The sequence below is a fragment of the Hordeum vulgare genome, chromosome 3H, assembly GCF_904849725.1.
Source record: "Hordeum vulgare subsp. vulgare chromosome 3H, MorexV3_pseudomolecules_assembly, whole genome shotgun sequence".
In the NCBI taxonomy this organism is placed as follows: domain Eukaryota; kingdom Viridiplantae; phylum Streptophyta; class Magnoliopsida; order Poales; family Poaceae; genus Hordeum; species Hordeum vulgare.
In genome coordinates, this window is record NC_058520.1 from 267764104 (window position 1) to 267836192 (window position 72089).

Here is a 72089-nt window from a genome sequence, read left to right on the forward strand (position 1 = left end):
TAAGCAGTAATTGCGTGAAAAGTTTGAATTTTTACTTACACCTTTTCATTTTTAATATTTTCCCACTACATGCCTTGCAATGCTAGAGCATTAAAGAAATGGCATGACAAGCAGATTGGGCTCGCCCGTGTTACCCCTAAAGACAGGTCTTACGATGCTTTGTTTAAGCACAGGTCGAACTACACCAAGCACCATGGTAACGGTTGGGTGCACTTTGCTCTTGATTATGGTCTTCGAGTTGGAGACTGCACACAGTTTTTTCTGCCTGATCATGGAGTGAATCTGGAGATTGAAACTTATTGCAAAGATAAAAGGCTGTTTTCATTACCTCATCTCAGTAAGAAAATAAAATTTCAATTAATTTTTTGCTAGATTTTATATTTATGAATAGTATTAAATCTTTGGTTAGTACAAATTTTGCATCTGTTATTTTTTAAGATCTCGATAATCGTTCTTCTAATGATTCCGAGTATGTTCAGTCTTGTGTCTAATCGCGGGATACTGAGATTACGTACAGCCAGACATGCTTCTTTACTCATCCTCTCTTTGGAGATACATTCATTCGTTGCCGCTAGTTTGTTCTTGTGTTTACAACCACCAACACCAAAGATAATATCATGGTTAGTTATATCTCTCCATATTAAACGTTTCTCAACATACTTTGCTCCTAGAACTTAATGTTTTTTCAGAATTCGGTATGAAATTTAATTATGAGCTTGACGTGCCGCCGATCTCACACTCCAAGTTCTGCATTTCTATTATGCATGCAGTGTACTAAAAATAGTTCACTGTATTGTTGTTCTCCTTTCGTGTTCTATTCATTGATTGCTTTCATTTACTAGTTTCTTACAAAATTACATTTATAAAAGCATAGTTTCAATATTTTAAATACTATTGTTTCCACATTTATTTGAATGTACCCATTATTTTTTTGTTCTGTCTGTTGAACATACACACTATTTATTTGAATGTGAAATAAATAGTGTTGCAGCTGACAAGAATTTTCTTGTTCTATCTGTTCAACATACCCACTATTTATTTGAATCTGAAATTAACCTTTTTTATATACTTTCTCCATGTTTCTTTTAGAACATTCTAAAGAGTGTTGTCCCAACCTTCAAGACGTGGGTGGATGTGTCTTCATCATATTACATCATCATACTCCATCTGCAAAGAATATGGGAGGATGGTGATTGAGAAGTCTTATTTCAAAAATTTCTTGGCAACTACATCCTTTGCTGAAAAGAATGTTCTTCTGATCACCTCCAAAGAGCGCAATTATTATTCTATGTCCATCACCTTTCAACACATTGTATAGCTGATATTAGTATGGTAGTTAAAATGGACGCAACATTGCTCTTAAATACTTGTTTGTTTGCTAGTTGAATTGGTCGTTTGGTTGTACAATGATGATATTGTGTCTAGATGATGTAAGTTTGGTAGATGAAATGGTACTCATGTAGCTCATATGAACTGATTGGTATTTGAAGTCTGACAATCATCTTTTGGGTGAAATCATCTACGAGAAGCACATGTCGGGTTTTTTTCATCGTAAATTTTCTTTAATTTGTCAATCAAAATTCCGCCAAGTAGGCAGACAGTTTAAAAGCACACTTCACACTCGTATTATATCGATTAAACATGTTAAGGATAAAGTATTTAGAACACACTCGCACAACTTGTGACTAATCTGCATGTATAATAGTGCCTGAGGCTAGGAGTAATAGTGTCTCTACATAATATAATACAACGCCAGATCAAACATCTGGAATAGAGAAGCAAGATCGTGCATCTGTTACACATACAACCGTGCATAGGAAAGAACCACTCCCGGCCATGCCTATCTAAATGAACATCTAAGCATACAGGAATTCTGACTCACTTCTGAGTAAAAATCCAACAAGGTGGTTGAAATGATTGATATGGTTGACTAGAGGGGGGTTGAATAGGCAACTAACAAATTTTAATCTTTTCTTTTAATAAATTACGATTAGCAACAAATAGGTTGGCTAGATATGCAACTAAGTGAGCAACCTATATGATGCTAACAATATCAATAGTAAGCAAGAAGTAAATACAAGTAAAGGTAACAAATAACCACAAGTGGAACCGATGAAGACGAGAATGTGTTTCCGTAGTTCCTTCCCTTTGAAGGGAAGTATGTCTCCGTTGGAGCGTTGTGGAGGCAAAATGCTCCCCAAGATTCCACTAAGGCCACTGTATTCTCCTCACGCCCTCACACAATGCGAGGTGACGTGATTCCACTAAGTGGTGCCCTTGAAGGCGGCGACCAAACCTTTACGAACAAGGTTGTGGCTCTCTCCACAACTTAATTGGAGGATCCCAACAGACAACGAAGCTTCACCACAATGGAATATGTCTTTGAGGTGACCTCTTCCGTCTAGGGTGCTCAAACACCCAAGAATAACAAAATCCACACAAGAAACTTTGCGAGAATCAATTTTCCTTTGGTGGAAGAGTAGATCTAGATATCCTCCTTCAATCCCTAGCAAGATAACAAATTCGATGGCTAGGGAGAGAGATCGGGCAAGAAATCTTGGAGTGCATAAATGGTGGAGAGAGAGAGGTAAGAGATAAGAGAGAGGTGGAAGAACCCCCCCCCCTTTATATAGGCCCCCCACTTTCTAACCATTACAACCATTTTTACATGGCAACGGTTCAACCGGTGGCCAAGGCGGTACAACCAGACTATATAATTTAGCGGTATAACTGCCCATCCACCGCCCAACCTCCCGACCAAAACAGAACCTTGGCCGACGGTTCCATACACCATGGTTGGTGGGCACGGCTAAATCCCAAGAAGTAAAACCGCCTCGAACACCGGTAGTACCGGGCCATACTAATATAGCGATACAATGACCGCCCAACAACTGCAGCACAATAGAACCGTTCCGGTTGTGGCCTAGTGCCGGGACAGTTCAACCGTTTAGGCTGTGGGCAGTACAACCACCCGAGGTAGCGATACAACCAACCATCTTGGAGGGAAAGGAGGGGCTCTGTTTGATGCGCTGGAATGAGATGGGTGCAAAAGAATTGCGAGAGAGAATTGATTCACCCAAGAACTTCCAATGTGCATTCCCTCTTGATAGAACAGGATCCCTACGACCAAAGATAATAAAGACGTAGAGAACACCGTCTTCGATCTTTTCCGTTTGGAGGGAATACCTAACCCTCTTGCGTCTCACACATGATACCTGAACAACTTGACACCCGGTTTGATAACATAGTGAGTTGTCATCATCACCAAAACACTTAAGGTAGGAGAATGCCCTTGTAATCTCCGCCTTTTTGCTGGATGATGACAACAACACTATTTGCATTGATGGTCTCTAAAGTAAAAGCAGATCTCCCCCTCGCTGTGTGCCCAAGATGAGACAAGAACAGGAATTTGAGCTCCCCCTTGATTTTGGAGACCAGACATTGGGTACATAGAGGGAATAAAATTAAGGAGCGATTGTACAAGATAATAAGTAGGGCCTAATGACAAGGGTAATAATAAACTTAGTCTCTACTGAAACATAAATAGTCTCCACTTAAGATATGTTCATGATCGACTAACAAGCAAATAAGAGTTCATCTAGGAAGCAAAACGAAAGAAACAAAGATACAAATACAACCAAAGCCCCCCATGCAAATCCCGTCATGATATAGCTCTCTCCCCTTTTGGCATCAAGACACCAAAAAGGAAAAGAGCGATGCTAACGCCCTAGTGCTCAGTAGAGCTCGTCAAATCCGTCGAACTCCTTGGAATCACCACTAGCAGATTCATCATCATCATCACCATCATTCTCATCAGTAGCAACAGCAGTAGAGGAGGCAGCAGGCTGACTCGAGACCTCATCATCAGTCCAAGTTCTATGTTCATAGATCCATTGCTCCTCGGGGGTGATGGTCTTCACATAACCGCTGGATGCCCCAAGCTGTTGAGCCTGCATAATCTGAATCTGTTTGCGCCTCGCAAGTTTCTCGTTGACATGGGCTTCATAGAGGTTCTTCTCTACATGAGTCTAGAGGCAGAAGGTCTTCTTTAATTTGTCAGAGTGCTCGGAGACCCAAGATGGCTTGGCTCCTGCACGGAGCACAAAATCATTATCAATGGAAAAGCAAAGACATTCTCAGTGTTGGCAGTGGGGAAGCGAGGTTCAAGATGCTTCTTCTTCCGGAGTTTCTTGACCTCATGCTCAATGAGGTTATCGAGAGAAGAGAGAGGCTCACTAGGACTTTGAACTGCCCATACAGAATTGAGAAAACACATGATGAAAGGAGCATACTTGGGGACCTTTCTGATGAAGACTGTGGAGTACATCTGTTCCCACAACTAGTTGGAAGCATCAAACGTAGCCCCAGAGCTAGCTTCAGTCTTCATGGAAACCAGCAGATCAACAAAATATCCATGAATCTCATCTTGATTTCCCACCTTCGGCAAAAGGACATTCCAGAAAACATGGTGTAAAATATCATAGACCTGTTGGAGGTCGTTAGAGGAGCTGGGAATCCCACGCCCAGGAATGTATAAGGGGGCTAACTCCACCTTCTCTATAGAAGTAGCTCGATCATGAGGATGGATACTGCCATTCCTAATGAGGCCATTATCATCATAACTAAGTGCATTACAAAAGGCACGCCACAGGACCTCGAACAGCTCATCACGACATATAAAGGTGAGGGTTTGGGCTTCATCAGTTGCAAACAGAACAGTAGCATAGAACTAGTGAATGAGCTGCACATCAAAGGCACAATTGATAGTCATGAGCTTGATCAAGGCAAAGTCTTCACAAAGTGCAGACGCCTCCCCAAAGTAATCCATGTTGCTCTTCTAGTGCTCAATGTCAACTGTCCATTGCTTGACAAACTTGTTCTTCTGATAGTCATAGAGCATATGCACAATTCACATTTGTAACTCATTCTCGAACTGAGGGGTAGTCCACCTGGGAGCAACGGGGATCGCATAAGTATTTTAAAAATGAACTCATTCCCACGCAGTTTTCTTACACGGGTGCATTGGCTTGGCAATTTCTGCTTGGCAGCCAAGGACTTCTCACGGTGAGTTGGCTTGGTAGGAATCACAAATTCTTCATGCTCAGAGTCATCAACGATCCTACACCTACGATATCATTTCTTGAAGTTCTTCGGAGGATCATAAGAAGAGCCAGAGCTACCTGCATACTGTGGCACCCCGGCTCAGAGGAAACCGAACGCCCCGTATTCCAGCCCAAGGACCAGTCTTATGGAATACGGAACCGTTGGCACGGAACAAATGAGCTCTTTATTACTATTGAAAAGATTACAAGGATACATGAATTTCATCGCCTTGGCGATACTACGCCTTCCTACGGTAAGTCCTACGCTAGAAGCAGCACGGCTACCGATGTGATGAACTCCACTCCGTAGGAACTCTAGCTGGAACGCGCATCCTAGCTCACAACTCGGAATCCTCGGCAATCAAACAATCAAGGCATGCCCTTTAAACTGGCATGACAAGCCAGGTGAGTACTTTGAATGTACTCACAAGCTCACAACAAACATCAGCATTAAGGCAAGACAACATCATAGCAATCAAGATTAAGTAAAGGGTGGTTATTACTAAAGGAATGGTAGCGAACTAACTATACCAGGCTACTCTCACCGTACTCGGAGAATACCAACTCTTGTGTTCTTACCAAGAACCTTTAACGAGTATCCTCAAGACAGATACCTAGACTTATCACCGGCACGATGCCCAACTGTTACACCGGCACGATGCCCAACTGTAACATACTAAAACGATGTTCTTCCATCATTACTAACATCAACATGGTTGACCATCTACTGAGGTTTGGTCGGGTTGTCCAATACCATGGACTCGACTATGCGAATAGGTTTGATACTCTGTAGAAGTTGCACACTTTACCCACACTACGGAGCACTGACCTCGTGATCCCATTCGGGTGGACCAGTGTTGCTCCAACGAAACCTGCCTAACCCGTGACTCTTTCATCGTACCACCGATATTCATCGTCCCTCGGAGTCCTGCCCTGGGTGGCCATGTGTCCTCATGACACCTGCCACCGTCATGGCCAAACTAAACTGTCCCATCCAGGGACGCCAGAACAAACAACTCAACTGGCTCACAGGGTTATCACCGCCCACCGGGCCAAGGTAGCACGCGTGCATAACCCTCCCTCTTTGGAAGTACTGGTTAAAGAGAACGCGATCAGCTCAAGTCAAGGCCGTCCCATATCGGCAAATCTGGTTGCACTGATGAGCCCAGACAGGTGACTCTGATCAACCAACTAGATTATCTTATCTCCGAATAATATGTATGTCATAGCTGACACTCCGATGTCATATCAATCCGATAATTAATAAGCTCAAGCCACTACTGTCGATCCATGTTCACGGAGTAATCATAGACAGTAATCTCAATAGTATAGTGTAAATTAGTGGGTGAAAGTATTAGTTACTAACGGTCTTGTGCTCAACACGACAGTCATCTATTCAGACAGTGCATGCTCACATTCCAGAGTATCAACATATATATTCATTATTAAAGTAGTTAATTAGACTATGATATGGCAATGCAATGAAGCAAATGAAGGTTGTGGCTTGCGTGGGATGATGAAACCGCCGGGAAGGAGGGTGAGAAGCTCGCGGAAGGAATTGCCGAAAACAGTTCTCTCTCGGAGAAGGGCTGTTTACGGCAAGGGCAACATGGTCATTTCCACATGGTAAAAATGGTACCATCATGACAGGCTCGGCGAGACGAAGACGTGGGCTTCGGAATCACCGGAATCGGAGTCCCGAGCAAAAATATATAAGGGTTTGGGAGTCAGGGACTATTCTGCAATAAAATTGTTTACATCCGGGTCCCTGGGCAGAAAGGCTGGTCGCGCACTTTGAGGAAATGTGTTTCCTAGAAGGGAAGAAGCATTCCATGCCGAGGCGCCTCCACTTATCCAACGTGGCCGGCCTCCAGCCGCCGACAGGTGGGTCCCGACCCCACCTGTCGGTTCCTCTCTCTCCTCCCACCTCTTCCCGACGCAGCATCACAGGCCTCCGGCTTTGGTGGCCGATAGAGCTCCAGTGAGAGAGGAGTCCAGGAGAGGGTGGGGATGGCTCTGCAGTGGCTCGCCGCTTCCACAGGTGGGCTTCCTGCAGCTTGGGGGCGGACGGAGGTGACGATGCGGTGGCGGTAGATCCGTGGCGACTCGTCCAAATTGGCGCGAAGGGAGCAGCCGGAGCTCGACCGCGTGAGCTGGGGTGGAGGAGAGGAGCTGGAGATGCTCGGGGATGCCGGGGAAAGCTCGAGGCTGCGGCTTTTATAGCCGGTCTACCACAGCGGATAGGAACGGCCACTGTGGCGTTCTTAGCCACGCACTAGCGCTCCGGTGAGGTGGCAAGCGCTCGGTGGTGCCGACCTGACACTCAACAGATGGATGAGACGGCTCGGGGAGGAAGAAGACAACGGAGGGAGGAAGATGATGCTCACAGACGAGACATCGCCACGACGACAACTGTCGTGGCGTGGGGAGGGGTCCAAGGAGAAGAGGATGACGCGGGGAAGCTGTTGGACACGACAAGGCGTGCGAAAGGAGGGGCCCGAGCTAGCAAACACGCATCATGCGTCCATGGCATTCCAGGACGATGGTCACCGCGTGAACTCGGCGATGACATGCGTCTGAGTGCCCAAAACATGTCTCGAGTGTGGTCCCTTCAAGGAATAGCTCCCTAGAGGTGATGGCTCGAAGCAATAGATTGTGGCTAGATGGGAGTGATCACCTGAAATTTCTTGTAGCAAACTTGGACACCTCATGGTGATCAACGGGAAGAAGATAAGAGCAAACTACCATGTCTGGGAGGTTTAGGGTAGGAGGGACAACAATCCTGTGCAATTTGAGAAGAACATGATCAAGATTTAATATAGTTGCTTCGTAACTAACTAATCTGGTCCAAAATAGAGATTTTGATGAGGCCCTCACATACTGGATTGGATGGAGCTGAAATTTGGACGATATGAATATTTTAGGGTTATGACGATGTTGTATAAATTTCATGCCATCTTGATAAGACAAAACGACACTTCCTTCATACAGTATCCTACTGCACATAAACTTAAGAGAATTACTCGGAATAATTGGCTAGATAAAAATGAGCTCAAAACTTGTTTAGAAAGGTTTTATAGATATGAGAATGTCCTCGTAAAATTTCAGAATTTATGGAGCAATATAAAATATAGTTTCTCCACAAATCAAAATAATATCCAGAGACAAAGATTTGATGCTATGGTCACATGGTTGAAGGAATGATGCTCAAATTGGGTGGAGAGGCATAATTTGAGCATATTGAGATGATGGCAAAGTTTCAACTCATTTGAACACACCTAGCTAGCACTTGCTTCACAAAGCTTCCTCTGGATCAGAAACTTTGGAAATTTGCCAAGAAATATTTAGTAGCTAAATTGAGTTGAATTTTGGCATGAGGCAATGATATGTCTAGGAAAGAGTGCCCACAAATTTTGAGAGCAACCAAGCAAATGAAAATGGTACTTGCTTAACAACTTGACAGATAGGGCAGAATCAGAAATGGAATTTTTGAGGAATATCTTTGAACATGGCAAGGAAAGATTTTGTCATATCTAAGGAAGATATGACCCAAGAGATTTATGAGAATTATTTGGGAATTTTTGGAGAGCTAGAAATGGGGGTTGCTTCACAACTCAAGGCAACATAGGTTATTCCTTTAAAAGAAAAAGGAATATTCCCACGGAAAAGAATATTGAGATTGGCCAAATTGATGGAAATGGCTAGGTCTTGGGGTGGTTTGAAGGTTGGAAAGCCACTAGGAAAAAGAAATCAAGGGTAATCCCTTTAGGTTTCAAAACTATTAAGTCACAAAAAAGCAAAACCACATCAAAATCAAAGGAAAAAGAAATGGGCAAAAACCATGGTGTTACAAACCTACCCTCCTTAAAGAAATCTCGTCCTCGAGATTTGATTGCTCATGGTTCAACATGAATATCCTTAGTTGAGGAAACCGTTTCCAACTCGGGTTTCCTTCTTACCTTAGAATGATACTTCCAGTAAATCTTAGCTGACAGACTGTCTGGCTTTTAGGGTGGTTTGTTCCACTGGATCCTCATATGTTAGTCTAACTTTCATCTGTTTATATATGCTGACTTTACTATCGGAGGTTCTGGTAGAGATATCTTGTTCACGACAAACTATCTTTTGACGGATTCCCATATGTGTGAACACGTGCTTCGAGGTTGTTGTCCCACATTCTCGTTGTCCAGTCTGTCGACACCTTTAAATGAATAGTAGGTCGTGCAATGTTGTATCATTATTGCCGCAATCTAACTGTTGAGTGGTCTTCATAGATTTGAGTATCTTCTTCTAATGATTCCGAGTACACCTGATTGGGCTGAGTGGGTTGACTCGATATCGGGTTCTTGCAACTCGGATAGACTCATGGGTGTGTTCACACTGTGACTGTTATCGAACCAGTCTGTCTTGAGTATATGCACCATGTTGATCTTCCAACCATTTTCGTACCTGTATGGGTAATCTTGCTCTTCATTATAATTCTCTTTGCATGGATCCTTAGTGGAAAGAGCTTCATATCATGTATTCTTTATTCCTTCGGATGACCATGGGTGAAGCCTGGTACCATGTTCCGGCAGGCATATTGCTTAACAAGTTGTAGCTGTAGGATAACGACCGTCTGAACCCTTGGTTAAAACTGTTAAATAAACCAGTAGCCACCAGAACGGTCTTTACAACTCAGATCTGGGAAATTACCGGAGTAACTCAACTCTGACTCAAGACGGCTGAAAAGCAGCTCAGAGCATGAGACGGTGTCGATAAGAAGAAAGTAGCAGTTCCCTAAGACGGCCGATAAATAACTCGGAGCATACGGTCACTATTACGAAGAGACACTCAACAATTGTCCGAGACGGCCGAGAAAGTAGCTCAGAGCACGGGCCATAGAATTCGGCATCCACCCCGGACGGCCGAAAACAGCTCAAAACACAGACATGGTGCCGTCACCAAAGAAAGATAGGCAAGGGCTCATCCGTGTCCCATTCAGCTTATCCATAGGTTGTTGGTCATCTCACTGAAGTGTACCACGGGTGTCCTTCTTCTTTATATAGCTCATACAATAGTCGGATTCTCACCGGGCCGACGTCATTGTATGATCAACTCATATGGCCTTGGTAGCATGTCCACCATATATATTGTGTCTATGTAGCGTAGTACTTGATTCCTAAAGCAGGCTTGTGTCTTGACTGACTATTTTGTTTTTTGGCCAATTGTTGTGGACCTGATCCTTGTGATGCATGGTCATATGCTACCAAATATCAGTGGAATAACTTGTATCATTGAGGATGTGATGCCTTTCCAACAAAGGTTTACTTAGCCTGTCTTGTAAGTCATCAAGAGTATCGTGTCAAGGAAGACTGGGTACCTTGTGCTTGATGCTTCGATCGGGGTAGATTCTTGAAGAAGCTTGGTACTATATCTCCAGTGCTTTCCTTTCTTGAAGACTTGCTCGGTACGACTCGGTACCATATGCTAGAAGCTTGCTGTGATGTCTTACTCGAGAAGCATGGGTGTCTTGAACAAAGATCTGTGTGTCACCTTGAGGAAGTCACCTGAATCTTGTGCCATAAGCTTTTCGGGTAGCTTGCGAGGAAAGACGGGGTTGCTTATACTCAAAGCTTTGTTTTTCCATATGCATGCTAAGTGCATAAATATCTCCTTAACGTTCTTGCAGCCGGTCACTTATTGTATGCAATAGCATATTCGACTAACCTTCTTGATGGACACTAAGTTCATAGCTCATTCTGACTTCCTTTCATGGTGTAGCAGGTTTCAAATTTTATTCATAACAGACTAAACCGTGTATATGCATCATACCTTTGACTTGAACTGCACGCATATCTTCCTTCTTGTTGATTCCATGATTGATGCTGGAAAAGCTATACGGATGTATACTTGATGCTGATAATTCATCTGGTCAGGATACCATTTATATTCGGTCTTGATATTCCTGATATAATGCAGTCTGCTGAAAATTCCATCTTGTTGAACGGAGCTTCCAAATAACTGGCTCTTCATTGTTTCCTTTGAGTCCAATGTCGGTGAGCAATTTCCATAAGGGGAAAATAAGGTAACACCAAAGGCCCAAATAAAGAAGCAAACAACAAACACAAAGCGGCAAAATCACATACCGGTAATAGCACACACTCTACAGCTATTCACAACAATGATATGCATTCCTACTTAAGCACAAAAGTCTTGCAAGAACTCCGGTACTACAGTCTAACATGCTGTGGCGGTGTGTACGAAGTGAATCAATGTGTGGAAGGGGGTCGGTGTAAACAAAGCTACACCAAACAGGGGCTTACACCAGTGTCGTCTGGATGGACACGGTGGCAAGGACGAACTTGGTGATCGTGGGTCGAAACACGGGGGGTCTTAACCACGTCACCATCAAGCGTACGGAGAAAACCGTACTCGTCCATAGAATGGATGGCAGGCCGGGATAATGATGAAAAGAAGGGCTCGCGGCATTGCCCTTTTCTGATAAGCAAGATCAGTAAGGGTTGCCAACGCGGCTAGAGGGATGGGCAAGATCCTGGATAGAAGCATGTCTATCACCGAGACAACATGGCGGCTGAAGAAAATGCATAGGTGTGGTACCGGTGCATCAATCCACAAGGGATCGACATCACCAGGCACCTTGGCATCACTCCGCTAAAGCGAAGATGACACCGCACCAAGGAAGAAGAAAGCAGGCTGGAGAGTGCTTGTGGTGAATCAGAACCGATGCCACCAACACTCACCAGATCCAATGTTAGTAATAAGATATCTAGTCTATATGCATACTATGCACAATGGAATGCAACAAACAAGTGCAGCAAACCAACTGGATCCTATACTACCGGTTACTAACGCTCGTGCGGTCTAGGGCGTCCTACAGCCAGACCTGCTCTGATACCAACTCTTGTGTCACCCCGGCTCAGAGGAAACCGGAACACCCCGTATTCCAGCCCAAGGACCAGTCTTCTAGAATACGGAACCGTTGGCACAAAACAAATCAGCTCTTTGTCACTATGAAAAAGATTACAAGGATACATGAATTTCATCGCCTTCGCGATACTACACGTGCCTACGGTAAATCCTACGCTAGCAGCGGAACAGCTACCAATGTGATGAACTCCACTTCGCAGGGACTCTGGCTGGAACGCGCATCCTAGCTCGCAACTCGGAATCCTCAGCAATCAAACAATCAAGGTATGACCTGCAAACTGGCATGACAAGCCAGGTGAGTACTTTGAATGTACTCGCAAGCTCACAACAAACATCAACATTAAGGCAAGACAACATCATAGCAATCAAGATTAAGTAAAGGGAGGTTATTACTAAAGGAGTGGTAGCAAACTAACTGTACCAAGCTACTCTCACCGTACTCAGGGAATACCAACTCTTGTGTTCTTACCAAGAACCTTTAGCGAGTATCCTCTAGACGGATACCAAGACTTATCACCGGGACAATGCCCAACCGTTACACCGGCATGATGCCCAACTGTAACATACTAAAACGATGTTCTTCCATCATTACTAACATCAACATGGTTGACCATCTACTAAGGTCTAGTCGGGCTGTCCAATACCATCGACTTGGCTCTTCGAATAGGTTTGGCACTCTGCAGAGGTTGGACACTTTACCCACACTATGGAGCACTGACCTCGTGATACCATTCGGGTGGCCCAGTGTTGCTCCAATGAAACTTGCCTGACCCGTGACTCTTTCCTTGTAACACCCACATTCTTCCTCCCTCGGAGTCCTGCCCTGGGTTGCCCTGTGTCGTCATGACACCTGCCATCGTCGTGTCCAAACTAAACTGTCCCATCCAGGGACGTCGGCACAAACAACTCAACTGGCTCATAGGGTTATCACCGCCCACCGGGCCAAGGTAGCACGCGTGCATAACCTTCCCTCTTTGGAAGTACCGGTAAAAGAGCACGCGATTAGCTCAAGTCAAGGCCGTCCCATATCGGCAAATGTGGTTGCACTGATGAGCCGAGACAGGTGACTGTGATCAACCAACTAGATTATCGTATCTCCGAATAATATGGTTGTCATAGCTGACACTCCGATGTCATATCAATTTGATAATTAATAAGATCAATCCACTACCATTGATCCATGTTCACGAATTAATCATAGAAAGTAATCTCAAGAGTATAGTGTAAATTAGTGGGTGAAAGTATTAGTTACTAACGGTCTTGTGCTCAACACGACAGTCATCTATTCAAACAGTGCATGCTTACATTCCAGACTATCAACAGATATATTCATTATTAAAGTAGTTAATTATACTATGATATTGCAATGCAATGAAGCAAATGAAGGTTGTGGCTTGCCTGGGATGATGAAACCACCGGGAAGAAGGGCGAGAAGCTCGCGGAAGGAATTGCCGGAAACAGTTCTCTCTCGGAGAAGGGTTGTTTACCGTGAAGGCAACATGGTCATTTCCACATGGTGAAAATGGTACCATCATGACGGGCTCAGCGAGGCGAAGACGTGGTCTTTGGAATCACCGGAATCGGAGTCCCGAGCAAAAAGATATAAGAGTTTTGGAGTGGGGGACTATTCTGCAATAAAATTGTTTACATCCGGGTCCCTAGGCAGGATGGCTGGTCGCGCACTTTGAGGAAATGTGTTTCCCAGAAGGGAAGACGCATTTCACGCCGAGGCGCCTCCACTTAACTGTCGGTTCCTCTCTCTCCTCCTTCCATCTTCCTCCTCCTCCTCCCACCTCTTCCCGACGCAGCACCAGAGACCTCCGGCTCCGGTGGACGATGGAGCTCCTATGAGCGAGGAGTCCACGCGAGGGTGGGGATGGATCCGCAATAGCTCGCCGCCTCCACCGGTGGGCTTCCCGCAGCTCGGGGGCGGCCGAAGGTGACGCTGCGGTGGCAGTAGATCCGGGGCGGCTCGGCCAAATTGGCGCGAAGGGAGCAGCCGGAGCTCGACCGCGTGATCTGGGGTGGAGGAGAGGATTTGGAGATGCTCGGGGATGCCGGGGAAAGCTCGAGGCTGCGGCTTTTATAGCCGGTCTACCGGAGCGGATAGGAATGGCTACCGTGGCGAGGTGGCAAGCGCTCGGTGGTGCCGACCTGACACTCAACAGAGGGATGAGACGGCTCGAGGAGGAAGAAGACAAGAGAGGGAGGAAGATGATGCTCACGGACGGGACAACGCCACGATGGCGACTGCCGTGGCATGGGGAGGGGGAAATAGGAGGGGGAGAGGGGTCCAAGGAGAATAGGATGACGCGGGGAAGTTGTTAGACACGACAAAGCGTGTGGAAAGGACGAGCAAAGGAGGGGCTCGAGCTAGCAAATACGCAGCTCGCGTCCATGGCATGCCAGGGCGGCGGTCACCGCGTGAACTCGGCGATGCCACACGTGTGAGTGCCCAAAACATGTCTGGAGTGTGGTCCCTTCAAGGAATAGCTCCCTAGAGGTGATGGCTCGAAGCAATGGACTGTGGCTAGATGGGAGTGATCACCTGAAGTTTCCTGTAGCAAACTTGGACACCTCATGGTGATCAACATGAAGAAGATAAGAGCAAACTACCATGTCTGGGAGGTCTAGGGTAGGAGGGACTACAATCCCGTGAAATTTGAGAAGAAGAGGATCAAGATTTAATATAGTTGCTTTGTAACTAACTAATCTGGTCCGGAATCGAGATTTTGATGAGGCCCTCACATACTCGGTTGGATGGAGCTGAAATTTGGAGGAGATGAATAATTTAGGGTTATGAAGATGTTGTATAAATTTAATGCCATCTTGATAAGCCAAAATGGCACTTCCTTCATACAGTATCGTACTAGACAGAAACATAAGAGAATTACTGCTAATAATTGGCTAGATAAAAATGAGTTCAAAATTGGTTTGGCATGGTTTTATAGATAGGAGAATGTCCTGGTAAAATTTCAAAATTTATGGAGCAATATAAAATATAGTTGGTTCACAAATCCAAATAATATCCATAGACAAAGATTTGATGCTATGGTCACATGGTTGAAGGAGTGATACTCAAATTTGGTGGAGAGGCATAATTTGAGCATATTGAGATGATGGAAAGTTTCAACTCATTTGAACACTCCTAGATAGCACTTGCTTCACAAAGCTTCCTCTAGATCAAAAACTTTGGAAATTTGCCAAGAAATATTTACTAGCAAAATTGAGATTAATTTTGGCATGAGGCAATGATATGTCTAGGAAAGAGTGCCCACAAATTTTTAGAGCAAGCAAGCAAATAAAAAGGGTACTTGCTTCACAACTTGACAAATAGGGCAGAATCAGAAAAGAAATTTTGGAGGAATATTTTTCAACATGGCAAGGAAAGATTTTGTCATATCTGAGGAAGATATTACCCAAGAGATTTAGGAGAATTATTTGGGAATTTTTGGAGAGCTAGAAATGGGGGTTGCTTCACAACTCAAGGCAACATAGGTTATTCCTTTAAAAGAAAAAGGAATATTCCCAGGGAAAAGAATATTGAGATTGGCTCAAGATGGAAATGGCTAGGTCTTGGGGTGGTTTGAAGGTTGGCAAGCCACTAGGAAAAAGAAATCAAGGGTAATCCCTTTAGGTTTCAAAACTATTAAGTCACAAAAAAGCAAAACCAGATCAAAATCAAAGGAAAAAGAAATGGGCAAAATCTAGGGTGTTACACATACACACACAAAAGGATCATACAAAAGAAACCCAGAAAATATGAGAGGATTGTACGCGAACGGAGGAATAAATTAGGTGTGAAGAGGAGAACCACGAATCCATAGGCTAGGAAGCAGGCAGGCCGGTTGAACCGGCCATCCGAGCGGTTGTACCGTAGGTGCAAGCGGTTCTACCGCTGCTTGGAGGGGGTCGGTGCATCCAGATCTGAGACATACACCACCAATTCTAGGACCTACTCATCACAACTAATAGGAAGCACATATAGGATCTCCTCCTTCCAATAGTTTTGACTAAAAAACATGGGATCCTAGTAACACCCCAATTGTTCCGCTGGGGAGGGACAACATGGTGATTAGAGGTTGAACCGCATGGACCACTGGTTGTACCGCCTGGTCACAGCCACCATCACCAAGGTTTCAAAAGCGCTCAATTGGTTGAGAGGGGTTTCGAGATGAGGAGAGCTTGGGATATATGCAGAGTAGATGAGTATGGTGGGGTAAGATCCAAGGCGAACAAGAGAAAACGCACAAAGGCACACCATGAAGGATACCCACACCTAGGTCTTAAGAAAACTAGAAGAGCAAATAAGGACCAAAAAGACACATTTTTTAGAAACATCAAAAAGGCAAATACCTCCCTAGGAGGGGTGGTGGCCGAGGCCACCTATGTTTGAGTCGATTGGTATGGTACCACGAAGATTTTAACCTTGGGTCCATGTCCAAAAATCCTCTTTGAGACACAATTACCATCAATAAAATGGCAAATGTGAATGATTTGATCATTTTATGCATAATAGGAGGAGGGATAGTTCATTGAGAGAACTACACTCCCCCTAAATGCATGCCTACATCTAAACAGAATAAAATGATGAGAGTGGTGGGATGTGCTAATTTCAATCCATGTTCCTCAAATCAATGATATTTATCTCATGCCTTAACTCGCAAAATCTTGCTTCATTCAAAGGTTTCGTGAAAATATCTACAAGCTAATCATTAGTGTTGAGGTAAATGAGACCAATCTCCCCATGCTTGATGTGATCCCACATGAGTGTGATGAATACAGATGTGCTTCGTCTTGCATGTTGAAACGGGTTATTGGAGATTGAGACAACACTTATATTATCACAATAAAGAGGAAATTTGTCAAATGTGACACATTAATCCTTTAAAGTTTGCCTCATACAAAGCAACTCAGCACAACAACTTGCGGCTGCTACATATTCAGTCTCGGTGGACGAGACAGAAACACAATTTTGTTTCTTGGAAGACCAACTTACCACGGAGCGACCAAGGAATTGGCAACCTCCGGAAGTTGACTTCCTCTCAACATGGTCTCCCGCCCAATCCGAGTCCGAATATCCTATGAGATCAAATGAAGCACCTTTGGGATACCGTAAGCCAAAGTTTGGGGTATGAGCCATATATCGAAAGATTTGCTTGACCGCCACATAGTGGCTTTCCTTAGGTACGGATTGAAATCGTGCACAAATTCCCACACCCAACATAATATCTGGTCTAGATGCACAAAGGTAAAGCAGAGAGCCGATCATAGAGCGATATACCTCTTGATCCACAGCTTTACCATTGGGATCGAGGTCATGATGGCACTTGAGAGGCATGGGAGTGTTGGCCTTGGCCAATTTGAGATCATCCATCTTGAACCTTCTGTCCATGTCTTGAGTATATTTTTCTTGACTGATGAAGGTTCCTTGACTTCTTTGCTTGACTTCGAATCGAAGGAAAAACTTCAACTCTCCCATCATAGACAACTCAAACTCTGTAGTCATTAGTGCGGCAAATTCTTCATTAAAAGATTTGTTAGGAGAACCAAAGATAATATCATCAACATATAGTTCGCATATGAACAACCTCCCCTTGACCTTGTTAGTAAAAAGAGTGGGGTCAATTTTCCCAACTTCAAATCCACGGTCATGTAACATCTCTGTAAGCTGCTCATACCACGCATGTGGAGCTTGTTTAAGGCCATAGAGTGCCTTATCGAGAATATACACATGATTAGGGAACTTTGGATCCTTAAAGCACGGGGGTTGCTTGACATAAACCAACTTCTTAAGGGTACAATTAAGAAATTCACCCTTCACATCCAATTGGTATAATTTGAAGTTATGATGAGAAGCAAATGCAAGCAACATGCGAATAGATTCAAGGCGAGCATCAGGAGCAAATATTTTTTCGTAGTCGATGCCCTCGACTTGTGAGTAGCCTTGTGCTACCAATCTTGCCTTGTTATTAGTGAATACATTGTTAGCATCTTACTTGTTCTTAATGATCCACTTTGTCCCAACGACATTGTTGTTCTCCTTTGGTCTTGGCACCAGTCGCCACACTTTGTTATGCTCGAAGTTGTTGAGTTTTTCATGCATGGCTTCAACCCTATCCATGTCTTCGAGAGCCTCTTGTGCCTATAGGGGTTCAATGGAAGAAACAAACAAATTATGGGCACTAAAGTTTGATAACTGACGATGAGTGGTTACCCATCTCTTTAAGCTGTCATAGACATGCTCCACTATATGAAAATTCTTTATGAGCTTTGTGGCTTGGCCGCACGTCTTTCTTGAATCTCCTCAAGGGTAAGCCTAGGAGCCTGTTTGAGACTTTTACCGCCTTTGCGAGTTTGCCCTTGATCTTGAGGTTGGTTTTGTTCTTGAGCTTGCTCTTGATCTTGGACTTGGTCTTGAGCTTGAGCTTGTTCTTGATCTTGATCATCCTTAGAGGGGTGAGCTTGATCAAGGATATCACTTGGTGCAGGACCATCCTGAGGTTGATCTTCTCCTTGATCAAGATCACAGTGTTGAGGGCCTTCAGAGTGTTCTTTAGAAGCTTGTGGGTCTTGCATCGGTGATGGTTCCACATGAGTGGAATATTTTCCTTCTCCTTGAGCCACAAGGGGTTGCTCAACGGGCAAGGAGTGTCCCACACCCATTCTTCTTATGTCTTTGGGAGTAATCTCATCACCTGCATCACAAAGACCACTTTGCTCCACTTGTTAGCCATTATTCTCGTCAAACTCCATGTTACACGTCTCCTCAATGAGTTTGAAGACTTGTTTAGGGCACAGTAAGCGCGAGAGTTTGTAGCATAACCAACAAGTATGCCATCTTGAGCTATAGGTTCAAATTTAGACAACCGAGCACCTTTCTTAATAATAAACACTTACAATCAAATACCCAGAAGTACTTGAGGTTGGTCTTGTTACCGGTAAGAATTTCATATGGAGACTTGTTCAAGGCTTTGTGAAGGTAGAGCCAATGGATGCATGACATGCAGTGTTGATGGCTTCGGCCCAAAAGTTATATGGATAAACTGCGCCATCATGGTTCTTGCCGCGTCCAATAACGTCTGGTTCTTCCTTTCCGTCACGCCATTTTGTTGAGGAGTGTAATGTGCAAAGTACTGATGCTTGACTCCTTCATCACTCTGAAATTCATTAAAGGTGTAATTCTTGAACTCAGTGCCACTGCCACTTCTAATCATCAATATATTTGAATTACATTGTCATTGAGCTTCATTAGCAAAGTCTATGACGGTTTTTTGAGTCTCACTCTTTCTCTTGAAAAAGTATATCCACGTATCTCTTGATTAATCATCCACAATCATTAAGCAGTACTTTCTTCCCCCAAGATTATCATAGGATGGAGGACCAAAGAGATCCATATGGAGGAGCTCCAAGGTCCTTTTTGAGTAGATGGTAGTCGTGGGACGGTGAGCTGTCTCATGAATCTTTCATTCAATACAAGCACTGCAAGCATGATCTCTGGCGAAACTCACATTTGTTAGTCCAAGAACGTGATCCTCTTTGAGGAGACTTTGCAAAGATCTCATATTGACTTGGGCTAGCCGACGATGCCAAAGCCATCCCACACCAACTGTAGCCATTAGGCAAGTCGCGGTCTTAGTGGGTTGCTCCGAAAAGTTAACCACATAGAGACCGTTATCGACATGCCCAACAAAGGCTACTTTAAGAGTCTTGCTCCACAAAAGGGACACGAAATCAATGCCAAAGAAGGTACTAAAGCTCATAAGTGCAAGTTGATGAACGGAAAGTAAATTGTATGTGAGGGTCTCAACAAGCATAACCTTTTCAATGGTAAGTTTCAGAGAAACTACCACCTTGTCGAGACCCAATACCTTTGAAATTGCATCATCACCAAAGGAGACTTGAAAGGAAATGGATTGGTTGGCATGAACGTCTACCACCAAGTCCTTGCTTCCGGTCATATGATTTGTTGCTCCACTATCAAGCAACCACGACACCCCACCGGAAGCAAACTCGTGCATAAGATCAATGCTTGGGTTTAGGTACCCATTCTTTAGTGGGTCCTTTCAGGTTAGTAAAAAAGGTCCTTAGGAAACCAAATAGACCATTCAATGTACACATCATAAGAACCAACAAACTTAGCAAAAACATTCCCATCACTGGCACGACATAAAACATAAGAGGGGTTAAAGTCGCCGGCTATTTTGGGTAGAGGGGTTTTGCCCTTCTTGGCATTACTACCCTTAGCTTGGTTCTTTTTATTCTCACGAGTACCCTCCCCAGTTTTAACAAAGGTTTCCATAAGCTGGGGGGTTGCTTGGTCTTCCTCTTCTTGTTCTTCTTGGACTGGGATGCAAATCCAACTCCTTCCTTTGCAACCACTTCCTTTTGATTGCTCAAAAGGTTATTCAGATTCTTTTCATCTTGGATTCATGTCACAAGGCCTTTATCAAGCTGCTCTTTTAATTTGGTGTTCTCTTTCACAAGGTGTGCATGCTCACCACATGAGTTAGTAGCATGGACATTATCAATTAAAACAAATGCACAACACGTGGCTATTTCCTTAGTGAGTTTTACTTGAGTTGAGCATGAGACTCTTTTAAAGAGGCATTAACATTCTTCAAGGCCTTGTGATCCTTGTAAAGTGTTGCAAGTTCTTCCTTGAGTCTAACATGGTCAAGACCAAGTGCAACCTTTTTGGATTGGAGCAACGAGTAAGAACAAGAGCATGATCAAGATCTTTCCTTAATTTAGCAAGGTCATTGTTGTGTCACTCCTCAAGAGTTGAACGAAGTCCTTGCTCTTCTTCGAGAGTAATAGAAAGATCCGCAATCTCGTCGGCATAGTAACGACTATGTCCTTGTAATGTAGAGATAGTTTCTTCATGAGATTCAATGAGGTCATTAGCCTCTCCAAGTTGTTCCAAGATAGCAACAAAATGCTTCTTGGATTCGCCCTTGAGTTTTCTCATCAATTTATCAAAGGATTTTTCCTCATCCTCTACCTCTTCCTTTTCATCACCACTAAGAGAGGTAGTGGAAATGGTAGCATTGAGGTTGGAATTTTTAATGTTGGATGTTACCTTGTTGGATGCCTTGTCCATAAGGCACTTGGCAATGCAGTTATCGCTGGGGGCGTTGAAGAGGGACACCTTGCTTGGAGAAGAGGATGCAATGGCCACGGTGGCCATCCCCATCACTTCACCACTTGCATCATCATCCTCATCCTCATCGGAGAGGTAATCCTCTTGAGCCACCAACCCTTTTGGGATTTTTCTTGAGGAAGTTGTTCTTGTTAGGGAAGGGCTTGGCCTTGTCTTTCCAAATAAGTTCTCCAGCATTGTCTTCCCTCTTCTCATAAGGACAATCAGCCACAAAGTGACTCACATTGCCACAATTGGAGCAAGTCCTCACATGTTGCTTGCCTTTGAGCCTACTTGGGTTGTTCTTTGAGAAATTTGGCTTTGGGTTTCTCTTGTTGCCCCAAAACTATCTTGATGCAAGAGCCGTATGCTCATGATAACCATACTTGGTGTCTTCGGGGCACAATTCCTCTTCTTCTTCCTCATCTTCCTCCAATTCAGCCTTGGACTTGAAGGCAAGGTTGGGAGAGTATTTTCTTGACCGTTGAACATGAGCAAGAGCATTGTCAGCGGTCGTGTTCAATATGTTCATGGCAATAAAAGCATCCAACACATTGCTTGAAGACAAAGATTGAAAGTCTGGCCTCTAACGGATGATGGAGGACATGGATTTGTTGAATGACATAATAGCATTGAGAAACTTATGATTGATCTAATTGTCATCCACATCCTTGCTTCCATGATCTTGAAGAGCGACAGAAAGAGTTTTCACCCTTCGGTATAGCTCATGAGGATCTTCATCCTCAATCATAACAAATTCATCGGCCTCATCAAGTATCACTTCATAGTTTGACCGTTGAATACTAGAACTTCCCTTGTACATGGAAATGATTTGATCCCAACAATCTTTGTCACAAGTGAATGGACGCAAATGAGCAGGATCTTGAATAGGAACAGCAAATTGAAGGATGAACAGGGCTGAATAGTTGAGCTGATTGTCAACCTCTTCTCTTGGAGTGAGGTTTCTTGGATCATGAGGGTAGTAGACTTGCTCTATGATTCTCCAAAGTTCTGTTGAGCTATGATTCATATGAGCCTTTATACGAAAAACCCAATTAGCAAAATCATTCTTATCTTCTTCACTACTAGCATTTTCCTTTTCGGAATTGGCCCCCATATGTGAAGTTACGGGATTAGCCACAAACAACGGGTCGGTAGACGGTTTTTGATAATCAAGGAAATCTTTAAGTATGTTCTTCACCTCAATCGTACCTGAGAATCTAAATGTGGACATGGCCTCATTTAGGTCCTCTCGGGAGACCGAGTTCGCAATAGCTGCCTCCGGCAACTCCCTCGGACTAACACCATCGTCAACCATACTCTTTGGAGTGGGGGACTATTCTGCAATAAAATTGTTTACATCCGGGTCCCTAGGCAGGATGGCTGGTCGCGCACTTTGAGGAAATGTGTTTCCCAGAAGGGAAGACGCATTTCACGCCGAGGCGCCTCCACTTAACTGTCGGTTCCTCTCTCTCCTCCTTCCATCTTCCTCCTCCTCCTCCCACCTCTTCCCGACGCAGCACCAGAGACCTCCGGCTCCGGTGGACGATGGAGCTCCTATGAGCGAGGAGTCCACGCGAGGGTGGGGATGGATCCGCAATAGCTCGCCGCCTCCACCGGTGGGCTTCCCGCAGCTCGGGGGCGGCCGAAGGTGACGCTGCGGTGGCAGTAGATCCGGGGCGGCTCGGCCAAATTGGCGCGAAGGGAGCAGCCGGAGCTCGACCGCGTGATCTGGGGTGGAGGAGAGGATTTGGAGATGCTCGGGGATGCCGGGGAAAGCTCGAGGCTGCGGCTTTTATAGCCGGTCTACCGGAGCGGATAGGAATGGCTACCGTGGCGAGGTGGCAAGCGCTCGGTGGTGCCGACCTGACACTCAACAGAGGGATGAGACGGCTCGAGGAGGAAGAAGACAAGAGAGGGAGGAAGATGATGCTCACGGACGGGACAACGCCACGATGGCGACTGCCGTGGCATGGGGAGGGGGAAATAGGAGGGGGAGAGGGGTCCAAGGAGAATAGGATGACGCGGGGAAGTTGTTAGACACGACAAAGCGTGTGGAAAGGACGAGCAAAGGAGGGGCTCGAGCTAGCAAATACGCAGCTCGCGTCCATGGCATGCCAGGGCGGCGGTCACCGCGTGAACTCGGCGATGCCACACGTGTGAGTGCCCAAAACATGTCTGGAGTGTGGTCCCTTCAAGGAATAGCTCCCTAGAGGTGATGGCTCGAAGCAATGGACTGTGGCTAGATGGGAGTGATCACCTGAAGTTTCCTGTAGCAAACTTGGACACCTCATGGTGATCAACATGAAGAAGATAAGAGCAAACTACCATGTCTGGGAGGTCTAGGGTAGGAGGGACTACAATCCCGTGAAATTTGAGAAGAAGAGGATCAAGATTTAATATAGTTGCTTTGTAACTAACTAATCTGGTCCGGAATCGAGATTTTGATGAGGCCCTCACATACTCGGTTGGATGGAGCTGAAATTTGGAGGAGATGAATAATTTAGGGTTATGAAGATGTTGTATAAATTTAATGCCATCTTGATAAGCCAAAATGGCACTTCCTTCATACAGTATCGTACTAGACAGAAACATAAGAGAATTACTGCTAATAATTGGCTAGATAAAAATGAGTTCAAAATTGGTTTGGCATGGTTTTATAGATAGGAGAATGTCCTGGTAAAATTTCAAAATTTATGGAGCAATATAAAATATAGTTGGTTCACAAATCCAAATAATATCCATAGACAAAGATTTGATGCTATGGTCACATGGTTGAAGGAGTGATACTCAAATTTGGTGGAGAGGCATAATTTGAGCATATTGAGATGATGGAAAGTTTCAACTCATTTGAACACTCCTAGATAGCACTTGCTTCACAAAGCTTCCTCTAGATCAAAAACTTTGGAAATTTGCCAAGAAATATTTACTAGCAAAATTGAGATTAATTTTGGCATGAGGCAATGATATGTCTAGGAAAGAGTGCCCACAAATTTTTAGAGCAAGCAAGCAAATAAAAAGGGTACTTGCTTCACAACTTGACAAATAGGGCAGAATCAGAAAAGAAATTTTGGAGGAATATTTTTCAACATGGCAAGGAAAGATTTTGTCATATCTGAGGAAGATATTACCCAAGAGATTTAGGAGAATTATTTGGGAATTTTTGGAGAGCTAGAAATGGGGGTTGCTTCACAACTCAAGGCAACATAGGTTATTCCTTTAAAAGAAAAAGGAATATTCCCAGGGAAAAGAATATTGAGATTGGCTCAAGATGGAAATGGCTAGGTCTTGGGGTGGTTTGAAGGTTGGCAAGCCACTAGGAAAAAGAAATCAAGGGTAATCCCTTTAGGTTTCAAAACTATTAAGTCACAAAAAAGCAAAACCAGATCAAAATCAAAGGAAAAAGAAATGGGCAAAATCTAGGGTGTTACACATACACACACAAAAGGATCATACAAAAGAAACCCAGAAAATATGAGAGGATTGTACGCGAACGGAGGAATAAATTAGGTGTGAAGAGGAGAACCACGAATCCATAGGCTAGGAAGCAGGCAGGCCGGTTGAACCGGCCATCCGAGCGGTTGTACCGTAGGTGCAAGCGGTTCTACCGCTGCTTGGAGGGGGTCGGTGCATCCAGATCTGAGACATACACCACCAATTCTAGGACCTACTCATCACAACTAATAGGAAGCACATATAGGATCTCCTCCTTCCAATAGTTTTGACTAAAAAACATGGGATCCTAGTAACACCCCAATTGTTCCGCTGGGGAGGGACAACATGGTGATTAGAGGTTGAACCGCATGGACCACTGGTTGTACCGCCTGGTCACAGCCACCATCACCAAGGTTTCAAAAGCGCTCAATTGGTTGAGAGGGGTTTCGAGATGAGGAGAGCTTGGGATATATGCAGAGTAGATGAGTATGGTGGGGTAAGATCCAAGGCGAACAAGAGAAAACGCACAAAGGCACACCATGAAGGATACCCACACCTAGGTCTTAAGAAAACTAGAAGAGCAAATAAGGACCAAAAAGACACATTTTTTAGAAACATCAAAAAGGCAAATACCTCCCTAGGAGGGGTGGTGGCCGAGGCCACCTATGTTTGAGTCGATTGGTATGGTACCACGAAGATTTTAACCTTGGGTCCATGTCCAAAAATCCTCTTTGAGACACAATTACCATCAATAAAATGGCAAATGTGAATGATTTGATCATTTTATGCATAATAGGAGGAGGGATAGTTCATTGAGAGAACTACACTCCCCCTAAATGCATGCCTACATCTAAACAGAATAAAATGATGAGAGTGGTGGGATGTGCTAATTTCAATCCATGTTCCTCAAATCAATGATATTTATCTCATGCCTTAACTCGCAAAATCTTGCTTCATTCAAAGGTTTCGTGAAAATATCTACAAGCTAATCATTAGTGTTGAGGTAAATGAGACCAATCTCCCCATGCTTGATGTGATCCCACATGAGTGTGATGAATACAGATGTGCTTCGTCTTGCATGTTGAAACGGGTTATTGGAGATTGAGACAACACTTATATTATCACAATAAAGAGGAAATTTGTCAAATGTGACACATTAATCCTTTAAAGTTTGCCTCATACAAAGCAACTCAGCACAACAACTTGCGGCTGCTACATATTCAGTCTCGGTGGACGAGACAGAAACACAATTTTGTTTCTTGGAAGACCAACTTACCACGGAGCGACCAAGGAATTGGCAACCTCCGGAAGTTGACTTCCTCTCAACATGGTCTCCCGCCCAATCCGAGTCCGAATATCCTATGAGATCAAATGAAGCACCTTTGGGATACCGTAAGCCAAAGTTTGGGGTATGAGCCATATATCGAAAGATTTGCTTGACCGCCACATAGTGGCTTTCCTTAGGTACGGATTGAAATCGTGCACAAATTCCCACACCCAACATAATATCTGGTCTAGATGCACAAAGGTAAAGCAGAGAGCCGATCATAGAGCGATATACCTCTTGATCCACAGCTTTACCATTGGGATCGAGGTCATGATGGCACTTGAGAGGCATGGGAGTGTTGGCCTTGGCCAATTTGAGATCATCCATCTTGAACCTTCTGTCCATGTCTTGAGTATATTTTTCTTGACTGATGAAGGTTCCTTGACTTCTTTGCTTGACTTCGAATCGAAGGAAAAACTTCAACTCTCCCATCATAGACAACTCAAACTCTGTAGTCATTAGTGCGGCAAATTCTTCATTAAAAGATTTGTTAGGAGAACCAAAGATAATATCATCAACATATAGTTCGCATATGAACAACCTCCCCTTGACCTTGTTAGTAAAAAGAGTGGGGTCAATTTTCCCAACTTCAAATCCACGGTCATGTAACATCTCTGTAAGCTGCTCATACCACGCATGTGGAGCTTGTTTAAGGCCATAGAGTGCCTTATCGAGAATATACACATGATTAGGGAACTTTGGATCCTTAAAGCACGGGGGTTGCTTGACATAAACCAACTTCTTAAGGGTACAATTAAGAAATTCACCCTTCACATCCAATTGGTATAATTTGAAGTTATGATGAGAAGCAAATGCAAGCAACATGCGAATAGATTCAAGGCGAGCATCAGGAGCAAATATTTTTTCGTAGTCGATGCCCTCGACTTGTGAGTAGCCTTGTGCTACCAATCTTGCCTTGTTATTAGTGAATACATTGTTAGCATCTTACTTGTTCTTAATGATCCACTTTGTCCCAACGACATTGTTGTTCTCCTTTGGTCTTGGCACCAGTCGCCACACTTTGTTATGCTCGAAGTTGTTGAGTTTTTCATGCATGGCTTCAACCCTATCCATGTCTTCGAGAGCCTCTTGTGCCTATAGGGGTTCAATGGAAGAAACAAACAAATTATGGGCACTAAAGTTTGATAACTGACGATGAGTGGTTACCCATCTCTTTAAGCTGTCATAGACATGCTCCACTATATGAAAATTCTTTATGAGCTTTGTGGCTTGGCCGCACGTCTTTCTTGAATCTCCTCAAGGGTAAGCCTAGGAGCCTGTTTGAGACTTTTACCGCCTTTGCGAGTTTGCCCTTGATCTTGAGGTTGGTTTTGTTCTTGAGCTTGCTCTTGATCTTGGACTTGGTCTTGAGCTTGAGCTTGTTCTTGATCTTGATCATCCTTAGAGGGGTGAGCTTGATCAAGGATATCACTTGGTGCAGGACCATCCTGAGGTTGATCTTCTCCTTGATCAAGATCACAGTGTTGAGGGCCTTCAGAGTGTTCTTTAGAAGCTTGTGGGTCTTGCATCGGTGATGGTTCCACATGAGTGGAATATTTTCCTTCTCCTTGAGCCACAAGGGGTTGCTCAACGGGCAAGGAGTGTCCCACACCCATTCTTCTTATGTCTTTGGGAGTAATCTCATCACCTGCATCACAAAGACCACTTTGCTCCACTTGTTAGCCATTATTCTCGTCAAACTCCATGTTACACGTCTCCTCAATGAGTTTGAAGACTTGTTTAGGGCACAGTAAGCGCGAGAGTTTGTAGCATAACCAACAAGTATGCCATCTTGAGCTATAGGTTCAAATTTAGACAACCGAGCACCTTTCTTAATAATAAACACTTACAATCAAATACCCAGAAGTACTTGAGGTTGGTCTTGTTACCGGTAAGAATTTCATATGGAGACTTGTTCAAGGCTTTGTGAAGGTAGAGCCAATGGATGCATGACATGCAGTGTTGATGGCTTCGGCCCAAAAGTTATATGGATAAACTGCGCCATCATGGTTCTTGCCGCGTCCAATAACGTCTGGTTCTTCCTTTCCGTCACGCCATTTTGTTGAGGAGTGTAATGTGCAAAGTACTGATGCTTGACTCCTTCATCACTCTGAAATTCATTAAAGGTGTAATTCTTGAACTCAGTGCCACTGCCACTTCTAATCATCAATATATTTGAATTACATTGTCATTGAGCTTCATTAGCAAAGTCTATGACGGTTTTTTGAGTCTCACTCTTTCTCTTGAAAAAGTATATCCACGTATCTCTTGATTAATCATCCACAATCATTAAGCAGTACTTTCTTCCCCCAAGATTATCATAGGATGGAGGACCAAAGAGATCCATATGGAGGAGCTCCAAGGTCCTTTTTGAGTAGATGGTAGTCGTGGGACGGTGAGCTGTCTCATGAATCTTTCATTCAATACAAGCACTGCAAGCATGATCTCTGGCGAAACTCACATTTGTTAGTCCAAGAACGTGATCCTCTTTGAGGAGACTTTGCAAAGATCTCATATTGACTTGGGCTAGCCGACGATGCCAAAGCCATCCCACACCAACTGTAGCCATTAGGCAAGTCGCGGTCTTAGTGGGTTGCTCCGAAAAGTTAACCACATAGAGACCGTTATCGACATGCCCAACAAAGGCTACTTTAAGAGTCTTGCTCCACAAAAGGGACACGAAATCAATGCCAAAGAAGGTACTAAAGCTCATAAGTGCAAGTTGATGAACGGAAAGTAAATTGTATGTGAGGGTCTCAACAAGCATAACCTTTTCAATGGTAAGTTTCAGAGAAACTACCACCTTGTCGAGACCCAATACCTTTGAAATTGCATCATCACCAAAGGAGACTTGAAAGGAAATGGATTGGTTGGCATGAACGTCTACCACCAAGTCCTTGCTTCCGGTCATATGATTTGTTGCTCCACTATCAAGCAACCACGACACCCCACCGGAAGCAAACTCGTGCATAAGATCAATGCTTGGGTTTAGGTACCCATTCTTTAGTGGGTCCTTTCAGGTTAGTAAAAAAGGTCCTTAGGAAACCAAATAGACCATTCAATGTACACATCATAAGAACCAACAAACTTAGCAAAAACATTCCCATCACTGGCACGACATAAAACATAAGAGGGGTTAAAGTCGCCGGCTATTTTGGGTAGAGGGGTTTTGCCCTTCTTGGCATTACTACCCTTAGCTTGGTTCTTTTTATTCTCACGAGTACCCTCCCCAGTTTTAACAAAGGTTTCCATAAGCTGGGGGGTTGCTTGGTCTTCCTCTTCTTGTTCTTCTTGGACTGGGATGCAAATCCAACTCCTTCCTTTGCAACCACTTCCTTTTGATTGCTCAAAAGGTTATTCAGATTCTTTTCATCTTGGATTCATGTCACAAGGCCTTTATCAAGCTGCTCTTTTAATTTGGTGTTCTCTTTCACAAGGTGTGCATGCTCACCACATGAGTTAGTAGCATGGACATTATCAATTAAAACAAATGCACAACACGTGGCTATTTCCTTAGTGAGTTTTACTTGAGTTGAGCATGAGACTCTTTTAAAGAGGCATTAACATTCTTCAAGGCCTTGTGATCCTTGTAAAGTGTTGCAAGTTCTTCCTTGAGTCTAACATGGTCAAGACCAAGTGCAACCTTTTTGGATTGGAGCAACGAGTAAGAACAAGAGCATGATCAAGATCTTTCCTTAATTTAGCAAGGTCATTGTTGTGTCACTCCTCAAGAGTTGAACGAAGTCCTTGCTCTTCTTCGAGAGTAATAGAAAGATCCGCAATCTCGTCGGCATAGTAACGACTATGTCCTTGTAATGTAGAGATAGTTTCTTCATGAGATTCAATGAGGTCATTAGCCTCTCCAAGTTGTTCCAAGATAGCAACAAAATGCTTCTTGGATTCGCCCTTGAGTTTTCTCATCAATTTATCAAAGGATTTTTCCTCATCCTCTACCTCTTCCTTTTCATCACCACTAAGAGAGGTAGTGGAAATGGTAGCATTGAGGTTGGAATTTTTAATGTTGGATGTTACCTTGTTGGATGCCTTGTCCATAAGGCACTTGGCAATGCAGTTATCGCTGGGGGCGTTGAAGAGGGACACCTTGCTTGGAGAAGAGGATGCAATGGCCACGGTGGCCATCCCCATCACTTCACCACTTGCATCATCATCCTCATCCTCATCGGAGAGGTAATCCTCTTGAGCCACCAACCCTTTTGGGATTTTTCTTGAGGAAGTTGTTCTTGTTAGGGAAGGGCTTGGCCTTGTCTTTCCAAATAAGTTCTCCAGCATTGTCTTCCCTCTTCTCATAAGGACAATCAGCCACAAAGTGACTCACATTGCCACAATTGGAGCAAGTCCTCACATGTTGCTTGCCTTTGAGCCTACTTGGGTTGTTCTTTGAGAAATTTGGCTTTGGGTTTCTCTTGTTGCCCCAAAACTATCTTGATGCAAGAGCCGTATGCTCATGATAACCATACTTGGTGTCTTCGGGGCACAATTCCTCTTCTTCTTCCTCATCTTCCTCCAATTCAGCCTTGGACTTGAAGGCAAGGTTGGGAGAGTATTTTCTTGACCGTTGAACATGAGCAAGAGCATTGTCAGCGGTCGTGTTCAATATGTTCATGGCAATAAAAGCATCCAACACATTGCTTGAAGACAAAGATTGAAAGTCTGGCCTCTAACGGATGATGGAGGACATGGATTTGTTGAATGACATAATAGCATTGAGAAACTTATGATTGATCTAATTGTCATCCACATCCTTGCTTCCATGATCTTGAAGAGCGACAGAAAGAGTTTTCACCCTTCGGTATAGCTCATGAGGATCTTCATCCTCAATCATAACAAATTCATCGGCCTCATCAAGTATCACTTCATAGTTTGACCGTTGAATACTAGAACTTCCCTTGTACATGGAAATGATTTGATCCCAACAATCTTTGTCACAAGTGAATGGACGCAAATGAGCAGGATCTTGAATAGGAACAGCAAATTGAAGGATGAACAGGGCTGAATAGTTGAGCTGATTGTCAACCTCTTCTCTTGGAGTGAGGTTTCTTGGATCATGAGGGTAGTAGACTTGCTCTATGATTCTCCAAAGTTCTGTTGAGCTATGATTCATATGAGCCTTTATACGAAAAACCCAATTAGCAAAATCATTCTTATCTTCTTCACTACTAGCATTTTCCTTTTCGGAATTGGCCCCCATATGTGAAGTTACGGGATTAGCCACAAACAACGGGTCGGTAGACGGTTTTTGATAATCAAGGAAATCTTTAAGTATGTTCTTCACCTCAATCGTACCTGAGAATCTAAATGTGGACATGGCCTCATTTAGGTCCTCTCGGGAGACCGAGTTCGCAATAGCTGCCTCCGGCAACTCCCTCGGACTAACACCATCGTCAACCATACTCTTTGGATGGTAAAACCCTTAATAAAGAGATGAGGATATGATATCAATTGAAAGGATCGATATGGTTGACTAGAGGGGGTGAATAGGAAACTAATAAACTTTAATCTTTTCTTTTAATAAATTGAGATTAGCAACAAATAGGTTGTCTAGATATGCAACTAAGTGAGCAACCTATATGATGCTAACAATCACAATAGTATGCAAGAAGTAAATACAAGTAAAGCTAAGAAGTAACCACAAGTGGACCCCATGAAGACGAGGATGTGTTTGTGAAGTTCCTTCCCTTTGAAGGGAAGTACGTCTCCGTCGGAGCAGTGTGGAGGCACAATGCTCCCCAAGATGGCACTAAGGCCACCGTATTCTCATCACGCCCTCACTCAATGCGAGGTGTCGTGATTACACTAAGTGGTGCCCTTGTAGGCGGCGAACGGACCTTTACAAACATGGTTGGTGCTCTATCCACAACTTAATTAGAGGCTCCCAACGAAACCACGAAGCTTCCCCACAATGGAATATGGCTACGAGGTGACCTCTTCCGTCTAGGGTGCTCAAACACCTAAGAGTAACAATATCCACACAAGAAACTTTTGGGGAATCAATTTTCCTTTGTGGAAGTGTAGATCTAGATCTCCTCCTTCAATCCCTAGCAAGACAACAAATATGGGTGGCTAGGGAGAGAGATCGGGTAAGAAAGCTAGGAGTGCATCAATGGTGGAGAGAGAGAGAGGTAAGAGATAAGAGAGAGGTGGAAGAACCCCCCCCCCCCCACTTTATATAGGCCCCCCGCTTTCTAAGTGTTACAGCCATTTTTACATGGCAGCATTTCAAACAGTGGCCATGGCGGTACAACCAGGCTGCATAATTTAGCGGTACAACCCCCCAGCCACCGGCCAACCACCAGACCAAAACAGAACCTTGGCCGGCGGTTCCACACACCACGGTTGCTGGGCACGACTAAGTCCCAAGCGGTACACAGCCTGGAACACTGGTAGTACCGGCCTATACTAATATAGCGGTACAACCGGCCCAACATCGCCCAACAACCACAGCACAACAGAATTGTGTCCGATTCCAGGGTGTGAGCGATACAACCGCCCAAGGCAGCGGTACAACCGTCCAGCTTAGAGGAAAAGGGGGCTCTCTCTTTGATGTGGTGGAATGAGTTGGGTGCAAAAGAATTGTGAGAGAGAATTGATTCACCCGAGAACTTCCAATGTGGATTCCCTCTTGATAGAATGGGATCCCTACGACCAAAGAGAATAAACATGTAGAGAACGTCGTCTTTGATCTTTTCCATTTGGACGGAACAACTTGACACTTGGTACGTCATCATCACCAAACCACTTACGATAGGAGAATGTCCTTACAGTGGCCATATATATTTTCGTCGAAAAACTAGACTCACACGCATGCCTAAACTAGCTAAAAGCATGTTAACTCTAACATATTTATAACAAAGACGAACAACCTATAACTCTCCAGTATGCACAACATTACCTAGTTAAGTCCATGCATGTGACTTTTTCAGCAACCTACAAAATATAATACAGCCCAACGACTATCTTGACGACTGTACGTCTACTTAATCCAATACAGTATCAACACAAACATTTGCCACTCAAAAGCATCACCGTAAATCTGTTGCATATACAACCGTGATCATAGAAGCTCCACGACCATGCCTCTCTCAATAAACATCTTAGTGTAAAAACCGTGCATCTTGTTCAGATAAAAATGTGTATCTCATAATGACATACTCGTTCCTTTTCTCATCAAGTGAACGTGTCAATGGACAACACTACAAACAAAAAGGATGAACGATCGTGTCTTTTCTTAACTTCGATTCATGCCTCTCATAACTACGTAACATTCAAGATACAAAGGCAGTGTACGTACTCATTCATGTGTGGAAGTGTGCCTCACACAACTTTTAAGGATATGCCTCTATAAGTTTGTTGGAATTATGCCCTAGAGGCAATAATAAATGTATAGTTATTATTATAATTCCTGTATCAAGATAATAGTTTATTATCCATGCTATAATTGTATTGAATGAAGACTCATTTACATGTGTGGATACATAGACAAAACACCGTCCCTAGCATGCCTCTAGTTGGCTAGCCAGTTGATCGATGATAGTCAGTGTCTTTTGATTATGAACAAGGTGTTGTTGCTTGATAACTGGATCACGTCATTGGGAGAATCACGTGATGGACTAGACCCAAACTAATAGACGTAGCATGTTGATCGTGTCATTTTGTTGCTACTGTTTTCTGCGTGTCAAGTATTTATTCCTATGACCATGAGATCATATAACTCACTGACACCGGAGGAATGCTTTGTGTGTATCAAACGTTGCAACGTAACTGGGTGACTATAAAGATGCTCTACAGGTATCTCCGAAGGTGTTAGTTGAGTTAGTATGGATCAAGACTGGGATTTGTCACTCCGTGTGATGGAGAGGTATCTCGGGGCCCACTCGGTAATACAACATCACACACAAGCCTTGCAAGCAATGTAACTTAGTGTAAGTTGCGGGATCTTGTATTACGGAACGAGTAAAGAGACTTGCCGGTAAACGAGATTGAAATAGGTATGCGGATACTGACGATCGAATCTCGGGCAAGTAACATACCGAAGGACAAAGGGAATGACATACGGGATTATACGAATCCTTGGCACTGAGGTTCAAACGATAAGATCTTCGTAGAATATGTAGGATCCAATATGGGCATCCAGGTCCCGCTATTGGATATTGACCGAGGAGTCTCTCGGGTCATGTCTACATAGTTCTCGAACCCGCAGGGTCTGCACACTTAAGGTTCGACGTTGTTTTATGCGTATTTGAGTTATATGGTTGGTTACCGAATGTTGTTCGGAGTCCCGGATGAGATCACGGACGTCACGAGGGTTTCCGGAATGGTCCGGAAACGAAGATTGATATATAGGATGACCTCATTTGATTACCGGAAGGTTTTCGGAGTTACCGGGAATGTACCGGGAATGACGAATGGGTTCCGGGAGTTCACCGGAGGGGGGCAACCCACTCCGGGGAAGCCCATAGGCATTTGGGGGGGTCACACCAGCCCTTAGTGGGCTGGTGGGACAGCCCACCAATCCCCTATGCACCAAGAGAGAAAAAATCAAAGGAAAGGAAAAAAAAAGGAAGAAGTGGGAAGGGGGAAGGACTCCCTCCCACCAAACCAAGTAGGACTCGGTTTGGGGGGAGAGTCCTCCCCCCTGGCTCGGCCGACCCCTTGGGGATCCCTTGGACCCCAAGGCAAGGTCCCCCTCCCTCCTCCTATATATATGGGGCTTTTAGGGCAGATTTGAGACGACTTTCTCACGGCTGCCCGACCACATACCTCCATAGTTTTTCCTCTAGATCGTGTTTCTGCGGAGCTCGGGCGGAGCCCTGCTGAGACGAGATCATCACCAACCTCCGGAGCGCCGTCATGCTGCCGGAGAACTCTTCTACCTCTCCGTCTCTCTTGCTGGATCAAGAAGGCCGAGATCATCGTCGAGCTGTACGTGTGCTGAACGCGGAGGTGCCGTCCGTTCGGTACTAGATCGTGGGACTGATCGCGGGATTGTTCGCGGGGCAGATCGAGGGACGTGAGGACGTTCCACTACATCAACCGCATTCTCTAACGCTTCTGTTGTGCGATCTACAAGGGTACGTAGATCACTCATCCCCTCTCGTAGATGGACATCACCATGATAGGTCTTCGTGCGCGTAGGAAAATTTTTGTTTCCCATGCGACGTTCCCCAACAGTGGCATCATGAGCTAGGTTCATGTGTAGATGTCTTCTCGAGTAGAACACAAAAGGTTTTGTGGGCGGTGATGTGCGTTTTGCTGCCCTCCTTAGTCTTTTCTTGATTCCGCGGTATTGTTGGATTGAAGCGGCTTGGACCGACATTACTCGTACGCTTACGAGAGACTGGTTTCATCGTTACGAGTAACCCCCTTTGCTCAAAGATGACTGGCAAGTGACGGTTTCTCCAACTTTAGTTGAATCGGATTTGACCGAGGAGGTCCTTGGATGAGGTTAAATAGCAACTCATATATCTCCGTTGTGGTGTTTGCGTAAGTAAGATGCGATCCTACTAGATACCCTTGGTCACCACGTAAAACATGCAACAACAAAATTAGAGGACGTCTAACTTGTTTTTGCAGGGTATGATTGTGATGTGATATGGCCAATGATGTGATGTGATATATTGGATGTATGAGATGATCATGTTGTAATAGAAATATCGACTTGCACGTCGATGGTACGGCAACCGGCAGGAGCCATAGGGTTGTCTTTATACTAACATATGTGCTTGCAGATGCGTTTACTATTTTGCTAGGATGTAGCTTTAGTAGTAATAGCATAAGTAGCATGACAACCCCGATGGCAATACATTGATGGATGATCATGGAGTGGCGCCGGTGACAAGAAGATCGTGCCGGTGCTTTGGTGATGGAGATCAAGAAGCACGCGATGATGGCCATATCATGTCACTTATGAATTGCATGTGATGTTAATCCTTTTATGCACCTTATTTTGCTTAGAACGACGGTAGCATTATGAGGTGATCTCTCACTAAAATTTCAAGACGAAATTGTGTTCTCCCCGACTGTGCACCGTTGCTACAGTTCGTCATTTCGAGACACCACGTGATGATCGGGTGTGATAGACTCAACGTTCACATACAACGGGTGCAAAACAGTTGCGCACGCGGAACACTCGGGTTAAGCTTGACGAGCCTAGCATGTGCAGACATGGCCTCGGAACACATGAGACCGAAAGGTCGATCATGAATCATATAGATGATATGATTAGCATAGGGATGCTTACCACTGAAACTACTCCCGACTCACGTGATGATCGGACTTGGGATAGTGTAGGTGGATCATGAACCACTCAAATGACTAGAGAGATGTACTTTTTGAGTGGGAGTTTAGCATGTAATTTGATTAAGTTGAACTCTAATTATCTTGAACATAGTCTAAGTCCACTTTGAATATATTTGTGTTGTAGATCATGGCTCACGCAAGTGTCATCCTGAATTTTAATACGTTCCTAGAGAAAGCTAAGTTGAAAGATGATGGAAGCAACTTTGTAGACTGGGCTCGTAATCTTAAGCTAATCTTACAAGCTGGAAAGAAGGATTATGTCCTTAATGCTGCGCTAGGAGATGAACCACCCGCTACGGCTGATCAGGATGTTAAGAACGCTTGGTTAGCACGTAAGGAGGACTACTCAATAGTTCAATGTGCAGTCTTGTATGGCTTAGAGCCGGGACTTCAACGTCGCTTTGAGCGTCATGGAGCATTTGAGATGTTCCAGGAGTTGAAGTTTATCTTTCAGAAGAACGCCCGGATCGAGAGGTATGAGACCTCCGATAAATTCTATGCTTGCAAGATGGAGGAAAACTCGTCTGTCAGTGAACATGTGCTCAAAATGTCTGGGTACTCAAACCGTCTACCTGAACTGGGGATTGAACTCCCGCAAGAAGCTATCACTGACAGAATCCTCCAATCACTGCCGCCAAGCTATAAAAGGCTTTGTGTTGAACTACAACATGCAAGGGATGAACAAGTCTCCCGGCGAGTTGTTTGCGATGCTGAAAGTCGCAGAGTCTGAACTCCGTAAAGAGCATCAAGTGTTGATGGTGAGCAAGACCACTAGTTTCAAGAGAAACGGCAAAGGCAAGAAGGGCAATTCAAAGAAGAGCGGCAAGCCTGTTGCCAATCCGCCGAAGAAACCCAAGGCTGGACCTAAGCCTGAAACAGAGTGCTTCTATTGCAAGGGTATGGGTCACTGGAAGCGCAATTGCCCCAAGTATCTGGCAGATAAGAAGGCGGGCAAAGAAAAATCAGGTATATTTGATATACATGTTATTGATGTGTACTTAACCGGCTCTCGTAGTAGTGCCTGGGTATTCGATACCGGTTCTGTTGCTCACATTTGCAACTCGAAACAGGAACTGCAGAATAGACGAAGGCTGGCAAAAGACGAAGTGACGATGCGCGTAGGAAACGGTTCCAAGGTTGATGCAATCGCCGTCGGCACCGTATCACTTCAACTACCATCGGGATTAGTGATGAACTTAAATCATTGTTATTTAGTGCCTGCGTTGAGCATGAACATTATATCTGGATCTTGTTTATTGCGAGACGGTTACTCTTTTAAGTCTGAGAATAATGGTTGTTCTATTTCTATGAGTAACATCTTTTATGGTCATGCACCGAATGTGAGAGGATTGTTCATATTGAATCTCGATAGCAATACACATATACATAACATTGAGACCAAAAGAGTTAGAGTAAACAATGATAGCGCCATATTTTTGTGGCACTGCCGCTTGGGTCATATTGGTGTAAAGCGCATGAAGAAACTCCATGCTGATGGACTTTTGGAGTCACTTGACTTTGATTCACTTGACACGTGCGAACCATGCCTCATGGGCAAGATGACTAAAACTCCGTTCTCCGGAACAATGGAGCGTGCAAGTGACTTGTTGGAAATCATACATACCGATGTGTGTGGTCCGATGAGCGTGGAGGCACGCGGCGGATATCGTTATTTTCTCACCTTCACTGACAATTTAAGTAGATATGGTTATGTCTACTTGATGAAGCACAAGTCTGAAACATTTGAAAAGTTCAAGCAATTTCAGAGTGAAGTAGAAAATCATCGTAACAAGAAGATCAAGTTCCTACGGTCTGATCGTGGGGGTGAATATCTGAGTTTCGAGTTTGGTACTCACTTAAGACAATGTGGAATTGTTTCGCAGTTAACACCGCCTGGAACACCACAGCGTAATGGTGTGTCCGAACGTCGTAATCGTACTTTATTAGAAATGGTGCGATCTATGATGTCTCTTACTGATTTGCCGTTATCGTTTTGGGGTTATGCATTAGAAACAGCTGCATTCACTTTAAATAGGGCACCATCGAAATCCGTTGAGACGACACCATACGAACTGTGGTATGGCAAAAGGCCAAAGTTGTCGTTTCTTAAAGTTTGGGGATGTGATGCTTATGTCAAAAAGCTTCAGCCTGAAAAGCTGGAACCCAAAGCGGAAAAGTGCGTCTTCATAGGTTACCCAAAAGAGACAGTTGGGTACACCTTCTATCTCAAATCCGAGGGCAAAGTGTTTGTTGCTAAGAACGGAACTTTTCTCGAGAAGGAGTTTCTCTCGAGAGAATTGAGTGGGAGGAAGATAGAACTTGACGAGGTTGTCGAACCTATCATCCCTCTGGATGGTGGCGCAGGGCAAGGGGAAACCTCTGTCATTGCGACGCCGGTTGAGGAAGAAGTTAATGATGATGATCATGAAACTCCAGTTCAAGTTTCTGTTGAACCACGCAGGTCGACGAGATCACGCGCTGCTCCAGAGTGGTACGGTAATCCCGTCTTATCAATCATGTTGTTAGACAACAATGAACCTGCAAATTATGAAGAAGCAATGGTGGGCCCAGATTCCAACAAATGGCTAGAAGCCATGAAATCCGAGATAGGATCCATGTATGAGAACAAAGTGTGGACTTTGGAAATACTGCCTGAGGGCCGCAAGGCTATTCAGAACAAATGGATCTTTAAGAAGAAGACGGACGCTGACGGTAATGTGACCGTTTATAAAGCTCGACTTGTGGCAAAGGGTTTTTCACAAGTTCCAGGAATTGACTACGATGAGACTTTCTCTCCCGTAGCGATGCTTAAGTCCGTCAGAATCATGTTAGCAATAGCTGCATTTTTCGATTATGAAATCTGGCAGATGGATGTCAAAACGGCGTTCCTTAACGGTTTCCTTAAGGAAGAGTTGTATATGATGCAACCCGAAGGTTTTGTCGATCCTAAAAATGCTGACAAGGTGTGCAAGATCCAGCGATCCATTTATGGACTGGTGCAAGCATCTCGGAGTTGGAACAAACGCTTTGATGAGGTGATCAAAGCATTTGGGTTTATACAAGTGGTTGGAGAATCTTGTATTTACAAGAAAGTGAGTGGGAGCTCTGTGGAGTTTCTAATACTATATGTGGATGACATATTACTGATTGGAAACAACGTGGAGCTTTTGGAGAGCATAAAAGGTTACTTGAATAAAAGTTTCTCTATGAAGGACCTAGGAGAAGCTGCTTACATACTAGGCATTAAGATCTATAGGGATAGATCAAAACGCCTTATAGGACTTTCACAAAGCACGTACCTTGATAAAGTTTTGAAGAGGTTCAAAATGGAACAGTCCAAGAAAGGGTTCTTGCCAGTGTTACAAGGTACGAGATTGAGTAAGACTCAGTGCCCAGCAACTGATGAAGATAGAGAGCATATGCGCTCCGTCCCCTATGCTTCAGCGATAGGCTCTATCATGTATGCAATGCTGTGCACTAGACCGGATGTTAGCCTGGCCATAAGTATGGCAGGTAGGTTCCAGAGTAATCCAGGAGTGGATCACTGGACGGCGGTCAAGAATATCCTGAAGTACCTGAAAAGGACTAAGGAGATGTTTCTCGTGTATGGAGGTGACGAAGAGCTCGCCGTAAAAGGTTACGTCGATGCAAGCTTTGACACAGATCCGGACGACTCTAAGTCGCAAACCGGATACGTATTTATTCTTAATGGGGGTGCAGTAAGCTGGTGCAGTTCCAAGCAAAGCGTCGTAGCAGATTCTACATGTGAAGCAGAGTACATGGCTGCCTCAGAGGCGGCTAAGGAGGGTGTCTGGATGAAGCAGTTCATGACGGATCTTGGAGTGGTGCCAACTGCACTGGATCCAATAACCTTGTTCTGTGACAACACTGGTGCCATTGCCTTAGCAAAGGAACCAAGGTTTCACAAGAAGACCAGACACATCAAACGACGCTTCAACCTCATCCGCGACTACGTCGAGGAGGAGGACGTAAATATATGCAAAGTGCACACGGATCTGAATGTAGCAGACCCGCTGACTAAACCTCTTCCACGGCCAAAACATGATCGACACCAGAACTGTATGGGTGTTAGATTTATTACAATGTAAATCACATGGTGATGTGAGGGCTAGATTATTGACTCTAATGCAAGTGGGAGACTGTTGGAATTATGCCCTAGAGGCAATAATAAATGTATAGTTATTATTATAATTCCTGTATCAAGATAATAGTTTATTATCCATGCTATAATTGTATTGAATAAAGACTCATTTACATGTGTGGATACATAGACAAAACACCGTCCCTAGCATGCCTCTAGTTGGCTAGCCAGTTGATCGATGATAGTCAGTGTCTTTTGATTATGAACAAGGTGTTGTTGCTTGATAACTGGATCACGTCATTGGGAGAATCACGTGATGGACTAGACCCAAACTAATAGACGTAGCATGTTGATCGTGTCATTTTGTTGCTACTCTTTTCTGCGTGTCAAGTATTTATTCCTATGACCATGAGATCATATAACTCACTGACACCGGAGGAATGCTTTGTGTGTATCAAACGTTGCAACGTAACTGGGTGACTATAAAGATGCTCTACAGGTATCTCCGAAGGTGTTAGTTGAGTTAGTATGGATCAAGACTGGGATTTGTCACTCCGTGTGACGGAGAGGTATCTCGGGGCCCACTCGGTAATACAACATCACACACAAGCCTTGCAAGCAATATAACTTAGTGTAAGTTGCGGGATCTTGTATTACGGAACGAGTAAAGAGACTTGCCGGTAAACGAGATTGAAATAGGTATGCGGATACTGACGATCGAATCTCGGGCAAGTAACATACCGAAGGACAAAGGGAATGACATACGGGATTATACGAATCCTTGGCACTGAGGTTCAAACGATAAGATCTTCATAGAATATGTAGGATCCAATATGGGCATCCAGGTCCCGCTATTGGATATTGACCGAGGAGTCTCTCGGGTCATGTCTACATAGTTCTCGAACCCGCAGGGTCTGCACACTTAAGGTTCGACGTTGTTTTATGCGTATTTGAGTTATATGGTTGGTTACCGAATGTTGTTCGGAGTCCCGGATGAGATCACGGACGTCACGAGGGTTTCCGGAATGGTCCGGAAACGAAGATTGATATATAGGATGACCTCATTTGATTACCGGAAGGTTTTCGGAGTTACCGGGAATGTACCGGGAATGACGAATGGGTTCCGGGAGTTCATCGGAGGGGGGCAACCCACTCCGGGGAAGCCCATAGGCATTTGGGGGGGTCACACCAGCCCTTAGTGGGCTGGTGGGACAGCCCACCAATCCCCTATGCGCCAAGAGAGAAAAAATCAAAGGAAAGGAAAAAAAAAGGAAGAAGTGGGAAGGGGGAAGGACTCCCTCCCACCAAACCAAGTAGGACTCGGTTTGGGGGGGAGAGTCCTCCCCCCTGGCTCGGCCGACCCCTTGGGGATCCCTTGGACCCCAAGGCAAGGTCCCCCTCCCTCCTCCTATATATATGGGGCTTTTAGGGCAGATTTGAGACGACTTTCTCACGGCTGCCCGACCACATACCTCCATAGTTTTTCCTCTAGATCGTGTTTCTGCGGAGCTCGGGCGGAGCCCTGCTGAGACGAGATCATCACCAACCTTCGGAGCGCCGTCACGCTGCCGGAGAACTCTTCTACCTCTCCGTCTCTCTTGCTGGATCAAGAAGGCCGAGATCATCGTCGAGCTGTACGTGTGCTGAACGCGGAGGTGCCGTCCGTTCGGTACTAGATCGTGGGACTGATCGCGGGATTGTTCGCGGGGCGGATCGAGGGACGTGAGGACGTTCCACTACATCAACCGCGTTCTCTAACGCTTCTGCTGTGCGATCTACAAGGGTACGTAGATCACTCATCCCCTCTCGTAGATGGACATCACCATGATAGGTCTTCGTGCGCGTAGGAAAATTTTTGTTTCCCATGCGACGTTCCCCAACAAAGTTAATGTGTGACCGGAGTATATTAGAAACACAGGGGCACGGTCGTTCTCCTCCTCCATGTTTTTATACAATTCAAACATAAAATCACTTCATTGCCTCCTCGAGTACGTTAACAACCATGCCTCTCCCACTATACGTTTTAGTGTGTACCATTAAAACACAAAAGCACGATAGTGCTTCTATTTTATGAACAACCATGCAACTAGCATCTTCATTAAACATCTTTTCCGAGTATAATCGCGCATTAACTACCCGCACAACCATCCCTCTCTAAGTGTCCACGTCCGAGAAAACATATGGGACACAATCGTTCTTTTGTGTTTGTGTGTGTGTCTATATATATATATACACACACACACATACATACATACATATATATATAGACACACAAACACCCCTATATATATAAGGAACCACTCCCACATTCCAGCTCGTGTTCCGTTTTCCTTATGGTTCCCGTAGTCGAAGCAGCTTAAAGAAGGTCAGGTTTGGAACTCATGAGGGATGTTTCATTGTATGTGGATCTTCTGTGCCTAATTTGTCCTAAATTTTGTCACCCATGCACTTTTCTAGTTAGGGCTCAACAGAGTCCTTTGATAATATAGGTAAGTCTGGCTTCTTTTTAAGCAATATCATGATAGAATCTTGAGAGGATGACTACGTCCTTGAAGCTACGAAGTCCAACGAATGTTGAATCAACACACACACACACACACATAAACAATATTCTGATCCTGGGATGAGAATAGTGTTCTCATACCGGGCCGACTCGCCCCAGCAGTAGCACTTGAACTTCCCCGGGTGCTAGGTCAAACTTTCACTAAATGTGTCCAAATGGGGCTTATTTCTAACCATTTGTCAGAATGAGCCAAATGAGATGGCTTTGGATAGCTGTTGCAAATCCGCGCATTTCATATGTTGAATTTTTTTCCAAATTCCCTACGGTTAAAGAGGAATTTCAAAAATGGCAGAATTTCGAAAACCGAACACCCGGATTCGTATTTCAGGGTTAATTTGAAAACGGCTAGTCCGATAAACGCAAAAGATACGACATTAGATAGCTTATAAATATGTGCATCTTTTCATATAAAAAGTTTCTTCTAAATATTGATGGTTTAAAATTAATTCAAAAAATGGTAGTAATTGTACCGAATTTGTATTTTCACTTTAATTTCTCAATGGTTTGTCATAATGGAGCAAATGATGTGGAGTTGTAAAGTTTGAAGAAATACAAAACTTTTATGTGTAGAATGTTTTTCCCATTCGTTACGGTTTTAAGTTAATTCTAAAAATGGCTAAAAATGTCTTTCGGCCTTAGTTTTTACAAACTTTATTAGAATGCGGCAAGCAATATACCGTTGAAAAGATACGAAAATGCGCAACTTATTCATGCAAATAGTTTTCTCTCATTCTAAGCCGTTTTCAAGTAATCTTGAAAATAGTGAGATCATGCCTTCTACCTACAGCGTGAAACACATTCTTCAAATATGCCCCGCGTGAAGAACATGAACTTCTCGGCTTGTTTCCCTGAACTCCACTTTGTTTTTCATGCATTTGTTTGCTAGTAACTCTCCATCCAGTCACCGGAATAGAGAAAATGATATACCGATGGAAAGTTGTTGTAAACACGCAACTTTTCTGTGTTGATCATTTTCTCATACTCGCGACAATTTAAAAGATTTTCATATGACATTCACGCAGTGTAGTAGTTGACCTGCCCCGTTTGCTAGGTTGAACTGACACTAATATTTTCCAAATGGGGCTTCTGATATACCATTTGAAAACTATGGACACCCTGGTAATAGCCTAGGTTGAATTTTTTGCAAAATCTACAAGGTTTAAGAGAACTTTTGAAAACTGGTTTTCTTCACACACAAAATCCTGAATCGTATTATCCAGGTTATTTCTAAACCGTTTATCGGACAGCGTTGGATAGCTGCTACAAATCCTCTCATTTCGTATGTTGAAAGTTTTTCGAAATTCCCTATGGTTAAAGAGAAATTTCCAAAATGGCAGAATTTCTAAAACCGAACAGTCGGGTTCGTATTTGAGGGTTAATTTGTAAATGGCTAGTCCCATCGTCGCAAATGATATGGTGTTAGAAAGCTTATGAAAATGCACATCTTTTAGTATAAAAAAATTCTAACTACTAATGGTTCAAAAGTATTTAGGAAACGGCAAAAGTTGTACCGAGTTTGTAGTTTCGCGTTAATTTCTCAATGGTTTGTCGGAGTGAATCAAATGATATGGCCTCGGAAATCTTGAACAAATGCGAAACTTTTATATGTAGATTGTTTCCCAATTCCTTATGGTTTTAAGTAAGTTTTAGAAATGGCTAAAAACAAATTTTGGCCGCAATTTTTACAAACTTTATCGGAATGGGACAAATAATATACCGTTGAAATGCTACTGAAAATGTGAAACTTTTTCATGTACATAGTTTTCTATGATTCCTAGCCGTTTTTATGCAATCTTGGAAACAACAATATCATGTGTTCTGCCTATAGCATGAAACAGTTTCTTTGAAAATGCACTGTGTGAAGAACGTGAACTTCTCGGCTTGTCTCCGTGAACTTCACTCTATTTTTCACATGGTGTTTTTGCTAGTAACTCTCCGTCGACTCATCGGAATTGAGAAAATGATATACCAATGGAAAGCTATTGTAAACACACAACTTTTCCATGTTGATTATTCTTTTCATAGTCGTGACGGTTTGAAAGATTTTCATGTGAAATTTATGGAGTGTAGTAGTTGAACTTTCCGCTGATTTCACGTTGAACTTGTGCCACGTATTTTCTCTTTTATTTCTCACCCATTCGTTGGTGTTACACAAATGACATTTCTTTTGTACAAGCCTCTCTCATGATAGTTTTTTGAGCTTTCTCCGACTGAGTACTTGAACTTATAGCAACAAAAAATTTGGACCTTGCCTTTTTTTCATTTTTCTCACATGAAACACACACCATGTAGTACGTGAACTTTCTATATTTTTTTAATTTGAATTTTTGATTTCCTTTTTTGAAATCAAATTTTTCCAAAAAATAACAGAACTACTTTGTGGATTGAGACGATTATTTTGAAACACCAAAAACAACATCTTTTGTACTTTTTGAACATGGAAATATAAGGTGAACCTCTCTCATAAGAATTTTTGTACTTCACCGGACACAACACGTGAACTTATAGAAACAAACCTTTTAAGCTTTTAGTTTTCTATTCTTTTATTCTCACATGAACTTTATCCATTTCATATTTTGAATTTTTTTATTTTCTTCTGAGCTAAACTTGTGGAGAATGTCTATTTCAATTTCACTCTATTTCTTACATGCCGTTTTTTCCCGTAACTCCCCAATCACTTATCAAAATTGAGAAAATGATATACCAATGGAAAGCTGTTGAAAACATACAACTTTCCCATGTTGATCAATTTTTCATACTCCCGACGGTTCAAAAGATTATTTTGAATACGTACAAACGTGTTATTAGCGCTATACATGAAACTTTTAAACCGTTCATGAGAATATAGCATATAATATACTGTTGGAAAGATTACGAATAGGAGCAAGTTTTCATGTGGATAATCGTTACAAATTCGTTGTCGTTTGAGAGTAGTTTTCAAAATGGAAAAAACAACGTCATTTTTTCCTTTTTTGAAACATGTAACTGAATGTCGGATATCTCGCACTAAAATTTTGAATCACGCCGGGAGGAGCAAGGGAAATTCTCGCAAAAAATATTTCATGATTTTTCTTTTGTTAGTTTTGTTCTCATCTAAAACGCATTCCATGTATTAGTTGAACTTCCTGCTATTTTCTCTTTGAACTTGTGTCACATATTTTTGTTCGTAATTTGTCATCTGTTTCGTCGGAGTTGCACAAATGATACACCGTGTTGATTAGCTCTCTCACAAATAGTTTTGAACTTTCCCCTGCCGAGCACCTGAACTTCTAGAAACTTTTTATTATATTTTCTTATATGAAAACACACACCATGCAATACATGAACTTCTACGTGTTATGAATTTAAACTTCTCCCTGTTTCGCTTGTAATAGGAGGGAGCATATTTTTGCTACATGGACAGATGAGTTCAATGGTGAGGCAAAGGCGGACGCATGGGCGTAGGAGGAAAACAGTTGGACCGACCTCACAAGAAGAAATAGTGCATCACAGAAACAACACTGATTCTCATGATTGGCAACCATCTTCCTGAACTCCGAATGGCCACACCTATGTCCCCTGCACCTCATGTGTGACCTTCTCCCCTCTCATGTGGTGAACTTCTTCCTCCCCCTCTTTATTTTGGTAGCGAGCAGTAGAGTGACATGGAGGATCCTGCAGACATAAACGTATGAGCATGAATGAGAGAAAAAAGCACAAATTTTTGTGGACTACTACTACTAAATCAAATACAGAAATCTCCCATCGAGCACTTTCGAACTTTCCCTCGCCGAGCACTTGAACTTCTGGCAACAAACATTTTTCGTTTTATGAGTTGGTTTTAAAAGTGCCAAAAATGGCGATGGGTTTTGTTTTTGTTATTTGAACACATAAATCCTAGGTTTTAATAAACTCTGAACTTTTGTGTTATTTTACTTTGAACTTCACATTGTTGTTGTTTACATCGAACTACACCTTTATTTAGTTCGAACTTGTTTGTTTTATTCTTTAGTAACTAGGAAAACCTGAGTTTTTTTAAAATTATCTAACTTGTGTATTTTTTATTTGGAATTATTAGTTTCTTTATTTTAGTAACGGAAATATTCTTGTTTTTAATAAATATTGAACCGTCCATTATTTAAATTTGAATATCCGTATTTTTTATTTAGAAACATGAAAGACTCATTTTATTATTTTTGAACTTCTCTATTTTTAAAAATTCGAACTTATTGTTTTTATATTAGAAACGGTGAAATATTCACTTCTATGTGCTTTGTTATTTTTGAACTGTTGTGTTATTTGTGTTTCAGCATCTCCTTTTCTAGTTGTGAACTTCGAAACTTCTGAAACATCAACTTCAAGTATAAACATGCAGCGTATATCAAACTATTACACACAACAATACACGGTACAGAAACACAATAAATCGTAGTACAGCACACTAGTACGTAGTACAAGCTTCTAAAAAATACAAAGTACAAGACCCATGCATTAGTGCACGCACGCTCAACCTTGCATATGCACTTACTTATACATGTACTCCCTCCATTCCTAAATCTAAGTCTTTTAAGAGATTTCACTAAAAGGACTACATACGGATGTATATAGACATACTTTAGAGTATAGATTCATTCATTTTGCTCCGTATGTAGCCCTCTAGTGAAATCTCTAAAAGACTTATATTTAGGAATGGAGAGAGTAGAATATAACCAGTGGTTCATAGAACTAAAGAACAACAAATACATGATGCTTCTCCGTGCTTGTTTTAGAGAAGCAAGAGAGGTCAGATTGGACATTGTGTCCTTGCATCGTACCCTACAGGACATGGAGCTTGGGTGGACTTCAATACGACGGGGTTTGGTGGCACTACCTCAAGCATGTGCACGACATAAGATGCGGCCTGCATTGCTCTATGATGTTGACTCTCCAGTTGTCCGCTCTATAGTCGAATTAGACCATGATGGCACGCGTTGCTGCGCCCGTCCATTTGGTAAATGGTAGCAATTTAAAGAAATAAATTAATACATGAAACATGGAAGTCAAATTTTTATCAAGAACAATGATGCACTAAAGGCCATGCCAGGGCTACATGTCCAGGGCTACACTTGACATCACACATTCAAATAAAAGGAATGATATCCAGAAGGTACCTTTATAACATCCCAATAGCACATCATCCTCTGTTTTTGTACATCCCTATGTGTTCCTTCCATGAAGCAGTTGAAGAAAAATATGTGCGGAATTGTGCTACCGCAAGAAAAATAATTGTAATGCTCGGTGCACATATCCCGCAATCACTTGGCTTGTACTAAGCAATTAGTTAACTATTCATGTCCCTTTCATTACCCAACCACTTCTATCTATCATGCCATCATTTTTGTTGGTCGTCATAAGCAATATGAATTCGTATGAAACAATAGATACAGTCTAATAAATTGCACTTGAAACTAGTTACCTCTTGCCTGATGTTCTCGTCAGCACCATAATAATTTCTTAAATCACCCTTCAGCCTTCCATTCATTTGAAGCTAAAAAAGAACACACTGGAAGAAAAAAAAACTAAGTGATGATCAAGGTAAACACACCCATAATGGGATCCAACCATGGAAAAAATGGTGCGAGATACAATAAAGAAGAGAAAAGAGGAGAAAATAGTGTGGAAAAAATGGAACACACTGGAAGTCAAATTGCTCCAGCCCGGTCTATGAATGAGAAGATAGTAAAGACAAGAAGTCTCAAAGAAATAGGAGGTGCAAGGATCATGCTTGTCATTAATTTGCCCATAATCGCAGTGTTTGTTCTACCACCAATGAAATAATGGAAAAAACACTTTTTTATGTAGAAGCAGCAATCAAATTATTTACAATTGATAAATATGGTATTGCATTTAACTGAATGAAAAATGGAGTACCGGGCTAACCTTGCAAAGACACATACCTGCAGTAGTAAATCTTCGTCTACTGCGCGTGCAGTGAGAGATTCTAGTGTGTGTATCAAGGGTTCACAGAAAGGTGAGTAGTAGAGCAGGAAATCCGCAAACTTATGAAGTGGCCCAGGAACGTTGTCGGCAGCTCCATCCCAACCGTCCATGCTGCTGCATGAGGAGGCTGGGGCAAAGGGGGTTGCCGCGGGGTTCCGATTGTTGGAGCCGCCGTCACTATAGATGGGGGAGGACACGGGAGTCGCTCTCGAACCGTCGCCTTCGCACGTGCACTGGGATCGCACAAACGCTCGTTATCCCTCGGTGCTTCATGGGTCGGTCGCTTGGGCCTAATCAACTAGCATACTGCGTTTCAGCCACGGGAGTAGCCTCCCCTTAGGACAACCAGCCCACGAAACACAAGCATGGCACACAGATCAGATCGAACGGTCAGAAACGGTTTTATCAGAAAAAATTAACGGTCGAGACGTCTTATGGCATGAGAGGACAGGGATTAGGCTCAGTTTTAATGTCCTAAATTTCAGTTGCTCCCTCGCATACTTGTATATGAGCAAATATGAAGTATAACAGAGGAGCGGGACATTGGAGTGGTCAAACTTGGCAGGTGGAGTAGTGGACCCAATTGGCCTGGCAAAAATCTACACATTGGACTGCAACCATACTAAGTACCAATGAAAATGATGATTTTGCAGAATCTACACGGAACAACCAACCTTTTCTTAAGAAGAGCAATGACATAAAGAGCACGATGCCTTCAGAGCTTCACTAAGGAATATAAGGCTGGTGAGGCGGAGGTTGGAGAAGAAGTTCGAGCACAGGAGGGGAAGCCATCCATGGTGAGTGGGAGGTGCACCGATGAGTGACAGTGTGCTGGCCATACGTGGGGTGGTGTGAGGTCATGTGATCAGGGACGTGCAGCCTTTCCGACGATGTTGAGGGGCTGTGGGCGTGGGCCCTTTACAACGGCGCATGGGACTACTGGCCGAGATGGCGCGTGGGGTGGATGGAATGAATGACTGGGAGGGTTAATGGCGGCGGCACTGGATCGGGTGGATCCAGAGGGATGCACGTTGGTTTGGTCGATGGCGTAGCTGTGGTAGGACGCCGACAGCCAATGAGAGGGATAAGGGATCAGGAATACGGTGGTGGAGGGTAACGGGCGGAGGGCGGCGATGGCGGTGGGGCCAGAGTATAAGGGCTCCGGTAGTGGGGATCCACCGACGCGGGGTTGAGCAGATTCGCTTCGGAGCAAGCTGAAGGGGTGAGGGGAGCATACAAGGTTGGTGGTGTTCGGGGTTCGCCGGTGGGTGCGGTTGCGGCGCGGAGTCATGCATGGAGGTAGAGGAGTAGGAGCGTCGTGCGGAGGAGGCTGGAGGTGGCGGTTGCGACAAGATTTGGGGACGGAAATGGTTGTGATGGTGCGATAGGAAGGGAGGCGTTCATTGCGGCGATCTGGTGACGTTGGCGGCAGTCGTGGGGCGATCTGGCGAGGGCCAACGACGGTGGATGAGATGTGGGTATTCCGCAACTCCTGCGGGCGAGTCCAGTCCAAGGTTGCGAAGCTAGAGCGGGCGTCGTAGATGAAGTAGTCGAAGTAGTCGAACACACAGAGTCACAAAACACCAGGAAGTAGAGAGAGGAACAAAGCTTTATTAATAATCAAGTTTCTGTTACAATGATGGCCTCTCCTCAGTTTATATAGGGGTATGAGGGTCAGGGGATAAGAACCCACCTAACGGAAAGAGGGGAAGCGATAGGGACTGGCTTCGTGCGACGTAAGCCAGACGTCGCTAGCGCTACGGAGGCCCACGACCCATCGGTTTCCCAACACTCCCCCTTGGGTAATTATCCGTATATCCATACCTCAAAACTCCGAAAAATCCAGTGGGAAAAATATGGAGAAAGTGCACATAGTATACATTATTGCATTGCACGAATTAACTCGTTAAAAACCTTAGGTAAGAAACATCAGGAAAACTCACTCAAGGGAAAAAGAGTACAACCCACTCAAGCACCTGATTGAGTAGTCAATCATTGGGATCAAGATTTCAGCGACGAATCTATGAAGTTTCTCCCCCAAAACCTTGCATCTCTCTAAGTATCATCATACCGATTCCACGCACACACCTGTGAAAAGATGATGCCGGTAATGATTTAGTGAACGTATCAGCAATATTGTCACACGACTTAGTATGCAAGACTCTCACCTCGTTCATCTATTGCAACTCGTGTGCATAAAAGAACTTGGGACTAATATGTTTCGTGAGGTTACTCTTCACATAACCCATCTAAACTTGTGCAACACAAGCAGCATTATCCTCATAGATAATGGTAGGGGTTTGTACGGTGTTCATCCCACATGTGTGCTGAATGCGGCTGATCATCCGCCGAAGTGATACACATTCCTTTGACGCTTCGAATAGTGCCATTATTTCCGAGTGGTTTGTGGAGGTCGACACACATGTTTGCTTGATTGATCTCCAGGAGAACACAGTTCCACCACAAAGGAAAACATATCCAGTCTGTGATTTGCAATCATGAGGGTTCGACAGGTACCCAGGATCGGCATAGCCTATAAGGGACAGGTCTTGATTCCCTCTATAAAATATGCCAAGATCTTTGGTCCCTTGCAGGTAGAGGAAGACGTCCCTCACACCTTTCCAATGTCTCTTGGTAGGTTCAGAACTATACCTAGCTAGCAATTGACAGCGAAAGCAATGTCTGGTCGTGTACAATTCACGAGGTACATGAGTGCCCCAAGTGCACTCAGGTAAGGAACCTCTGGTCCCAGAGTTTCCTCCCCCTCTTCCTTAGGCCTGAACGGGTCCTTGTCTGGCTGCAAAGATCTCCCGACCATCGGGGTCTTAGAAGGATATGCCTTGTCAAATCCAAATCTCTCCAACACCTTCTGTGTGTTGGCAGACTGGTGCACTAGAATCCCATCAGGGGAATGTTCAAGTTGCAAACCCAGACAAGACTTGGTTTTACCCAAATCCTTCATCTCGAATTCCGACATCACGTAGGAACTCGCTTCCTCAATATCCTCAGGTGTACTGATTGTGTTTAAATCGTCTAGGTACACCGAGATTATACATAATCCATCTTGGGATCACCGTATAAAAACACATGGGCAATCTGTATTCCTCATGTAGCCCTTCTGATGAAGGAAATCGTTTAGGCGATTATACCATATTCTACCAGACTGTCTAAGTCCATACAATGCCTTCTGAAGTTGAACACTACTTAGACTCATGTTTGCCCTATCATGGTTCGGAACAGGGATTCCTTCTGGAACCTTCATGTATATGTTCGAATCTAAGTTACCATATAGGTAAGCAGAGACAACATCCATCCATTTCATTTTTAAGCCCATTTTTACTGCCATTGAGATCAAGTATCTAAAGGTAACTCCATCCATGACTGGGGAATATGTCTCCTCAAAATCGACACCGGGTCGATGAGTGAACCCTTGAGCAACAAGCCTTGCTTTGTACCGTACTACCTTATTATTTTCATCTCTCTTTTGAACAAAAACCCACCAATTGCCAACCGGGCGAATGTGGGGAGGAGTTCGACAAACAAGTCCGAACACCTTCCTTTTGTTGAGGGATAATAATTCGGCAGTAATTGCCTTATGCCAATCATTCCAATCCGACATTTTCTTGGAATCAACGAGCGTTTTAGGCTCAGGGTCAAGGTATATGATTGAGACAATTTTCGTAGCAAAGTTAATGTCAACAATCAATGTTGCTCGGTTTAGGGACTCTCCCGTATAAATAGAACCATTTCGTCATATAGCACATCTGGCGCCAATACTTGCTCTACTAAATTTCCCATTCTGGGAGCAAGGTCCTTCAGACTTCCCGCGCCGATGTGTGCAGACAAATCTCCGCTGGGTGTTTCCCCTATGGGAAAGTTTATGTCCGAAATTTCATGCACTGAGTTTTCCGTACTTGTGCCAGGTCTCGACTAGCTCCCTGTTTCATTTTGGGGCACTTTGGTGACTGGTTGTGATAAATCTCTCGTATCCTTTTTCTTCAGGCGTCCCCGAGTACTTGGGATTTGAGAAGACGGATCTCTCGTCCTTTTAGGCCTTTCGACAGGAGCGGGTATACCATCATTCTTCTTTGGTATTTCGACCCTTTCTGGTGCATTGCGTGCATGCACATGCGATTTTGTCACAGTCTTTAAGTCACTAAAGTGTTCAGGCAGTTGATTTGCTAACGACTGCAAATCTATTATATTTTGGACTTCTCTCTCAGTCTCAGCAGTGCGCGGGTCATGAGCGTGCATTCCCGTGGCTTGCCACATGATTTCTCGACTTTTAGCATCAATGGGTTGATTCCCAACCCCTAAAGTCAGGAAAAATCCTCGTCAAAAATGCAATAAGCAAAATGAGCCATGTGAAAGTCGCCTGTCATGGGGTCCAGATACCTGATTATGGACACAATCTCATAACCAACGTATATCCCCGACTTACGGTGTAGGCCCATTGCTGATTGCTGGGGTGGTGGTATTGGTACGTATACCTGGCAACCAAACCTACGAAGGTGGGAAATTTTCAGTGTCGACCCTTGCGCGAGCTGAATAGGAGAGTGGATGTTGTAGGCCGATGGTCCAAAGTTGATGAGTTTGTCCGCGTGTAATACATCGTGGCCCCAACATGTACTTGGTAAATTACAACCCTGAAGGGAGCGGTCGGGCAATGAATTTAATTCTTTTGATCAATGCCTCGGCAAGTCCATTATGTGTATGAACATGCGGAACCGAGTGCTCAACTTTGATTCCTGTTGCCATGCAATAATCATCGAAAGCCTTTGAAGCAAATTCTTCGGCGTTGTCCATTCGAATAGACTTTATACGCTGATCAGGGAAATTATTCCTCATTTGTATGATCTGAGAGATCAACTTTGCAAAGGCATGGTTCCGTGTTGACAGCAGGAAAACGTTGGACCATTTAAAGGAAGCATCGATGAGCACCATTAAGTATCTAAACGGCCCTGTGAGGGTCTGAATTGGACCGCATATGTCCCCTTGGATACATTCCAAAAACGCGGAGATTTCATCCCTCACCTTTAGGGGCGATGGCCTAATGACTAACTTCCCCGTGGCGCATGCGGAGCATACGAAATCATCGGGATTCTGGAAGTTTTTCACGTTAACATTATGGCCATGCGAGTTGTTAATTATGTTCCTCATCATCCTAAGTCCGGGGTGGCCTACGCTATCATGCCATAGGCAGAAAAGTTCGGAGCTTCTAAAGACAGTCTTAAGGGTAGTGTACACGGGCGGTGCTACTATCTTGGTGTAGTATAGCCCAGTGTCAAACGAAGGAAGCCTTTCGATAACATGTTTACCATTTGCATCCCGCTTCGTGATGAGGAGGCACTCCTTGCCGTTGTCATCATCGGTCTCAACATGGAAATCACTAGCGCGGATGTCTTTAAAGCTCAGAAGAGTATGAGTCGACTCCGGGAACAACAATGCATCATGAATGATCAAAGTTGTTCCCATGGGAAGTATGATAGTAGCTCGTCCGGTGCCAACTATGTTCCAACCGCAGCCGGCGATTGTCGTAATACTTCCCGGAGATTTTTTAATAGACCCAAAGTACTTAGTTTCACGTAAAATGGTATGTGTAGTGGCGCTATCGGCAAGGCACATTTCTTCCATTCGGGCGCCACACGCGTTCTAAAATATGACATCTAATTAATGTAACGAGGAAGAACATACATTCATAATAAATGCACACATTTCAGAACATAACATACTATCATGTATAAATAATGAAATAAATGAATGATATAAATGTCATCCAAGCATCATGAAATAAAGAATAAGTTTTGTGCTCTCATAGAGCTTACAACCAAATCGAATTTATTTGAATGCATTGTCTAAAAAACACGGAATCATGATCGCTAACGAGGTGGGCTAAGTACACTCGGCAAAGAAGCCATCAAGTTCAGCCTGGAGCTCCACACTAGTGAGCCCCTCCTCAATAGTCATCATCTTGGTAGCAGCATCAACATCCAGCGGCGGCCCCGTAGGGGCGACCGTGTGCTCAACCTCCATGGCAATATCGGCGTCGTTAGAGACCGCCAAAGCTGCCGCTATGGGCACAACTGGGGTCACCATGAGGGGCACGGGAGGAGGCGTAGCGATCATCACGGGTGCCGCTGGGGGCGCCAGTGGTGATTCCTCCTGAACCAAGGCGAGGTGCATCTCACGCTCCATCCGGGCCTTGTAAGCAGCAACCACCTCCTTTGGTGCACGACACTGGCGGGAGAAATGCTCCAAGGGTCCACACCTGAAGCAGTCCTGAGGCCTCGGCCCCCCTTTCCCGGCTTCTACTCCTTAGCCGGAGTAGGGGGCTGAGGGCCCTTCTTCTTGCCCTTGTAGCCTCTCTTCTTCTGGAGAGGCTTGCGGACCTAGAGGGCGTTCACCTCCTGACGAGAACTCCCCCCAAGTGGTTGCGCGACAAAGTTCTTTTTCAGAGCCTCATCCTGCGCCTCTGCCACCTGGAGGATGTCGATCAGCTCTGAATACCTCGTGTAGTTCCCCTGGCGGTAGTTCTGTGAGGACTGGACCGCTCCAGGATGGAAAGTGGATAGGGTTTTCTCAATCTTCTAACTGTCGGTAACCTCAGTACCACACAGCTGAAGAGTTGTACAAATCCGGTGTAGCGCCGAATTGTATTCCCCAACCGTCTTGAAGTCCGCGAACCTCAGACGAATCCACTCTGCCTCTGCACATGGCTTGACAGTGTACTTCAGCCTCTCAAACCGCTGTTTAAGAGCGGTCCAAAGGCGAGAAGCACTCCGTTCAGCCATATACTCGTCTTTCAGAGTAGGGCATAGGTGGTGACGGAGGAAATGCAGAGCCTAGGCATTTTCTAGCATGAACTTGGGGTCAGTGGGGGCCAGCACGGTCCCCTTACCAATCGATCTCAGATGGCCCTTGTCCTCGAACCAGATCTCGTAGTTGGAAGACCAACTTCGGTAGTTCAGCCCTGTTTGGGTCAACTCAGGAAACTCCAAGTTGACGATTCCGGCCATCTGCAATATATGCGAAAATAATGAGATTACAGCAGGTAATCTTTTGCATAAATGCGATGTAGAAAAACTTATTCAATAAGAAATGACGTTTCATTATTTTATGATTTACTTAATGATTAGAAGTGCTAAAACAATTAATCTATAGCAGTAAAAACATGTAATAAAATCATGTTAAATGAGATAGTATATTACGCGTAGCTAATACGTGAAAAATAGTCTGAAAAACAAATTCCCGAGCTTTTGTAAAGCACGAATATATGTTTTTTAATGAAGAAACTGGGCAGCCAGCCCAATTCGTCCACTCCTAGACGGCCCATCTCTCTTTTTCTTTTAGAAAAGAAAAGAAACATAAAAATTGTGCAGCCCACCCAATGAATCTGCTGCCGGCCCAAGCAGCAGGTCGTTTTTTATGGGAAAAAACAACAGCAGCAGCAGGCCGGCCCATCGTGGCGGCCCAGCAGCAGGCCGGCCGGACCTGCTCCCCACGGCCCAGCTTGACACGTTAGGGTTTCCCTAACGACCGCTAGAGAGGCGGCTGCGGGGCCGGCCCTACCTGGCTGTGGCCGAGCGTGGCGGCGCCAGCCTGGCCGGGACGGAGGGTGTCGCAAACGACGGTCGGCGGCTGGGGCGAACGGCGGCCTGCGGCTAGGGCGAACGGCGGCCGGAGGTTGGGGCAAACGGCGGCTGCTGGCGAACTGTAGCCACAGTCTTGGCCTCCTCGACGGGCGGAGCGTCACGGCCACCAGCGCGCGCGCCGAGGTGCCTATCTTCGGGAAGCACGGGCATGGCTCCGACGCGTACGATGCCGCCCTCAAGGACTTCATTCTGAGCCGGGCAACTGGGCCAGCGGCAGTTGTGGCCAGCGCAAGCCCGAGCAGGGTTGTGGCCGCTGCGGTGGTGCGGCCCACGCGAGCCCGAGCCGCCAGCAGGGCCAGCGGCTGGTGTGGCAGAGCTGAAGCGGCCGAGGATGGTCCAGGGTAGCGCCGGTGTGCCGCGCGGCGGCCAGCGCGACGGCCATACGGCCGGGGCGATGTTGTGGTGGCTGCGGCCAAGGTCGCCGCCCTGCAGCAAGCAAGGTCGACGCGAGCATCGGCGGTGCGGCCATGGCCTGCAGCAGGCAGGGTGCGGCGAGACGAGCACCGGCGGCGTGACCTGCAGTAGGTAGGACACGGCGAGCACTGCGTGCAACAACCATGTTATAGTAGCAGCTCGTGCAGAACGGATCGTGCGTCATCGGGATGTCACGACGAGTGTACATCCGGTACATCGCAGCGGTGCCGTGCTCATCTAGAGTACGTGCGAGCACCGTCTTCCTTGATGTTGTCAATAAGTCTTTCTGGATCCAAGAACATTGTCATTGTCCGGGGACGTGTTCGTCACCCAGTTTTTGAAAGAGAAATCCACATCATAGGTAGATCAAATCCGAAATATAAAACTAATCACAAAAACGGAATCGTGATAACAAGGGGAATCCATTTTTGCAAAGAGGGGGATCGGATTTATACCTCCGTGCGATCGATGATAGCCTGCTTGGTGCAGGCTTGATGCAGGCTCGATGGAGAGTTGATGGAGCGAAGCATGCGATAACGTGTTCCGCAACTCCTGCCGGCGAGTCCGTTCCAAGGATGCGGAGCTAGAGCGGGCATCGTAGATGAAGTAGTCGAAGTAGTTGAACACACAGAGTCACAGAACACCAGGAAGTAGAGAGAGGAACAAAACTTTATTTATCATCAAGTCTGTGTTACAATGATGGCCTCTCATGTGTTTATATAGGGGTATGGGGGTCAGGGGATAAGAACCCACTTAACGGAAAGAAGGGAAGAGAATAGGGACTAGCTTCGTGCCTCGCACGTAAGCCAGCCGTCGCTAGCGCAATCGAGGCCCACGACCCATCAGTTTCCCAACAGTGGGATCCACGGAGGTTTAGGGAGGGGGTCGTGGCCTCGTGGGGAGAGGGTGGTTTGGGTATTTTTCTTGTACCGATCAAGCCGGATGGGTTGCTCGAGATCTCACGCGGACAAAGTTGTCACAATCACGATTCTGAATTAGATCAGAGCTTCGTTGCTATGACCATGAATCATAGAATCATAACTATTAGGATCATAGAAACTTAGATTCTATGAGGAAAATCGTAGAATGAGAGAGACAAGTTTGGATCGTAAGATCGTAAGATTCTAAGACTTGAGTCGCAATGCTGACAACTTTCCAGCAGGATATGTGTCGGTCCCCTTATAGGTGGAGGAGTTTTTAGAATAAGTTTTTTGATCCTAGGATCATAATAGTGCTACTATTATACCATATATTTTTAAATAACATGTGCATACAACTATACGCCACATAAATGTAACAGCCCGAGACCGATGCTCGAGATGCCTACTAGTTATTTCGAGTTTTGTCGTGTGATTAATTAGTTTGTCGCATTGTCACACCGTGTGTTTTGACTCTGCTGGCTAAACTAACATAGCTCAAAAATTAGGGCCAATTAAAATTGTGTGAGTGCTTGTGATGCTCACTGTGGTTGTTGTTTGCGTGCTTATTTGCTTGTGTTTTAAATCACAAAACTCCCTCCTACTCTCTAGACTCATCTTCTTGTCCCAAACCTTTGTCTAGTGACCATACCATGTGTATAGGACCAAAAAATGTTTTTACCAAATACTATTTTGACCAAAAAGCTTTAATTTAATTTAAGATTTCTAAAACCCTTGAGTTGGGATTTCTAGTACAAGTCCTCAAGCTAAGGAAGTTTTTTTGCACCCAATGTTTTATTTCTATCCCACTATTAGAAATACTTCCCAAAACCACAAGATTATTATTTAATAGCTATTTTATGTAGAAAGGTTATTTTCGCTGCTTTTAAAATATTTGAGAAAATTTAGGGAAACTGAGTGGACATATATATTCCATATATAAGAGTTTCAACACTTGGTCATGTTCAAAATATTGGACAAAATCCTTCAATACCATTTCTTCCTATCTCAAGCTTTTGGTATATTTTCATTGGAAATATTCTCAATAAACCCTAGTAAAGTTCTAGCATTTCACACATGATATATGTGATGATCTTGCCAAGTTTAATCTCAATCCAAGTAGATATGGTTCAGCTAAATATTCCAAAACCCTATCTGTCCAGATCAAAATTTGAGTAACCCTACATTGCCAAGTGTCTCCAATTGTGCTCAAATTTTGTGGGCATGTTTTTATGCTCCAATAATGCATCCACACCAAGTGGTGCATCAAGGAGAATAGATGAACTTGTCCAAAACCCCTCAAAACCTTCTGTGCTGATTTCTAGAATTGGGAGACTTTACATTGTGAAGTTTCTCTAATTCATCTAAAACATTTTGGGCATGCTTTAATACTCAAATACTGACACCACATCAAGTGGTGTATTAGCGGGAATATAATTGAATGCTTTTATCTGCAGAAAGCCATTTCTACCCATTTCTTTGGTTTTTCATTTCTACATTAGAAACTTTCTTCACCCAAATTTGTTATCATGTCTCATTTTCACCTATCTTGTGATCCTGTTAAATTTCATAGCAAGTGGACTCCATTTGTTAGCCCTAACACCCATCAAACACCTTCTGCTCACTTGCCAAATATGTTGCTTTGGCCCCTTCTACTATTCTCCTTGAGCTCAAATTTTTACCACAACATCTTCTAGCCCTCTACCACCTCCACTAACTTTGCCATGGCCCCTGGTCAATTATTGGAGGGTGAGTCCCTCTGTTTACCTCTCCTTTTCACCATGGCAGCCCCTCTTTTACTCTCTCCCAATAATTTTGTTTAAGCCAATGCCCCCCACATCCTTCCAGAGCATCTCTAGTATGCTAATGCACTATTTCAAGCAAAAATATGGCATGCTCATGTGAAAAATATGAGCAGACCTTCCGAAACTTCATTTTTGGCAGAAATGTGGCCTTGAACTGGAAAAATATTGCTAGCTACACTCCTCTCCCTCAGCTGAAATTTTGTAGTCTAGTAGTTCTTGCATAACCAGGGCTATGAGACATGGTTTCATCCAAATATCCCATAATAAAATCCCTTTTTGTTAGCCCAAAGTTTGCTAATTCAAACTTAACCAGAGACTAAACCCCACCGAAACTACACCATACAAGACCAAACTCCTCAATCACTCTCCTGCTTGCATGCGTTGCATGCCAGACAGCTTTGACCAGCTAGAAGGGCACTGTGGACTGGTGTGGGCATGCTGACCACTCTCCTAGCATATAGTAATGGTGCTCTGCACCTTGTCTTCGTCCTCCATCTCTTGTCCCACAGCTGCAGAGTGCCCAGTGCGCCAAGGTATTCCTCTCTCCACCCTTGACCCCCTCGACGACTCCAGCAAAGCTCCAAAATTGCTCAGGCCGCGTGCCCGCCATGCCCAGAGCACCCTCCGTGCTCCCGAGCTCCCCTCTGTTGCCCCTCCATTTGACCGCGCCGCTCAGCCCCTTCTATCTCCTATCCCTTTCCCTCTCCCCCGTGAACCTCCTAGACTGAGCCGTTGGATCTCCCTCGCGCCCATCCTCCTCCAGCGGCCGCAATGGCCACCATTCGGCTCCGCTTGAATTGGACCAAGCCATCCGCCCCACGCTTCTTTTCCGCCTCTGTCGAGACCCCCTGTGGGCACTCCATCCTCCCCTAGCACCTCGGTCGTGCTCTCTACCGTTGTGGCATGCCAGCCAGCAGCGGCCGGCACCGCCATCCGCCCCTTCAGGACCCCTCGTCCCCGACATTTCCTCGGCGAGAGCAGAGCCTCCAAGCGGAAGCGACTTGGATCTACGAGCATGCCATTGGTCTCACCGCCAAGGATGGTTGGCGGAGGCGCCGACAGCCACCACCGGACCCCCCCCCCTTTGGCTCTGCCGTGACGAGAGCTTGAAGACGTCCCCGTCAGCCGACGAGCCCCGCGTATCGGTTCGTGAGTAGGGCTGACGACTTGGTCATGCCCGTCAAATGGAGGCGGGAGCCCCTAGAGGCCACCTTCTCCCCGGGGCTTATCTTGCGCCCTGTGCGCACTATAGCTTCCCCTGGTATAACTCGTTTCCCTTTTCCTTTTTACAGGAACATCCAAAATTCACAATTAATTATTGTTAGCTCCAAATCTAACGATCAAGTTCCTACAGACTCCAAAAATCCTTGCCTATCCTAATATGTGCATTGCAAATTTTTCCAAATAAATTTCCTGTAGTATTAATGTTCAAATTCAAATTTGAATAGTTGAAACCCAACCTAGCAAAATTCCTAGAGAGCTCAAATCAACTCCAAATGGAGTGATTCCAATTTCTAGAGACTTGTAAAATCATGCTCTAATTTTATAGCCTTAGTAAACATTTTTCTCTAGAATTTTGTGTGCTAGGTCAAATAAATAGCACATATTTCCATTTATTCCATGTTAGAAAATCCATAGGAAATCCATACCAACTCCAAATCCAATGAAACCACTTCCTAAATGTTTCTAAATTCATGCCCTATTAAATGAGTGCCTCCACTCATTTTAATAAAATATTTTCTTTATATTTCTTGTGGGGCCAGTGATGCCTCCATTTCCACCGCTCAGAAATCTCTGTTGATCCAAATCTCTTATAACAAGCTTTAGGATTTTTTTTATGACCACACATGTCCAAGAAAAATAAAACTCCTATTGATATAGCACTTTGTTTTTTCTTCTTGTGTGGACTACTGTGGTTATTTCTGATGATAGTTGATGAAGTAGACGAAGTACTCGGAGATAGACGAGAAGCATGAGAAGACCCCGAAGACTTTGTTGAACCTGTCAAGCAGCCCTTTGACCATGCCTAAGAAACTTTTATTTGCATGTCATATGTTACCTTACTTATGCATATATTCCTGTTGGATTGGATACCCCCTTGTTGGGTTGTCCCCGAAGAACACCTCATTGAAACCTGCATTTGGGCACGACCCTACCACCTATGAGGGTTGTGCATGTGGGATGTAGTTAGTTTCTAGTAGTTGCTATGCAAACAAGGATGGCAATATGCATGGTGACGATGAAGGGAGTGTTTACAAAGGCTGTTCAAAAAACCGTCGGGTGCGACTAATGCCCGAGGGTGATGGTGTTGAGATGGATGACCACTTGAGAAAGAAGTGGTGTACCAAGAAAGGTTTCGTGTGTGTGGTTTCGGAAACGGTGTTAGATTTAAGATTTATCGACCGTACCAATGTTACATGTGCGACCATGCTATCCCAATATGGGAACGGGCTTGTTGATTATCTTGGTCGATGCTAGCAGAGAGCCCGCATTACTAGTGGCGTGGTCACTCTCGTGACGGGGTCGTGCTAGGTAGGCCGACCATGCTATTTTAACAGGTTCCGGGCACACCGTTGTGTGCCCTCATGGATGGTATGATCTAGAGCGAGGCTCGTATGATTTACATCATGAGAGACGACACTGATGAGTGGACTCTTTGTTTAGTGTCGCCAGGGGAAAGGCATTGTTCGGGTGCTTACCTCGGGTATGTTATATACCGCGAGTCGTGGATGACACAGAAGTTCTGTGAGTCTTGTGGGTACGGCGCGTAACCTCTACAGAGTGCATGGTCAAGGACAGTTGGGTAATCCTGCTTAAACTACGTCCATTTGTTTCCGCATAAACCAATTGTGTGTGTGTGTGCGGGAGTACTAGAAAAACATGGTGTTATGGGAAAGATGATGCTTGAGCTAAGTCAAGTGACTTGCCATGATGGGTGGACATGGGATGTTCAACCCTCCGTTGATGTTGATGTCTGTAACCTGTTCACTCGGTTACTCCTATGCCATGTGATGCATGTCACATGAGAATTTAATCAAGTTATTGTACTATGGGAAAATCTACTTTCCGCAAAAATAGCATGCAAGTGTTATATCATGTTTCATTATTTCGTTGTTCCACAACATGGGTTGCTTGCGAGTAGCGTAGGATCGAAAGTATGTCTAGAGGGTGTTTACACTACTTGACAAGATAATTGTTTTTTGCATTTTCCAATTTTTAGTCGAGGGGCAGTTTTGGCAATTATGACAAGTCAAGGACACACGACACATGTAGATCTAAGAGTGCAGCAACGCAATGTAAAACATGCAATTCTAAAGTAAATAAGTAAGGTAGAGAGATTCAACGCATGAGGTTTACACGACGATTTTTGGCATGGTTCCGATAGGTGGTGCTGTCGTACGCCCATGTTAGTGGAGATTTGAACCCATGGAGGGTAATGACTTCAAGAGTCCATGGAGGGATCCACACACACGGGGTCCACGAAGTAGCAGACTTGTCTATTCCATCACAACTTCTGCCCACAAAGGACTAGCCTTACTCATGGTAGATCTTCATGAAGTAGGCGATCTCACTGCCCTTACAAACATCTTGGTTCAACTCCACAATACGAAGTAGGAGGCTCCCAAGTGACACCTAACCAATCTAGGAGGCACCACCCTCCAAAAGGTAATAGATGTGGTAGAACGATGAACTCCTTGCTCTTGTGCTTCTAAAGATAGTATCCTCAACACAAAATAACTCTCTCATAGAATAGGCATGGGTAGGAGAGATTAATTTGGTGGAAAGCAGTTTGGGGAGGCTAGAGATCAAGTTTCAAATGATTGGATTGGAATATCTTGGTCTCAACACATGAGTAGGTGGCTCTCTCTCAGAAAAATGGATCTGGAAATGAAGTGTGTGTTCTGGTTGCTTCTCCCACGAATGATAGTTTTGTGAAGGGGTATATATAGGCAGCACACAAAATCCAACCGTTACACCCAAAGTGGAAAACTCGGTGACACCAAAGTCATAAACTTGGTGGTACTGTGTAACACCCCGAAATTATTGCCACAATTTTATTTATTGAATTTGGCCAGGATTATTTTGAAATGTTTATCTCTAGATTTTCTTCTGATTTCAGAGCCCTTCCTATTCTTAGTTTCATGCAAAGCTCTTTCTATGAGCTAGAAATTTTTGAAAATTTATTTGTGACTTGAGTGCTGACTCAAATATTTTTCTTCCATTGACTATTATAGAGAAGGCTTTTTCTATAATTTTTATCTTCTAAGTTCTATTTATTCAAAACTGGTTTTAGTTTTTCTTAAGGTCTAGATTTAAACTACAACCACCTGTTAACTTCTTCTAAAAATTTCACAATAAAGTTGGAAATTACCTACTATGCTTCTCTATCAATTTTATATAATAATATAGCCAAGTGTTTTGAAAAATTTAAGCAAATTAATAGATTTTCCTTTCTGGTCCAATTGGAGTTTTATACAACAACCTCTTAATAAAAGCCTCCAAAAATTGTACAAAAAATTGTAGTGGTCAAGGGATTCATATAATTGAGTTTTATGCAAAAACATATATTGTTATTTTGAAAATTTTGAGCACCTCTTATTGTTTTGTGTTCTGGACCACATTGGCATTTTATACTGCAACCCCACTATTTTCTTTCCCAATGACATTGAATTTTGTTGTTCTTATAGTCCACCCTATAAAACCCTTAAGTATCAAATTTAGCCCCATTGGAGTTGTTTTGACCCCTGTTTGCATTATGAAGTTGTTAGGTTGCTAGATCTAACCATACCACAATTGTTTGCATCCAAGGAGAATCCGATCTGGTAATTCTTGTGGCTAGAAAGTGCTCCTAGATGCCCTTAGCATTTTGTCAAACACGTTGTGCCCCTAACCAGATTTGACAAACTCTTTTGTTTGTATGGTGGAGTTGAACCTGGGACCAAACCAGCATGTCTAGCTGAGCTTTAGTAAGGCCCTTAACCATTTTGGAGAGTTTCACCTCCAGCCTAAGCCCCTAGCTAGCAGTGGCATTTCATCGAGCACCTAGCAGGCCTGCCAGAGCGCGCTCCAGACCACGCGCATTGCAGCCAGTGCAACCGAGCCGCCGCGTCCCAGCCCTGCCGCCCCCTCGCTGTCCGAAGCGACCACAACGCGTGAGCACGCCCGCACGAGTTCCTCGTGTACTCCTGTTGCCCCTGCTTCCCCTGCTACCGCTGGATCCTCGAAGCTACACCGGCCGTCGTTAAGCTGTAGTAGCCGCGCAGCGATGCAACACAAACCAAGCCTCCCCGAGCGCCACCTGCCCTTGCACCGCTCCTGCGCATCGAGCCAGTGCTCCCCAGCCCTGTTGCCGCATCAGTCGCTCCTCTGCCGCCGTCAGGAGCTGTCACCGGCGTGCTTATCCAAAGGAACCGACCCTCCGGGTCTATAAAGAGGGACCACAATGGATGCAGAGCAACCGAAGCCCTCCCTGATAGCCATAGTCAGCCCCAGTCGCTCCAATTTGGAACGAGACCCCAACTCCGGTGACCTTAATTCACCGCAGCGCCTCGGGTCGATTCGGTCGAGCCATAGCCTTATCGCCCCACCTCAGCCCACCTCTCGAACCCCGCGACGCCCTAGAGCTCCCCCACCTCTCAGCCTCAACCTAGACAAGCCCTAGCACCCACCCTGGCTCCAACCAAAGCTCCTCCGTCGAGGAGGAAGAGCTCCTCGCTCTCAACCTCCGTCGCAGCTCCTATTCCCAAAAATAGGTGCACCAGGACCTCCCGGTCAGATGCATTGCCGTGGCGAGTCGAACGGCGCACGGATTCAATGACAATTGTTGACGGAGCCTGCTCCCCTGCCTCTGTCAGTGAACGAGGGAGGAGAGGGAAGAACCCAACACAAGGGGCCCATCTGTCAGCGAGTGGTCTAGCCACCGCATCCGCGCTAGGCAAAACGCCTTCGCCAGAGTACGTATTCTACTTTGCGCTAGCGCATTTTTGTCCAAAATGTTTTCTTTTCTATTTTTTAAAAAACAGATTTTTGACCAAACTTTGAGTGGTTATAACTTCAAAAATTAACTCCAAATGAATTGATTCTTTTTCTCACCCCTTTCAAATTTTTGTCTAGTTTATTTTAGTATTTATTTTGCAAATTTTCTAAGAGAACTTTTTGTGTTGTATTTATATTGTGTGTTAATTAGCATATATTTTAGATAGGCTTTGAAGAGAGGAGTCAAAACTTGCAAAAGTTTTGTGGTGAACCCTGCCTCTCTACACTTGGAAGGCAAGCATCCTGAACCTACATTTATCTTGGTTATGTGTGGTTTGCTTGGTGAAAATAACATAGAGTTATGTTATATATGTGGTGTTATTTTATGTGACAATCATGCATGTGGTCCATAATTTATGAGGAAAGATTGTTGCATTACGGAGCATGGACAGTGATCACCCTTCCATACCCTACATGCCTAACGGATGGATTTCGGTGAAAGTCGGTGTCTTGTGGGGACACGGCCGTGGGATTGACATCTCGTGGACGAGAGTGGTCAGCAAGGCATGTTAGGCGGGTAGTGACTCTGTCTGCATATGGTTTGTGCTGATCTTGCAGGTAATACTTAAACCTCCTAAGTCGACCATAGATCGAATCTTGTCAGTATGTCTCCTTAATTTCATGCTACCATATCTTCCTAGATAATGGATTCGGTATAGTAAGTTGCAGAACTATTATCAGTCACACACCAGTAGAGGGGCCAGGATGAAGATATCCACCGCCGTAGTCTAAATTCAGTCATACGGTTAGGGGCCATGGGTGTTTCCGGTCTGGGACCGGAAGGGAGGGCACTCCCCGTTAGCGCGCGGTATAAATTATTTTTGATCCCATGTTAGTCGAGGTCGGAGCCTTCCCGTCTTATGGTTTTGCCTTTGAAACGTAGTCCGGGTGAAGCCGGGCTTCACGGAGGTAAAATGGGAGTGTGCAGGTTCTGAATGTCTTTTTCTAAACTGTCATACGTGAAATAAGTCACGATGACTATCGAAAAAAGTGAGCTATGGGGAAAGAGTACACCCTGTGCAGAGTCAAAACTATTCGAGTAGCCGTGTCCACGGTCAAGGACGTTGGTTGATTAGTGAAGTGTCGGTCTAAGTGTCGGTCTTCGGATGTAGTTAAAGGAGTATGAGACTAATCGGGAAATATGGTGGATGATTATAAACATTATTTTCTATGGACTAATCCTTACGATTTTCATTGTTGAATATCCCTGGGACGGTTCTACCTCCTGGATATTCTTTAATATTTCATATAAGCCCTTTATGTGGTGTCACTGAGACGCCTGACTGTGGCATGTTTATAATTTCATATAAGCCCTTTATGTGGTGTCGCTGAGATGCCTGACTGTGTCATGTTTATTATTTCATATAAGCCCTTTATGTGGTGTCGCTGAGAAGCCCGACTGTGGCATGTTTATTATTTCATATAAGCTCTTTATGTGGTGTCGCCGAGATGCCCGACTGTGGCATGTCTTATATTGCTTCTGTTATTATTACCCTTAATGATTGTATGATTAAAATTTCACTATAAATACTCGAGTAGTAATTCTGGGGTGACGAAGTATAGTGGCATGTCTTATAAGTGTATAATTAACGACTACATGTTTGTTTCTTGATGTTTGCGAGTACATTCAAAGTACTCACTGGCTTGTCCCTGGCTATTGTCTTGGCTAGATTGCAAGCTTGGAGAGGATATGCTTGAAGATAAGCCTGGAGCATAGGCTTCGAGGACAACAGTCGCACGAGATTGGAATTAACTCGGTCAGTTGTTCCTGTGGGAAATGGAGTCCCAAAGACGTTAGAGTTCCCTGAACGGCTTCCGCCATCAACCACCAGTAGCCCTTTTGATATACTCATTAGACCACCTTGGTCTTGTAACTCAATCTGTATTTTTTCTTGGACAATTGTATGAAGGAAAGGTGTGCCAGCTAACAGTATTCCTGGGGCTGTTATACTTAAGGGCCATTTGAAGGGAAATTAAAATCCCCGAAAATCTGGTCCCCACATACTGACTTGTACAAAAGGGAGTAACTTTTGAATCTCGATGGTACCGATGTACACAACTCGGTGGCACCAAAAAGGTGGCTAACGGTTAGATGACACAACTCAGTGACACTGATACGCAAACTCGGAAATCCCGATTTTGTGTACCGAGGCAACAGAAAGTTGGTGACCCTTAACTCGGTAGCATCCATATGGTTTTGGTTGCACCAATTTGGTCGGTTTGGCTAGGCTTCTATCCGAGGTAAAACTCAGTGGGGCCGAAGTAGGAAAGTTGGCGGCACCGAATTTGAGTATGTGGAATTGGACAGAATGGTTATGTGGGAAAAATGACTCAGTATTTTGGTGGATAACTTTGAGCACTTGTGCAACTAGTTCATTTTAGTACCTCACCCCCTTTTAATAGTGTTGGCTTTCCTGTGGACTCAAAAGTAATTTCTCGCAAATATAAAATGAAGAGTCTTCTATCTTGAAGCATGAGCCAATCTTATTCCTTTCTTGCATCAAGGGGCATCTCCACATAAGCCTTTAGCCAAAGCATCTTTTGAAATTTTCTGAAATATACTTGGACAAACATATTAGTCCAATGATGCATATGTTGTGATAAATTATCAAAACCACCCTAGAGAGCAATTGTGCTTTCAATCTCCCCCTTTTTGGTAATTGATGACAACATATAGATCAAAGCTTCGACAAAAGTTATAATCAATGATTAGCATCGACTCTTTGAGAAGTATGTGAAAAGCAAGAGCTCTCCCTAAACTTGTGCATTATTTAAAATTTACGTTTGAATACAAATGCACAATCGATTAGGATCATGGGTCACTCTTCCATGTCACGTACATATTGGTGGTGCGCGTACAAGATAAGAATGAATATTAATGCAGACGACACCAATGAGATAAGTGAATGATCATCACATAGATAGCTAAAAGGATAATAACATAGCATAAACCAAGCAAAGCATATGATCAAACACAGGTAACTAGATAAAGTCATCCAAAAGACCAAAGTTTTGTAAAACCAAATGAGAGCAAATAAAGTCAAAAGCTCTCTCTCTCTCTCTCTCTCTTGAAGTCCTATGATCAATACATTTCTCCCCCTTTCGCAACAAGTTACCAAAAAGTTCAAAAAGTATAGAGCTAATCGTCTATCTGGGCAGCTGATGACGGAATCGACAAAAGAGCGTCCATGAAGGAATCTGTTGAGTCTCTTGGAGCTGGAGGAGTGGATATTGCATGTGCTTGAGCTGGAGCTGGTGCTAGAACTGAAGGTGTAGATGCTTGAGTTGATGAAGTCTGTCTTGTCTCTGGGGTAGGTATAACAACTGATCTAGGCTTAGTGCTGAACTAAGTGGTAGTGAGAGGAGGTGACTCTTCATCATCGTCATCATCATCATCATGTGAGTGTGGAATATGCACTCAGTCAACTTCATGTTGAAGCTGTTTGACTATAGTGGGCAACTCCGTTACCTTCACATCCATGTCATGAAACTTTGTTTCCACGACTCTCTCAAGGATTTTCTGATTTTGCAGCATCTCCGAGATGTTCTTATCCATACCTTGGACAATGCTAACAAGAAATGACATTTGCTCATCTTGAGTTCTGAGGCGTGGAACTGGTGGCGGCTCATTTCTAGCAACCTCATCTTCTGCTGCCTCTGCTACCATTCTAGCTGCAGCTGAGCTGGGATCATCGTCATCCATCACCACTACATTGTCTTCAAATTCTGGCTGAAGGGGTAGATGGGGATGATCAAGGAGATATGAATGATTTCCTAGCTTGGCATTGATAAGAATCTGAATATACGGGGCATATCCACAAGATCTTTCTGATTAGAAGCAGTCCTCTGGATAGTCTCTACTATCAAGTCCATCACTCTTAATCTAGTGTGATTGTCCAAACGGTGCAGCAGATTGATGGAGTGTCCTCGAATCATCCTATCATCACCTGATTTATGCATCAAGGTGTGTCTCAGAATGGTGTTAGTTGTGGGTATCCCTGCTTGCAAGAAGTATACTGAGCCCATCTTGTGACTTGCCAAATACTTGTGAGGAATTGGGTTTTACATGTTGGCCATGGAGTTGTGGCTCATCTTTAGTTTAGAATACACATCCACGTCACTCTCTTTCTGCTTAGGGGCACCAATGATAGTGGCCCACTCATCAATCGTAAACTCATACTTGTGACCATCAATCATCCAGACAGTAGAACCATCTCCATAGAAATGAACAGTTGAGTAAAATTGCATGATCAGCTCATCATTCCATGGGGTCATCTCTTTTCCAACAAAATCTTCAATGTCCACGGACTTGAAATTGTCTTGCACATGGGGAAAGAAATCTTCATTTGCTTTGATGTAAGCCTAGTCAACATATCTCGTGTCAGTAACAGCTGGACTTTTTTCATACAAGACACACACATAGAAATATTGTACTTCCTTGGTGTGAAACCTTGGATCAATAGCAATTCTTCTCCTTATGGCATATGGATCTGCAGCTCTCCATTTCCTCAAATTGCATCTTTCCTCTTCTTCATATCTTCTTCTACTAAATGAGCAGCATTATCCACTTATGAGATTTGGTGTATTCTCATCTTCTTCCTCTATCGCAACGGTGTATTCTCATCTTCTTCCTCTATCGCAAAGGTACTAGAACCAGGGACTTTCTCCTTGGCAGCTACAGGAATATCCTTTGTAGTTTTCCTATGAGCCACATCCGTTTTAGCCTTGGAAGGAGACTTAGGAGCAGATTTCCTAGGCATGGCATCAACCATGAGCTTCTTCTTCTTAGGAGGACCTAGGATCTCATCTTCTCCAGCATCATCTTCTGGTTCCGCATACATACAAGTCTTTCTCCCAATAACATGAACTACTCTCTTCCTGGTTCTCTTCACACAAGCCTTCCTGGCAGGTTTATGAGTGGAGAGTGTCGTGCTCTGCCTTGCACACTCACGAGCTCTAAGATCAGCAGGCCTTGCATACTCTTTCGTGACAGTTTTATTTTGAGCCTTTCGAGGAGCTGAAGTTTCCTCTGGCACAAAATCTGATTCCTATTCATGTGAGTTCAGCTTCTTCCTCTGCCTTGTGGCTCACTTGAGCAAGCCATGGGAGCTGTAAGATCCAGGGCCAGAGTCTGTCTTCTCACGACTTGTGCTTGGGTCCATCTCAACACTGTTTTCTCAGAAATCATTTTAGCTATCCTCAGATCCAAACATCTTGGTAGACAAGCAACAACTCAGCAGCAAACTAGCAAACAACAATCCTGTGAAATAGATATAGAAGACCGGAAGGGTTGAGCATCACAAAACACAGAAGGATTTTTTGAAATTGGAATTCAGAAACATAGGATACGATATTCTGTAGAATGTAAATGGGTAGCACCGGGTTGGTAATTTCGGAGGCACCGAGAAAAACCACTCGAATAACACAGACTTGGTAGTTTGTTTTGGTGTCACTGAAAAGAACTGCTCAGTCTCCCCGAGTTGCTTCTCAGGAACCCTAAAAGTGAAATTGGTGGAACCGATTCTACCAACTCGGTCTCACCGAGTTGCATGCCGCGGCAGATCAGATCCAAAATTTCATCTTTCTCTATGCTATGAGATACTCTCGTGGAAGGAAGGTTTTGCACATGGTGGTTTGTAGATAAAACTTCCTAATGCGCATGAGTTGGATTAAGGGAGCATAGAAGGAGATCGGAACCGTACCCTAGCTTGGTGGTGGTATGACTACAACAACGACAGTGACGAAAATTCCGTCGACGGCAGCGATTCCCAATGGCGGAGGTGCTCGGGGAGGCAAAGGCATGACCAGGGGTCCTTCAGGGCAGCTTAGGGTTTGAGACGAAGGGTTTGAGATGAAGGGTTCTTGAGGAACTGAATTCAAAGATGTGTCCGCCAGAATATATACCCTTTCGCTGTCGGAGTCACCGAGATTACAAAATCGGTGTCACCGAGATGGAAAACCAGATCAACTTTAAAAATTTGGTGGAACCGAGTTTGTGGGGTTGGTCTCATCGAGATTTACAAAGAGGTTTTGGATGGCAGTCTTTGACGATATGGAACTCTGAGTGCTCCTTCACATAGAGGGATCGACAAGTGCCTGTTCAAGTTTTGTGATGAAGCATGAATAGAACTTTAGATGAGATAGAATAGATAGCTAGAGGAGGGTCCTAGGCATTCTTGTCCATCCAATTGGCAAAATATATATCAAGAACCAAATAACAACAATTCGATGTCCTCGGATGAGAAAACACATGCATGCGAACATGCTCACACAATAAGATGATAGATAAAATATGGTGAACATGCACAAACATCCTAGCATCTATCACGAACTTGGGCGATGACAAAGTCATCTATTTATGAGTATATTGACTTAGGAGCCGAGTAAGA